The following is a 72,089-nucleotide window of genomic DNA, read 5'->3' as shown; positions in this document are numbered from 1 at the left end:
ACGTTAGCTAGCTACGGAGTTCTAAGAGAACAGATCGTATCAGGCTCACATTAGTTGTAAGGGAACAGATTGTATCAGGCTAATGTTAGCTAGCTACAGAGTTTCGAGAGAACAGATTGTATCACGCTATCTTTAGTTGTGAAAGAACAGATTGTATCAGGCTAACGTTAGCTAGCTACAGAGTTGCGAGGGAACAGATTGTATCAGGCTAATGGTAGCTAGCTACAGAGTTCTGAGAGAACAGATTGTATTAGGCTAATGTTAAGTAGCTAAAAAGTTGTGAGGGAACAGATTGTATCAGGCTAATGTTAGCTGGCTACAGAGCTCTGAGAGAACAGATTGTATTAGGCTAATGTTAAGTAGCTACAAAGTAAGTTGTGAGAGAACAGATCGTATCAGGCTAACGTTAGTTAGCTACAGAGTTGTGAGATAACAGATTGTATCAGGCTAATTTTAGCTAGCTACAGAGTTGTGAGACAACAGATTGTATCAGGCTAAATTTAGCTAGTACAAAGTTGTGAGGGAACAGATTATGTCAGGCTAATGTTAGCTAGTTATAGAGTTGTGAGGGAACAGATTTATCAGGCTAACATTAGCTAGCTACAGAATTATGAGGGAACAGGTTTTATCAGACTCACTTAAGTTGTGAGGGAACAGATTGTATCAGGCTAATGTTAGCTAGCTACAGAGTTGTGAGGGAACAGGTTGTATCAGGCTAATGTTAGCTAGCTACAGAGTTGTGAGAGAACAGATCGTATCAGGCTAACTTAAGTTGTGAGGGAACAGATTGTATCAGGCTTATGTTAGCTAGCTACAGAGTTGTGATGGAACAGATTGTATCAGGCTAATGTTAGCTAGCTACAGAGTTCTGAGTGAACAGATCGTATCAGGCTAACTTTACTTGTGAGGGAACAGATTGTATCAGGCTAATGTTAGCTTGCTACAGAGTTGTGAGAGAACAGATTGTATCAGGCTAATGTTAGCTAGCTACAGAGTTGTGAGAGGAAAGATCGTATCAGGCTAACTTAAGTTGTGAGGGAACAGATTGTATCAGGCTTATGTTAGCTAGCTACAGAGTTGTGAGGGAACAGATTGTATCAGGCTAATGTTAGCTAGCTACAGAGTTCTGAGTGAACAGATCGTATCAGGCTAACTTTACTTGTGAGGGAACAGATTGTATCAGGCTAATGTTAGCTAGCTACAGAGTTGTGAGAGGAAAGATCGTATCAGGCTAACTTAAGTTGTGAGGGAACAGATTGTATCAGGCAAACATTAGCTAGCTACAGAGTTGTGAGAGAACAGATTGTATCAGGCTAACGTTAGTTAGCTACAGAGTTGTGAGAGAACAGATCGTATCAGGCTAATATTAGCTAGCTACAATGTCATGAGAGAACATATTGTATCAGGTTAATGTTAGCTAGCTACAGAGTTGTGAGAGAACAGATTGTATCAGGCCAATGTTAGCTAGCTAAAAAGTTTTGAGGGAACACATTGTATGAGAATAATGTTAGCTAGCTACAGAGTTGTATGGGAACAGATTGTATCCGGCTAATGTAAGCTGGCTACAGAATTCTTAGAAAACAGATCGTATCAGGCTAACGTTAGCTAGCTACAGAGTTCTTAGAGAACAGATCATATCAGGCTAACATTAGTTGTGAGGGAACAGAATGTATCAGGCTAATGTTAGCTAGCTACAGAGTTCGGAGAGAACAGATCTTATCAGGCTATCTTTAGTTGTGAGGGAACAGATTTTATCAGGCTAACCTTAGCTAGCTACAGAGCTGTGAGAGAACAGATTGTATTAGGCTAACTTTAGCTATCTACAAAGTTTTGAGGGAACAGATTGTATCAGGCTAATGTTAGCTAGTTACAGAGTTGTGAGAGAACAGATTGTATCAGGCTAACGTTGGTTAGCTACAGAGTTGTGAGAGAACAGATTGTATCAGGCTAATTTTAGGTAGCTGCAGAGTTGTGAGAGAACAGATTGTATCAGGCTAACATTAGCTAGCTACAGAGTTGTAAGAGGACAGATGGTATCAGGCTAACTTAAGTTGTGAGGGAACAGATTGTATCAGGCAAACATTTGCTAGCTACAGAGTTGTGAGAGAACAGATCGTATCAGGCTAACTTTTGTTGTGATGGAACAGATTGTATCAGGCTAATGTTAGCTGGCTACAGAGTTCTGAGAGAACAGATTGTATCAGGCTAACGTGAGCTAGCTAAAGAGTTCTAAGGGAACAGATTGTCTCAGGCTAATGTTAGCTAGCTACAGAGTTGTGAGAGAACAGATCGTATCAGGCTAACTTTTGTTGTGATGGAACAGATTGTATCAGGCTTATGTTAGCTAGCTACAGAGTTGTGAGGGAACAGATTGTATCAGGCTAATGTTAGCTAGCTACAGAGTTCTGAGTGAACAGATCGTATCAGGCTAACTTTACTTGTGAGGGAACAGATTGTATCAGGCTAATGTTAGCTTGCTACAGAGTTGTGAGAGGAAAGATTGTATCAGGCTAACTTAAGTTGTGAGGGAACAGATTGTATCAGGCAAACATTACCTAGCTACAGAATTGTGAGGGAACAGGTTTTATCAGGCTAACTTAAGTTGTGAGGGAACAGATTGTATCGGGCTAATGTTAGCTAGTTATAGAGTTGTGAGGGAACAGATCTATCAAGCTAACATTAGCTAGCTACAGAATTGTGAGGGAACAGGTTTTATCAGGCTAACTTAAGTTGTGAGGGAACAGATTGTATCGGGCTAATGTTAGCTAGCTACAGAGTTGTGAGAGAACAGATTGTTTCAGACTACTGTTAGCTAGCTACAGAGTTGTGAGAGGACAGATCGCATTAGGCTAACTTAAGTTGTGAGGGAACAGATTGTATCAGGCAAACATTAGCTAGCTACAGAGTTGTGAGGGAACAGGTTGTATCAGGCTAATTTTAGCTAGCTACAGAGTTGTGAGGGAACAGATTGTATCAGGCTAACGTTGGTTAGCTACAGAGTTGTGAGAGAACAGATTGTATCAGGCTAATTTTAGGTAGCTGCAGAGTTGTGAGAGAACAGATTGTATCAGGCTAACATTAGCTAGCTACAGAGTTGTAAGACGACAGATGGTATCAGGGTAACTTAAGTTGTGAGGGAACAGATTGTATCAGGCAAACATTTGCTAGCTACAGAGTTGTGAGAGAACAGATCGTATCAGGCAAACATTACCTAGCTACAGAGTTGTGAGAGAACAGATTGTATCAGGCTAACGTTAGTTAGCTGAAGAGTTGTGAGAGAACAGATTGTATCAGGCTAATTTTAGCTAGCTACAGAGTTGTGAGACAACAGATTGTATCAGGCTAACTTTAGCAAGTACAAAGTTGTGAGGGAACAGATTGTGTCAGGCTTATGTTAGCTAGCTACAGAATTGTGAGGGAACAGGTTTTATCAGGCTAACTTAAGTTGTGAGGGAACAGATTGTATCAGGCTAATGTTAGCTAGCTACAGAGTTGTGAGGGAACAGGTTGTGTCAGGCTAATGTTAGCTAGCTACAGAGTTGTGAGAGAACAGATCGTATTAGGCTAACATTTGTTGTGATGGAAAAGATTGTATCAGGCTAATTTTTAGCTAGCTACAGAGTTGAGAGGGAACATATTGTATCAGGTTAACTTGAGCTAGCTAAAGAGTTCTAAGGGAACAGATTGTATCAGGCCAATGTTAGCTAGCTACAGAGTTGTGAGAGGACAGATCGTATCAGGCTAACTTAAGTTCTGAGGGAACACATTGTATGAGAATAATGTTAGCTGGCTACAGAGTTCTTAGAGAACAGATTGTATCAGGCTAACATTAGCTAGCTACGGAGTTCTAAGAGAACAGATCGTATCAGGCTATAATTAGTTGTGAGGGAACAGATTGTATCAGGCTAACGTTAGCTAGCTACAGAGTTGCGAGGGAACAGGTTGTATCAGGCTAATGGTAGCTAGCTACAGAGTCTTGAGAGAACAGATTGTATTAGGCTAATGTTAAGTAGCTACAAAGTTGTGAGTGAACAGATTGTATTGAGCTAAAGTTAGGCCTACAGAGTTGTGAAAGAACAGATTGTATCAGGCCAATGTTAGCTAGCTAAAACGTTGTGAGGGAACACATTGTATGAGATTAATGTTAGCTAGCTACAGAGTTTGTATGGGAACAGATTGTATCCGGCTAATGTAAGCTGGCTACAGAGTTCTTAGAGAACAGATCGCATCAGGCTAGCGTTAGCTAGCTACAGAGTTCTGAGTGAACAGATCGTATCAGGCTAACTTTAGTTATGAGAGAACAGATTGTATTAGGCTAACGTAAGCTAGCTACAGAGTTGCGAGGCAACAGATTGTATCAGGCTAATGGTAGCTAGCTACAGAGATGTGAGAGAACAGATTCTATTAGGCTAATGTTAAGTAGCTACGAAGTTGTGAGGTAACAGATTGTATCAGGCTCACGTTAGTTAGCTACAGAGTTGTGAGATAACAGATTGTATCAGGCTAATTTTAGCTAGCTACAGAGTTGTGAGACAACAGATTGTATCAGGCTAACTTTAGCTAGTACAAAGTTGTGAGGGTACAGATTGTGTCAGGCTAATGTTAGCTAGTTATAGAGTTGTGAGGGAACAGATTTATCAGGCTAATGTTAGCTAGCTACAGAATTGTGAGGGAACAGGTTTTATCAGGCTAACATAAGTTGTGAGGGAACATATTGTATCAGGCTAATGTAAGCTAGCTACAGAGTTGTGAGAGGACAGATCGTATCAGGCTAACTTAAGTTGTGAGGGAACAGATTGTATCAGGCAAACATTACCTACCTACAGAGTTGTGAGAGAACAGATTGTATCAGGCTAATTTTAGCTAAATACAGAGTTGTGAGAGAACAGATTGTATCAGGCTAACTTTAGCTAGTACAAAGTTGTGAGGGGACAGATTGTGTCAGGCTAATGTTAGCTAGTTATAGAGTTGTGAGGGAACAGGTTTTATCAGGCTAACTTAAGTTGTGAGTGAACAGATTGTATGAGGCTAATGTTAGCTAGCTACAGAGTTGTGAGGGAACAGGTTGTATCAGGCTAATGTTAGCTAGCTACAGAGTTGTGAGAGAACAGATCGTATCAGGCCAACTTTTGTTGTGATGGAAAAGATTGTATCAGTCTAATGTTAGCTAGCTACAGAGTTGAGAGGGAACATATTGTATCAGGTTAACCTGAGCTAGCTAAAGAGTTCTAAGGGAACAGATTGTATCAGGCTAATTTTAGCTAGCTACAGAGTTGTGAGAGGACAGATCGTATCAGGCTAACTTAAGTTGTGAGGGAAAAGATTGTATCAGGCCAATGTTAGCTAGCTAAAAAGTTTTGAGGGAACACATTGTATGAGAATAATGTTAGCTAGCTACAGAGTTGTAAGGGAACAGATTGTATCAGGCTAATGTTAGCTGGCTACAGAGTTCTTAGAGGACAGATCGTATCAGGCTAACATTAGCTAGCTACGGAGTTCTTAGAGAACAGATTGTATCAGGCCAATGTTAGCTAGCTAAAAAGTTTTGAGGGAACACATTGTATGAGAATAATGTTAGCTAGCTACAGAGTTTATGGGAACAGATTGTATCCGGCTAATGTAAGCTGGCTACAGAATTCTTAGAAAACAGATCGTATCAGGCTAACGTTAGCTAGCTACAGAGTTCTTAGAGAACAGATCATATCAGGCTAACATTAGTTGTGAGGGAACAGAATGTATCAGGCTAATGTTAGCTAGCTACAGAGTTCGGAGAGAACAGATCTTATCAGGCTATCTTTAGTTGTGAGGGAACAGATTTTATCAGGCTAACCTTAGCTAGCTACAGAGCTGTGAGAGAACAGATTGTATTAGGCTAACTTTAGCTATCTACAAAGTTTTGAGGGAACAGATTGTATCAGGCTAATGTTAGCTAGTTACAGAGTTGTGAGAGAACAGATTGTATCAGGCTAACGTTGGTTAGCTACAGAGTTGTGAGAGAACAGATTGTATCAGGCTAATTTTAGGTAGCTGCAGAGTTGTGAGAGAACAGATTGTATCAGGCTAACATTAGCTAGCTACAGAGTTGTAAGAGGACAGATGGTATCAGGCTAACTTAAGTTGTGAGGGAACAGATTGTATCAGGCAAACATTTGCTAGCTACAGAGTTGTGAGAGAACAGATCGTATCAGGCTAACTTTTGTTGTGATGGAACAGATTGTATCAGGCTAATGTTAGCTGGCTACAGAGTTCTGAGAGAACAGATTGTATCAGGCTAACGTGAGCTAGCTAAAGAGTTCTAAGGGAACAGATTGTCTCAGGCTAATGTTAGCTAGCTACAGAGTTGTGAGAGAACAGATCGTATCAGGCTAACTTTTGTTGTGATGGAACAGATTGTATCAGGCTTATGTTAGCTAGCTACAGAGTTGTGAGGGAACAGATTGTATCAGGCTAATGTTAGCTAGCTACAGAGTTCTGAGTGAACAGATCGTATCAGGTTAACTTTACTTGTGAGGGAACAGATTGTATCAGGCTAATGTTAGCTTGCTACAGAGTTGTGAGAGGAAAGATTGTATCAGGCTAACTTAAGTTGTGAGGGAACAGATTGTATCAGGCAAACATTACCTAGCTACAGAATTGTGAGGGAACAGGTTTTATCAGGCTAACTTAAGTTGTGAGGGAACAGATTGTATCGGGCTAATGTTAGCTAGTTATAGAGTTGTGAGGGAACAGATCTATCAAGCTAACATTAGCTAGCTACAGAATTGTGAGGGAACAGGTTTTATCAGGCTAACTTAAGTTGTGAGGGAACAGATTGTATCGGGCTAATGTTAGCTAGCTACAGAGTTGTGAGAGAACAGATTGTTTCAGACTACTGTTAGCTAGCTACAGAGTTGTGAGAGGACAGATCGCATTAGGCTAACTTAAGTTGTGAGGGAACAGATTGTATCAGGCAAACATTAGCTAGCTACAGAGTTGTGAGGGAACAGGTTGTATCAGGCTAATTTTAGCTAGCTACAGAGTTGTGAGGGAACAGATTGTATCAGGCTAACGTTGGTTAGCTACAGAGTTGTGAGAGAACAGATTGTATCAGGCTAATTTTAGGTAGCTGCAGAGTTGTGAGAGAACAGATTGTATCAGGCTAACATTAGCTAGCTACAGAGTTGTAAGACGACAGATGGTATCAGGGTAACTTAAGTTGTGAGGGAACAGATTGTATCAGGCAAACATTTGCTAGCTACAGAGTTGTGAGAGAACAGATCGTATCAGGCAAACATTACCTAGCTACAGAGTTGTGAGAGAACAGATTGTATCAGGCTAACGTTAGTTAGCTGAAGAGTTGTGAGAGAACAGATTGTATCAGGCTAATTTTAGCTAGCTACAGAGTTGTGAGACAACAGATTGTATCAGGCTAACTTTAGCAAGTACAAAGTTGTGAGGGAACAGATTGTGTCAGGCTTATGTTAGCTAGCTACAGAATTGTGAGGGAACAGGTTTTATCAGGCTAACTTAAGTTGTGAGGGAACAGATTGTATCAGGCTAATGTTAGCTAGCTACAGAGTTGTGAGGGAACAGGTTGTGTCAGGCTAATGTTAGCTAGCTACAGAGTTGTGAGAGAACAGATCGTATTAGGCTAACATTTGTTGTGATGGAAAAGATTGTATCAGGCTAATTTTTAGCTAGCTACAGAGTTGAGAGGGAACATATTGTATCAGGTTAACTTGAGCTAGCTAAAGAGTTCTAAGGGAACAGATTGTATCAGGCCAATGTTAGCTAGCTACAGAGTTGTGAGAGGACAGATCGTATCAGGCTAACTTAAGTTCTGAGGGAACACATTGTATGAGAATAATGTTAGCTGGCTACAGAGTTCTTAGAGAACAGATTGTATCAGGCTAACATTAGCTAGCTACGGAGTTCTAAGAGAACAGATCGTATCAGGCTATAATTAGTTGTGAGGGAACAGATTGTATCAGGCTAACGTTAGCTAGCTACAGAGTTGCGAGGGAACAGGTTGTATCAGGCTAATGGTAGCTAGCTACAGAGTCTTGAGAGAACAGATTGTATTAGGCTAATGTTAAGTAGCTACAAAGTTGTGAGTGAACAGATTGTATTGAGCTAAAGTTAGGCCTACAGAGTTGTGAAAGAACAGATTGTATCAGGCCAATGTTAGCTAGCTAAAACGTTGTGAGGGAACACATTGTATGAGATTAATGTTAGCTAGCTACAGAGTTTGTATGGGAACAGATTGTATCCGGCTAATGTAAGCTGGCTACAGAGTTCTTAGAGAACAGATCGCATCAGGCTAGCGTTAGCTAGCTACAGAGTTCTGAGTGAACAGATCGTATCAGGCTAACTTTAGTTATGAGAGAACAGATTGTATTAGGCTAACGTAAGCTAGCTACAGAGTTGCGAGGCAACAGATTGTATCAGGCTAATGGTAGCTAGCTACAGAGATGTGAGAGAACAGATTCTATTAGGCTAATGTTAAGTAGCTACGAAGTTGTGAGGTAACAGATTGTATCAGGCTCACGTTAGTTAGCTACAGAGTTGTGAGATAACAGATTGTATCAGGCTAATTTTAGCTAGCTACAGAGTTGTGAGACAACAGATTGTATCAGGCTAACTTTAGCTAGTACAAAGTTGTGAGGGTACAGATTGTGTCAGGCTAATGTTAGCTAGTTATAGAGTTGTGAGGGAACAGATTTATCAGGCTAATGTTAGCTAGCTACAGAATTGTGAGGGAACAGGTTTTATCAGGCTAACATAAGTTGTGAGGGAACATATTGTATCAGGCTAATGTAAGCTAGCTACAGAGTTGTGAGAGGACAGATCGTATCAGGCTAACTTAAGTTGTGAGGGAACAGATTGTATCAGGCAAACATTACCTAGCTACAGAGTTGTGAGAGAACAGATTGTATCAGGCTAATTTTAGCTAAATACAGAGTTGTGAGAGAACAGATTGTATCAGGCTAACTTTAGCTAGTACAAAGTTGTGAGGGGACAGATTGTGTCAGGCTAATGTTAGCTAGTTATAGAGTTGTGAGGGAACAGGTTTTATCAGGCTAACTTAAGTTGTGAGTGAACAGATTGTATCAGGCTAATGTTAGCTAGCTACAGAGTTGTGAGGGAACAGGTTGTATCAGGCTAATGTTAGCTAGCTACAGAGTTGTGAGAGAACAGATCGTATCAGGCCAACTTTTGTTGTGATGGAAAAGATTGTATCAGTCTAATGTTAGCTAGCTACAGAGTTGAGAGGGAACATATTGTATCAGGTTAACCTGAGCTAGCTAAAGAGTTCTAAGGGAACAGATTGTATCAGGCTAATTTTAGCTAGCTACAGAGTTGTGAGAGGACAGATCGTATCAGGCTAACTTAAGTTGTGAGGGAAAAGATTGTATCAGGCCAATGTTAGCTAGCTAAAAAGTTTTGAGGGAACACATTGTATGAGAATAATGTTAGCTAGCTACAGAGTTGTAAGGGAACAGATTGTATCAGGCTAATGTTAGCTGGCTACAGAGTTCTTAGAGGACAGATCGTATCAGGCTAACATTAGCTAGCTACGGAGTTCTTAGAGAACAGATCGTATCAGGCTAACATTAGTTGTGAGGGAACAGATTGTATCAGGCTAATGTTAGCTAGCTACAGAGTTTGGATGGAACAGATCGTATCAGGCTATCTTTAGTTGTGAGAGAACAGATTGTATCAGGCTAACGTTAGCTAGCTACAGAGTTGCGAGGCAACAGATTGTATCAGGCTAATGGTAGCTAGCTACAGAGTTGTGAGAGAACAGATTGTATCAGGCTAACGTGAGCTAGCTAAAGAGTTCTAAGGGAACAGATTGTCTCAGGCTTATGTTAGCTAGCTATAGAGTTGCGAGAGAACAGATCGTATCAGGCTAACTTTTGTTGTGATGGAACAGATTGTATCAGGCTAATGTTAGCTAGCTACAGAGTTGTGAGGGAACAGATTGTATCAGGCTAATGTTAGCTAGCTACAGAGTTCTGAGTGAACAGATTGTATCAGGCTAACTTTAGTTGTGAGGGAACAGATTGTATCAGGCTAATGTTAGCTAGCTACAGAGTTGTGAGAGGAAAGATCCTATTAGGCTAACTTAAGTTGTGAGGGAACAGATTGTATCAGGCTAACGTTAGCTAGCTACAGAGTTGCGAGGCAACAGATTGTATCAGGCTAATGGTAGCTAGCTACAGAGTTGTGAGAGAACAGATTGTATCAGGCTAACGTGAGCTAGCTAAAGAGTTCTAAGGGAACAGATTGTCTCAGGCTTATGTTAGCTAGCTATAGAGTTGCGAGAGAACAGATTGTATCAGGCTAATGTTAGCTAGCTACAGAGTTGTGAGATAACAGATTGTATCAGGCTAATTTTAGCTAGCTACAGAGTTGTGAGACAACAGATTGTATCAGGCTAACTTTAGCTAGTACAAAGTTGTGAGGGAACAGATTGTGTCAGGCTAATGTTAGCTAGTTATAGAGTTGTGAGGGAACAGGTTGTATCGGGCTAATGTTAGCTAGCTACAGAGTTGTGAGAGAACAGATCGTATCAGGCTAACTTTTGTTGTGATGGAAAAGATTGTATCAGGCTAATTTTTAGCTAGCTACAGAGTTGAGAGGGAACCTATTGTATCAGGTTAACTTGAGCTAGCTAAAGAGTTCTAAGGGAACAGATTGTATCAGGCCAATGTTAGCTAGCTACAGAGTTGTGAGAGGACAGATTGTATCAGGCTAACTTAGGTTGTGAGGGAACAGATTGTATCAGGCAAATGTTAGCTAGCTAAAAAGTTGTGAGGGAACACATTGTATGAGAATAATGTTAGCTAGCTACAGAGTTGTAAGGGAACAGATTGTATCTGGCTAATATTAGCTGGCTACAGAGTTCTTAGAGGACAGATCGCATCAGGCTAACGTTAGCTAGCTACGGAGTTCTAAGAGAACAGATCGTATCAGGCTAACATTAGTTGTAAGGGAACAGATTGTATCAGGCTAATGTTAGCTAGCTACAGAGTTTCGAGAGAACAGATTGTATCACGCTATCTTTAGTTGTGAAAGAACAGATTGTATCAGGCTAACGTTAGCTAGCTACAGAGTTGCGAGGGAACAGATTGTATCAGGCTAATGGTAGCTAGCTACAGAGTTCTGAGAGAACAGATTGTATTAGGCTAATGTTAAGTAGCTACAAAGTTGTGAGGGAACAGATTGTATCAGGCTAATGTTAGCTGGCTACAGAGTTCTGAGAGAACAGATTGTATTAGGCTAATGTTAAGTAGCTACAAAGTAAGTTGTGAGAGAACAGATTGTATCAGGCTAACGTTAGTTAGCTACAGAGTTGTGAGATAACAGATTGTATCAGGCTAATTTTAGCTAGCTACAGAGTTGTGAGACAACAGATTGTATCAGGCTAAATTTAGCTAGTACAAAGTTGTGAGGGAACAGATTGTATCAGGCTAATGTTAGCTAGCTACAGAGTTGTGAGGGAACAGGTTGTATCAGGCTAATGTTAGCTAGCTACAGAGTTGTGAGAGAACAGATCGTATCAGGCTAACTTAAGTTGTGAGGGAACAGATTGTATCAGGCTTATGTTAGCTAGCTACAGAGTTGTGATGGAACAGATTGTATCAGGCTAATGTTAGCTAGCTACAGAGTTCTGAGTGAACAGATCGTATCAGGCTAACTTTACTTGTGAGGGAACAGATTGTATCAGGCTAATGTTAGCTTGCTACAGAGTTGTGAGAGAACAGATTGTATCAGGCTAATGTTAGCTAGCTACAGAGTTGTGAGAGGAAAGATCGTATCAGGCTAACTTAAGTTGTGAGGGAACAGATTGTATCAGGCTTATGTTAGCTAGCTACAGAGTTGTGAGGGAACAGATTGTATCAGGCTAATGTTAGCTAGCTACAGAGTTCTGAGTGAACAGATCGTATCAGGCTAACTTTACTTGTGAGGGAACAGATTGTATCAGGCTAATGTTAGCTAGCTACAGAGTTGTGAGAGGAAAGATCGTATCAGGCTAACTTAAGTTGTGAGGGAACAGATTGTATCAGGCAAACATTAGCTAGCTACAGAGTTGTGAGAGAACAGATTGTATCAGGCTAACGTTAGTTAGCTACAGAGTTGTGAGAGAACAGATCGTATCAGGCTAATATTAGCTAGCTACAATGTCATGAGAGAACATATTGTATCAGGTTAATGTTAGCTAGCTACAGAGTTGTGAGAGAACAGATTGTATCAGGCCAATGTTAGCTAGCTAAAAAGTTTTGAGGGAACACATTGTATGAGAATAATGTTAGCTAGCTACAGAGTTGTATGGGAACAGAATGTATCCGGCTAATGTAAGCTGGCTACAGAATTCTTAGAAAACAGATCGTATCAGGCTAACGTTAGCTAGCTACAGAGTTCTTAGAGAACAGATCGTATCAGGCTAACATTAGTTGTGAGGGAACAGAATGTATCAGGCTAATGTTAGCTAGCTACAGAGTTCGGAGAGAACAGATCTTATCAGGCTATCTTTAGTTGTGAGGGAACAGATTTTATCAGGCTAACCTTAGCTAGCTACAGAGCTGTGAGAGAACAGATTGTATTAGGCTAACTTTAGCTATCTACAAAGTTTTGAGGGAACAGATTGTATCAGGCTAATGTTAGCTAGTTACAGAGTTGTGAGAGAACAGATTGTATCAGGCTAACGTTGGTTAGCTACAGAGTTGTGAGAGAACAGATTGTATCAGGCTAATTTTAGGTAGCTGCAGAGTTGTGAGAGAACAGATTGTATCAGGCTAACATTAGCTAGCTACAGAGTTGTAAGAGGACAGATGGTATCAGGCTAACTTAAGTTGTGAGGGAACAGATTGTATCAGGCAAACATTTGCTAGCTACAGAGTTGTGAGAGAACAGATCGTATCAGGCTAACTTTTGTTGTGATGGAACAGATTGTATCAGGCTAATGTTAGCTGGCTACAGAGTTCTGAGAGAACAGATTGTATCAGGCTAACGTGAGCTAGCTAAAGAGTTCTAAGGGAACAGATTGTCTCAGGCTAATGTTAGCTAGCTACAGAGTTGTGAGAGAACAGATCGTATCAGGCTAACTTTTGTTGTGATGGAACAGATTGTATCAGGCTTATGTTAGCTAGCTACAGAGTTGTGAGGGAACAGATTGTATCAGGCTAATGTTAGCTAGCTACAGAGTTCTGAGTGAACAGATCGTATCAGGCTAACTTTACTTGTGAGGGAACAGATTGTATCAGGCTAATGTTAGCTTGCTACAGAGTTGTGAGAGGAAAGATTGTATCAGGCTAACTTAAGTTGTGAGGGAACAGATTGTATCAGGCAAACATTACCTAGCTACAGAATTGTGAGGGAACAGGTTTTATCAGGCTAACTTAAGTTGTGAGGGAACAGATTGTATCGGGCTAATGTTAGCTAGTTATAGAGTTGTGAGGGAACAGATCTATCAAGCTAACATTAGCTAGCTACAGAATTGTGAGGGAACAGGTTTTATCAGGCTAACTTAAGTTGTGAGGGAACAGATTGTATCGGGCTAATGTTAGCTAGCTACAGAGTTGTGAGAGAACAGATTGTTTCAGACTACTGTTAGCTAGCTACAGAGTTGTGAGAGGACAGATCGCATTAGGCTAACTTAAGTTGTGAGGGAACAGATTGTATCAGGCAAACATTAGCTAGCTACAGAGTTGTGAGGGAACAGGTTGTATCAGGCTAATTTTAGCTAGCTACAGAGTTGTGAGGGAACAGATTGTATCAGGCTAACGTTGGTTAGCTACAGAGTTGTGAGAGAACAGATTGTATCAGGCTAATTTTAGGTAGCTGCAGAGTTGTGAGAGAACAGATTGTATCAGGCTAACATTAGCTAGCTACAGAGTTGTAAGACGACAGATGGTATCAGGGTAACTTAAGTTGTGAGGGAACAGATTGTATCAGGCAAACATTTGCTAGCTACAGAGTTGTGAGAGAACAGATCGTATCAGGCAAACATTACCTAGCTACAGAGTTGTGAGAGAACAGATTGTATCAGGCTAACGTTAGTTAGCTGAAGAGTTGTGAGAGAACAGATTGTATCAGGCTAATTTTAGCTAGCTACAGAGTTGTGAGACAACAGATTGTATCAGGCTAACTTTAGCAAGTACAAAGTTGTGAGGGAACAGATTGTGTCAGGCTAATGTTAGCTAGCTACAGAATTGTGAGGGAACAGGTTTTATCAGGCTAACTTAAGTTGTGAGGGAACAGATTGTATCAGGCTAATGTTAGCTAGCTACAGAGTTGTGAGGGAACAGGTTGTGTCAGGCTAATGTTAGCTAGCTACAGAGTTGTGAGAGAACAGATCGTATTAGGCTAACATTTGTTGTGATGGAAAAGATTGTATCAGGCTAATTTTTAGCTAGCTACAGAGTTGAGAGGGAACATATTGTATCAGGTTAACTTGAGCTAGCTAAAGAGTTCTAAGGGAACAGATTGTATCAGGCCAATGTTAGCTAGCTACAGAGTTGTGAGAGGACAGATCGTATCAGGCTAACTTAAGTTCTGAGGGAACACATTGTATGAGAATAATGTTAGCTGGCTACAGAGTTCTTAGAGAACAGATCGTATCAGGCTAACATTAGCTAGCTACGGAGTTCTAAGAGAACAGATCGTATCAGGCTATAATTAGTTGTGAGGGAACAGATTGTATCAGGCTAACGTTAGCTAGCTACAGAGTTGCGAGGGAACAGGTTGTATCAGGCTAATGGTAGCTAGCTACAGAGTCTTGAGAGAACAGATTGTATTAGGCTAATGTTAAGTAGCTACAAAGTTGTGAGTGAACAGATTGTATTGAGCTAAAGTTAGGCCTACAGAGTTGTGAAAGAACAGATTGTATCAGGCCAATGTTAGCTAGCTAAAACGTTGTGAGGGAACACATTGTATGAGATTAATGTTAGCTAGCTACAGAGTTTGTATGGGAACAGATTGTATCCGGCTAATGTAAGCTGGCTACAGAGTTCTTAGAGAACAGATCGCATCAGGCTAGCGTTAGCTAGCTACAGAGTTCTGAGTGAACAGATCGTATCAGGCTAACTTTAGTTGTGAGGGAACAGATTGTATCAGGCTAATGTTAGCTTGCTACAGAGTTGTGAGAGAACAGATTGTATCAGGCTAATGTTAGCTAGCTACAGAGTTGTGAGAGGAAATATTGTATCAGGCTGACTTAAGTTGTGAGGGAACAGATTGTATCAGGCAAACATTAGCTAGCTACAGAGTTGTGAGATAACAGATTGTATCAGGCTAACGTTAGTTAGCTACAGAGTTGTGAGAGAACAGATTGTATCAGGCTAATTTTAGCTAGCTACAGAGTTGTGAGAGAACAGATTGCATCAGGCTAACTTTAGCTAGTACAAAGTTGTGAGGGAACAGATTGTGTCAGGCTAATGTTAACTAGTTATAGAGTTGTGAGGGAACAGATTTATCAGGCAAACGTTAGCTAGCTACAGAATTGTGAGGGAACAGGTTTTATCAGGCTAACTTAAGTTGTGAGGGAACAGATTGTATCAGGCTAATGTTGGCTAGCTACAGAGTTGTGAGGGAACAGGTTGTATCAGGCTAATGTTAGCTAGCTACAGAGTTGTGAGAGAACAGATCGTATCAGGCTAACTTTTGTTGTGATGGAAAATATTGTATCAGGCTAATGTTAGCTAGCTACAGAGTTGAGAGGGAACATATTGTATCAGGTTAACCTGAGCTATCTAAAGAGTTCTAAGGGAACAGATTGTATCAGGCCAATGTTAGCTAGCTACAGAGTTGTGAGAGGACAGATTGTATCAGGCTAACTTAAGTTGTGAGGGAACAGATTGTATCAGGCTAATGTTAGCTAGTTACAGATTTGTGAGGGAATATATTATATCAGGCTAATTTTAGCTAGCTACAGAGTTGTGAGAGAACAGATTGTTTCAGGCTTATGTCAGCTAGCTACAGAGTTGTGAGAGGACAGATCGTATTAGGCTAACTTAAGTTGTGAGGGAACAGATTGTATCAGGCAAACATTTGCTAGCTACAGAGTTGTGAGGGAACAGGTTGTATCAGGCTAATGTTAGCTAGTTACAAAGTTGTGAGAGAACAGATTGTATCAGGCTAACGTTAGCTAGCTACAAAGTTGTAAGAGGACAGATGGTATCAGGCTAACTTAAGTTTTGAGGGAACAGATTCTATCAGGCAAACATTTGCTAGCTACAGAGTTTTGAGGGAACAGATTGTATCAGGCTAATGTAAGATAGCTACAGAGTTCTGAGTGAACAGATCGTATCAGGCTAACTTTAGTTGTGAGGGAACAGATTGTATCAGGCAAACATTTGCTAGCTACAGAATTGTGAGAGAACAGATCGTATCAGGCTAACTTTTGTTGTGATGGAACAGATTGTATCAGGCTAATGTAAGCTAGCTACAGAGTTCTGAGTGAACAGATCGTATCAGGCTAACTTTAGTTGTGAGGGAACAGATTGTATCAGGCTAATGTTAGCTTGCTACAGAGTTGTGAGAGAACAGATTGTATCAGGCTAATTTTAGCTAGCTACAGAGTTGTGAGAGGAAAGATTGTATCAGGCTAACTTAAGTTGTGAGGGAACAGATTGTATCAGGCAAACATTACCTAGCTACAGAGTTGTGAGAGAACAGATTGTATCAGGCTAACGTTAGTTAGCTACAGAGTTGTGAGAGAACAGATTGTATCAGGCTAATTTTACCTAGCTACAGAGTTGTGAGACAACAGATTGTATCAGGCTAACTTTAGCTAGTACAAAGTTTTGAGGTAACAGATTGTGTCAGGCTAATGTTAGCTAGCTACAGAGTTGTGAGAGGAAAGATTGTATCAGGCTAACTTAAGTTTTGAGGGAACAGATTGTATCACGCAAACATTACCTAGCTAGAGAGTTGTGAGAGAACAGATTGTATCAGGCTAACGTTAGTTAGCTACAGAGTTGTGAGAGAACAGATTGTATCAGGCTAATTTTAGCTAGCTACAGAGTTGTGAGTCAACAGATTGTATCAGGCTAACTTTAGCTAGTACAAAGTTGTGAGGGAACAGATTGTGTCAGGCTAATGTTAGCTAGCTACAGAATTGTGAGGGAACAGGTTTTATCAGGCTAACTTAAGTTGTGAGGGAACAGATTGTATCACACTAATGTTAGCTAGCTACAGAGTTGTGAGGGAACAGGTTGTATCAGGCTAATGTTAGCTAGCTACAGAGTTGTGAGAAAACAGATCGTATCAGGCTAACTTTTGTTGTGATGGAAAAGATTGTATCAGGCTAATGTTAGCTAGCTACAGAGTTGAGAGGGAACATATTGTATCAGGTTAACCTGAGCTAGCTAAAGAGTTCTAAGGGAACAGATTGTATCAGGCTAATGTTAGCTAGCTACAGAGTTGTGAGAGGACAGATCGTATCAGGCTAACTTAAGTTGTGAGGGAAAAGATTGTATCAGGCCAATGTTAGCTGGCTAAAAAGTTTTGAGGGAACACATTGTATGAGAATAATGTTAGCTAGCTACAGAGTTGTAAGGGAACAGATTGTATCAGGCTAATGTTAGCTGGCTACAGAGTTCTTAGAGGAAAGATCGTATCAGGCTAACATTAGCTAGCTACGGAGTTCTTAGAGAACAGATCGTATCAGGCTAACATTAGTTGTGAGGGAACAGATTGTATCAGGCTAATGTTAGCTAGCTACAGAGTTTGGATAGAACAGATCGTATCAGGCTATCTTTAGTTGTGAGAGAACAGATTGTATCAGGCTAACATTAGCTAGCTAAAGAGTTGCGAGGCAACAGATTGTATCAGGCTAATGGTAGCTAGCTACAGAGTTGTGAGAGAACAGATTGTATCAGGCTAACGTGAGCTAGCTAAAGAGTTGTAAGGGAACAAATTGTCTCAGGCTTATGTTAGCTAGCTATAGAGTTGCGAGAGAACAGATCGTATCAGGCTAACTTTTGTTGTGATGGAACAGATTGTATCAGGCTAATGTTAGCTAGCTACAGAGTTGTGAGGGAACAGATTGTATCAGGCTAATGTTAGCTAGCTACAGAGTTCTGAGTGAACAGATAGTATCAGGCTAACTTTAGTTGTGAGGGAACAGATTGTATCAGGCTAATGTTAGCTTGCTACAGAGTTGTGAGAGAACAGATTGTATCAGGCTAATGTTAGCTAGCTACAGAGTTGTGAGAGGAAAGATCGTATCAGGCTAACTTAAGTTGTGAGGGAACAGAATGTATCAGGCAAACATTACCTAGCTATAGAGTTGTGAGAGAACAGATTGTATCAGGCTAACGTTAGTTAGCTACAGAGTTGTGAGATAACAGATTGTATCAGGCTAATTTTAGCTAGCTACAGAGTTGTGAGACAACAGATTGTATCAGGCTAACTTTAGCTAGTACAAAGTTGTGAGGGAACAGATTGTGTCAGGCTAATGTTAGCTAGTTATAGAGTTGTGAGGGAACAGATTTATCAGGCTAACATTAGCTAGCTACAGAATTATGAGGGAACAGGTTTTATCAGGCTAACTTAAGTTGTGAGGGAACAGATTGTATCAGGCTAATGTTAGCTAGCTACAGAGTTGTGAGAGAACAGATCGTATCAGGCTAACTTTTGTTGTGATGGAAAAGATTGTATCAGGCTAATTTTTAGCTAGCTACAGAGTTGAGAGGGAACCTATTGTATCAGGTTAACTTGAGCTAGCTAAAGAGTTCTAAGGGAACAGAATGTATTAGGCCAATGTTAGCTAGCTACAGAGTTGTGAGAGAACAGATTGTTTCAGGCTAATGTTAGCTGGCTACAGAGTTCTGAGAGAACAGATTGTAATAGGCTAATGTTAAGTAGCTACAAAGTAAGTTGTGAGAGAACAGATCGTATCAGGCTAACTTTTGTTGTGATGGAACAGATTGTATCAGGCTAATGTTAGCTAGCTACAGAGTTCTGAGTGAACAGATCGTATCAGGCTAACTTTACTTGTGAGAGAACAGATTGTATCAGGCTAATGTTAGCTAGCTACAGAGTTTTGAGAGGAAAGATCGTATCAGGCTAACTTAAGTTGTGAGGGAACAGATTGTATCAGGGTTATGTTAGCTAGCTACAGAGTTGTGAGGGAACAGATTGTATCAGGCTAATGTTAGCTAGCTACAGAGTTCTGAGTGAACAGATCGTATCAGGCTAACTTTACTTGTGAGGGAACAGATTGTATCAGGCTAATGTTAGCTAGCTACAGAGTTGTGAGAGGAAAGATCGTATCAGCCTAACTTAAGTTGTGAGGGAACAGATTGTATCAGGCAAACATTAGCTAGCTACAGAGTTGTGAGAGAACAGATTGTATCAGGCTAACGTTAGTTAGCTACAGAGTTGTGAGAGAACAGATCGTATCAGGCTAATATTAGCTAGCTACAATGTTATGAGAGAACATATTGTATCAGGTTTATGTTAGCTAGCTACAGAGTTGTGAGAGAACAGATTGTATCAGGCCAATGTTAGCTAGCTAAAAAGTTGTGAGGGAACACATTGTATGAGAATAATGTTAGCTAGCTACAGAGTTGTATGGGAACAGATTGTATCCGGCTAATGTAAGCTGGCTACAGAGTTCTTAGAAAACAGATCGTATCAGGCTAACGTTAGCTAGCTACAGAGTTCTTAGAGAACAGATAGTATCAGGCTAACATTAGTTGTGAGGGAACAGAATGTATCAGGCTAATGTTAGCTAGCTACAGAGTTCGGAGAGAACAGATCTTATCAGGCTATCTTTAGTTGTGAGGGAACAGATTTTATCAGGCTAACCTTAGCTAGCTACAGAGCTGTGAGAGAACAGATTGTATTAGGCTAACTTTAGCTATCTACAAAGTTTTGAGGAAACAGATTGTATCAGGCTAATGTTAGCTAGTTACAGAGTTGTGAGAGAACAGATTGTATCAGGCTAACGTTGGTTAGCTACAGAGTTGTGAGAGAACAGATTGTATCAGGCTAATTTTAGGTAGCTGCAGAGTTGTGAGAGAACAGATTGTATCAGGCTAACATTAGCTAGCTACAGAGTTGTAAGAGGACAGATGGTATCAGGCTAACTTAAGTTGTGAGGGAACAGATTGTATCAGGCTAACATTAGCTAGCTACAGAGTTGTGAGGGAACAGATCGTATCAGGCTAATGTTAGCTAGCTACAGAGTTCTGAGTGAACAGATCGTATCAGGCTAACTTTACTTGTGAGGGAACAGATTGTATCAGGCTAATGTTAGCTTGCTACAGAGTTGTGAGAGGAAAGATTGTATCAGGCTAACTTAAGTTGTGAGGGAACAGATTGTATCAGGCAAACATTACCTAGCTACAGAATTGTGAGGGAACAGGTTTTATCAGGCTAACTTAAGTTGTGAGGGAACAGATTGTATCGGGCTAATGTTAGCTAGTTATAGAGTTGTGAGGGAACAGATCGTATCAGGCTAACTTTAGTTGTGAGGGAACAGATTGTATCAGGCTAATGTTAGCTTGCTACAGAGTTGTGAGAGAACAGATTGTATCAGGCTAATGTTAGCTAGCTACAGAGTTGTGAGAGGAAATATTGTATCAGGCTAACTTAAGTTGTGAGGGAACAGATTGTATCAGGCAAACATTAGCTAGCTACAGAGTTGTGAGATAACAGATTGTATCAGGCTAACGTTAGTTAGCTACAGAGTTGTGAGAGAACAGATTGTATCAGGTTAATTTTAGCTAGCTACAGAGTTGTGAGAGAACAGATTGTATCAGGCTAACTTTAGCTAGTACAAAGTTGTGAGGGAACAGATTGTATCAGGCTAATGTTAGCTAGTTATAGAGTTGTGAGGGAACAGATTCATCAGGCTAACATTAGCTAGCTACAGAATTTTGAGGGAAAAGGTTTCATCAGGCTAACTTAAGTTGTGAGGGAACAGATTGTATCAGGCTAATGTTAGCTAGCTACAGAGTTGTGAGGACACAGATTGTATCAGGCTAATGTAAGCTAGCTACAGAGTTGTGAGAGGACAGATCGTATCAGGCTAACTTAAGTTGTGAGGGAATAGATTGTATCAGGCAAACATTACCTAGCTACAGAGTTGTGAGAGAACAGATTGTATCAGGCTAACGTTAGTTAGCTACAGAGTTGTGAGAGAACAGATTGTATCAGGCTAATTTTAGCTAGCTACAGAGTTGTGAGAGAACAGATTGCATCAGGCTAACTTTAGCTAGTACAAAGTTGTGAGGGAACAGATTGTGTCAGGCTAATGTTAACTAGTTATAGAGTTGTGAGGGAACAGATTTATCAGGCAAACGTTAGCTAGCTACAGAATTGTGAGGGAACAGGTTTTATCAGGCTAACTTAAGTTGTGAGGGAACAGATTGTTTCAGGCTAATGTTGGCTAGCTACAGAGTTGTGAGGGAACAGGTTGTATCAGGCTAATGTTAGCTAGCTACAGAGTTGTGAGAGAACAGATCGTATCAGGCTAACTTTTGTTGTGATGGAAAATATTGTATCATTCTAATGTTAGCTAGCTACAGAGTTGAGAGGGAACATATTGTATCAGGTTAACCTGAGCTATCTAAAGAGTTCTAAGGGAACAGATTGTATCAGGCCAATGTTAGCTAGCTACAGAGTTGTGAGGGAATATATTGTATCAGGCTAATTTTTGCTAGCTACAGAGTTGTGAGAGAACAGATTGTTTCAGGCTAACGTTAGCTACCTACAAAGTTGTAAGAGGACAGATGGTATCAGGCTAACTTAAGTTTTGAGGGAACAGATTCTATCAGGCAAATATTTGCTAGCTACAGAGTTTTGAGGGAACAGATTGTATCAGGCTAATGTAAGATAGCTACAGAGTTCTGAGTGAACAGATCGTATCAGGCTAACTTTAGTTGTGAGGGAACAGATTGTATCAGGCAAACATTTGCTAGCTACAGAGTTGTGAGAGAACAGATCGTATCAGGCTAACTTTTGTTGTGATGGAACAGATTGTATCAGGCTAATGTAAGCTAGCTACAGAGTTCTGAGTGAACAGATCGTATCAGGCTAATTTTAGTTGTGAGGGAACAGATTATATCAGGCTAATGTTAGCTTGCTACAGAGTTGTGAGAGAACAGATTGTATCAGGCTAATTTTAGCTATCTACAGAGTTGTGAGAGGAAAGATTGTATCAGGCTAACTTAAGTTGTGAGGGAACAGATTGTATCAGGCAAACATTACCTAGCTACAGAGTTGTGAGAGAACAGATTGTATCAGGCTAATTTTAGCTAGCTACAGAGTTGTGAGAGAACAGATTGTATCAGGCTAACTTTAGCTAGTACAACGTTGTGAGGGAACAGATTGTGTCAGGCTAATGTTAGCTAGTTATAGATTTGTGAGGGCACAGATTTATCAGGCTAACGTCAGCTAGCTACAGAATTGTGAGGGAACAGGTTTTATCAGGCTAATGTTAGCTAGCTACAGAGTTGTGAGAGAACAGATCGTATCAGGCTAACTTTTGTTGTGATGGAAAAGATTGTATCAGGCTAATGTTAGCTAGCTACAGAGTTGAGAGGGAACATATTGTATCAGGTTAACCTGAGGTATCTAAAGAGTTCTAAGGGAACAGATTGTATCAGGCCAATGTTAGCTAGCTACAGAGTTGTGAGAGGACAGATCGTATCAGGCTAACTTAAGTTGTGAGGGAACAGATTGTATCAGGCCAATGTTAGCTAGCTAAAAAGTTGTGAGGGAACACATTGTATGAGAATAATGTTAGCTAGCTACAGAGTTGTAAGGGAACAGATTGTATCTGGCTAATGTTAGCTGGCTACAGAGGTCTTAGAGGACAGATCGTATCAGGCTAACATTAGCTAGCTACGGAGTTCTTAGAGAACAGATCGTATCAGGCTAACATTAGTTGTGAGGGAACAGATTGTATCAGGCTAATGTTAGCTAGGTACAGAGTTTGGATAGAACAGATCGTATCAGGCTATCTTTAGTTGTGAGAGAACAGATTGTATCAGGCTAACGTTAGCTGGCTACAGAGTTGCGAGGCAACAGATTGTATCATGCTAATGGTAGCTAGCTACAGAGTTGTGAGGGAACAGATTGTATCAGGCTAATGTTAGCTAGCTACAGAGTTGTGAGGGAACAGATTGTATCAGGCTAATGTTAGCTAGCTACAGAGTTCTGAGTGAACAGATCGTATCAGGCTAACTTTAGTTGTGAGGGAACAGATTGTATCAGGCTATTGTTAGCTTGCTACAGAGTTGTGAGAGAACAGATTGTATCAGGCTAATGTTAGCTAGCTACAGAGTTGTGAAAGGAAAGATCGTATCAGGCTAACTTAAGTTGTGAGGGAACAGATTGTATCAGGCAAACATTACCTAGCTACAGAGTTGTGAGAGAACAGATTGTATCAGGCTAATGTTAGTTAGCTACAGAGTTGTGAGAGAACAGATTGTATCAGGCTAATTTTAGCTAGCTACAGAGTTGTGAGACAACAGATTGTATCTGGCTAACTTTAGCTAGTACAAAGTTGTGAGGGAACAGATTGTGTCAGGCTAATGTTAGCTAGTTTTAGAGTTGTGAGGGAACAGATTTATCAGGCTAATGTTAGCTAGCTACAGAATTGTGAGGGAACAGATTTTATCAGGCTAACTTAAGTTGTGAGGGAACAGATTGTATCAGGCTAATGTTAGCTAGCTACAGAGTTGTGAGGGAAGAGGTTGTATCAGGCTAATGTTAGCTAGCTACAGAGTTGTGAGAGAACAGATCGTATCAGGCTAACTTTTGTTGTGATGGAAAAGATTGTATCAGGCTAATTTTTAGCTAGCTACAGAGTTGAGATGGAACATATTGTATCAGGTTAACTTGAGCTAGCTAAAGAGTTCTAAGGGAACAGATTGTATCAGGCCAATGTTAGCTAGCTACAGAGTTGTGAGAGGACAGATCGTATCAGGCTAATGTTAGCTAGCTACAGAGTTGTGAGAGAACAGAACGTATCAGGCTAACTTTTGTTGTGATGGAAAAGATTGTATCAGGCTAATGTTAGCTAGCTACAGAGTTGTGAGGGAACAGATTGTATTGGGCTAAAGTTAGGCCTATAGAGTTGTGAAAGAACAGATCGTATCTGGCTAATATTAGCTAGCTACTATGTTATGAGAGAACATATTGTATCAGGTTAATGTGAGCTAGCTACAGAGTTGTGAGAGAACATATTGTATCAGGCCAATGTTAGCTAGCTAAAAAGTTGTGAGGAAACACATTGTATGAGAATAATGTTAGCTAGCTACAGAGTTTGTATGGGAACAGATTGTATCCGGCTAATGTAAGCTGGCTACAGAGTTCTTAGAGAACAGATCGTATCAGGCTAACATTAGTTGTGAGGGAACAGAATGTATCAGGCTTATGTTAGCTAGCTGCAGAGTTCGGAGAGAACAGATCTTATCAGGCTATCTTTAGTTGTGAGGGAACAGATTTTATCAGGCTAACCTTAGCTAGCTACAGAGTTGTGAGAGAACAGATTGTATTAGGCTAACTTTAGGTAGCTACAAAGTTGTGAGGGAACAGATTGTATCAGGCTAATGTTAGCTAGTTACAGAGTTGTGAGGAAACAAATTGTATCAGGCTAATTTTAGCTAGCTACAGAGTTGTGAGAGGAAAGATTGTATCAGGCTAACTTAAGTTGTGAGGGAACAGATTGTATCAGGCAAACATTACCTAGCTACAGAGTTGTTAGAGAACAGATTGTATCAGGCTAACATTAGTTAGCTACAGAGTTGTGAGAGAACAGATTGTATCAGGCTAATTTTAGCTAGCTACAGAGTTGTGAGAGAACAGATTGTATCAGGCTAACTTTAGCTAGTACAACGTTGTGAGGGAACAGATTGTGTCAGGCTAATGTTAGCTAGTTATAGAGTTGTGAGGGCACAGATTTATCAGGCTAACGTCAGCTAGCTACAGAATTGTGAGGGAACAGGTTTTATCAGGCTAATGTTAGCTAGCTACAGAGTTGTGAGAGAACAGATCGTATCAGGCTAACTTTTGTTGTGATGGAAAAGATTGTATCAGGCTAATGTTAGCTAGCTACAGAGTTGAGAGGGAACATATTGTATCAGGTTAACCTGAGGTATCTAAAGAGTTCTAAGGGAACAGATTGTATCAGGCCAATGTTAGCTAGCTACAGAGTTGTGAGAGGACAGATCGTATCAGGCTAACTTAAGTTGTGAGGGAACAGATTGTATCAGGCCATTGTTAGCTAGCTAAAAAGTTGTGAGGGAACACATTGTATGAGAATAATGTTAGCTAGCTACAGAGTTGTAAGGGAACAGATTGTATCTGGCTAATGTTAGCTGGCTACAGATGTCTTAGAGGACAGATCGTATCAGGCTAACATTAGCTAGCTACGGAGTTCTTAGAGAACAGATCGTATCAGGCTAACATTAGTTGTGAGGGAACAGATTGTATCAGGCTAATGTTAGCTAGGTACAGAGTTTGGATAGAACAGATCGTATCAGGCTATCTTTAGTTGTGAGAGAACAGATTGTATCAGGCTAACGTTAGCTGGCTACAGAGTTGTGAGAGAACAGATTGTATCAGGCTAACTTTAGTTGTGAGGGAACAGATTGTATCAGGCTATTGTTAGCTTGCTACAGAGTTGTGAGAGAACAGATTGTATCAGGCTAATGTTAGCTAGCTACAGAGTTGTGAAAGGAAAGATCGTATCAGGCTAACTTAAGTTGTGAGGGAACAGATTGTATCAGGCAAACATTACCTAGCTACAGAGTTTCGAGAGAACAGATTGTATCAGGCTAATGTTAGTTAGCTACAGAGTTTTGAGAGAACAGATTGTATCAGGCTAATTTTAGCTAGCTACAGAGTTGTGAGACAACAGATTGTATCTGGCTAACTTTAGCTAGTACAAAGTTGTGAGGGAACAGATTGTGTCAGGCTAATGTTAGCTAGTTTTAGAGTTGTGAGGGAACAGATTTATCAGGCTAATGTTAGCTAGCTACATAATTGTGAGGGAACAGATTTTATCAGGCTAACTTAAGTTGTGAGGGAACAGATTGTATCAGGCTAATGTTAGCTAGCTACAGAGTTGTGAGAGAACAGATCGTATCAGGCTAACTTTTGTTGTGATGGAAAAGATTGTATCAGGCTAATTTTTAGCTAGCTACAGAGTTGAGAGGGAACATATTGTATCAGGTTAACTTGAGCTAGCTAAAGAGTTCTAAGGGAACAGATTGTATCAGGCCAATGTTAGCTAGCTACAGAGTTGTGAGAGGACAGATCGTATCAGGCTAATGTTAGCTAGCTACAGAGTTGTGAGAGAACAGAACGTATCAGGCTAACTTTTGTTGTGATGGAAAAGATTGTATCAGGCTAATGTTAGCTAGCTACAGAGTTGTGAGGGAACAGATTGTATTGGGCTAAAGTTAGGCCTATAGAGTTGTGAAAGAACAGATCGTATCTGGCTAATATTAGCTAGCTACTATGTTATGAGAGAACATATTGTATCAGGTTAATGTTAGCTAGCTACAGAGTTGTGAGAGAACATATTGTATCAGGCCAATGTTAGCTAGCTAAAAAGTTGTGAGGAAACACATTGTATGAGAATAATGTTAGCTAGCTACAGAGTTTGTATGGGAACAGATTGTATCCGGCTAATGTAAGTTGGCTACAGAGTTCTTAGAGAACAGATCGTATCAGGCTAACATTAGTTGTGAGGTAACAGAATGTATCAGGCTAATGTTAGCTAGCTGCAGAGTTCGGAGAGAACAGATCTTATCAGGCTATCTTTAGTTGTGAGGGAACAGATTTTATCAGGCTAACCTTAGCTAGCTACAGAGTTGTGAGAGAACAGATTGTATTAGGCTAACTTTAGGTAGCTACAAAGTTGTGAGGGAACAGATTGTATCAGGCTAATGTTAGCTAGTTACAGAGTTGTGAGGAAACAAATTGTATCAGGCTAATTTTATCTAGCTACAGAGTTGTTAGGGAACATATTGTATCAGGCTAACGTTAGCTAGCTACAGAGTTGTGAGAGAACAGATTGTTTCAGGCTAATGTTAGCTAGCTACAGAGTTGTGAGAGGACAGATCGTATTAGGCTAACTTAAGTTGTGAGGGAACAGATTGTATCAGGCAAACATTAGCTAGCTACAGAGTTGTGAGGGAACAGGTTGTATCAGGCTAATGTTAGCTAGCTACAGAATTGTGAGAGAACAGATTGTATCAGGCTAACATTGGTTAGCTACAGAGTTGTGAGAGAACAGATATTATCAGGCTAATTTTAGGTAGCTACAGAGTTGTGAGAGAACAGATTGTATCAGGGTAACGTTAGCTAGCTACTGAGTTGTGAGAGAACAGATTGTTTAAGGCTAATGTTAGCTAGCTACAGAGTTGTGAGAGGAAAGATCGTATCAGGCTAACTTAAGTTGTGAGGGAACAGATTGTATCAGGCAAACATTTGCTAGCTACAGAGTTGTGAGAGAACAGATCGTATCAGGCTAACTTTGGTTGTGATGGAACAGATTGTATCAGGCTAATGTTAGCTAGCTACAGAGTTGTGAGGGAACAGATTGTATCAGGCTAATGTTAGCTAGCTACAGAGTTCTGAGTGAACAGATCGTATCAGGCTAACTTTAGTTGTGAGGGAACAGATTGTATCAGGCTAATGTTAGCTTGCTACAGAGTTGTGAGAGAACAGATTGTATCAGGCTAATGTTAGCTAGCTACAGAGTTGTGAGAGAACAGATCGTATCAGGCTAACTTTGGTTGTGATGGAACAGATTGTATCAGGCTAATGTTAGCTAGCTACAGAGTTGTGAGAGGAAAGATCGTATCAGGCTAACTTAAGTTGTGAGGGAACAGATTGTATCAGGCAAACATTAGCTAGCTACAGAGTTGTGAGAGAACAGATTGTATCAGGCTAACGTTAGTTAGCTACAGAGTTGTGAGAGAACAGATCGTATCAGGGTAATATTAGCTAGCTACAATGTTATAAGAGAACATATTGTATCATGTTTATGTTAGCTAGCTACAGAGTTGTGAGAGAACAGATTGTATCAGGCCAATGTTAGCTAGCTAAAAAGTTGTGAGGCAACACATTGTATGAGAATAATGTTAGCTAGCTACAGAGTTGTGAGAGAACAGATTGTATTAGGCTAACTTTAGCTAGCTACAAAGTTTTGAGGGAACACATTGTATCAGGCTAATGTTAGCTAGTTACAGAGTGGTTAGGGAACACATTGTATCAGGCTAATGTTATCTAGCTACAGATTTGTGAGGGAACATATTGTATCAGGCTAACGTTAGCTAGCTACAGAGTTGTGAGAGAACAGATTGTTTCAGGCTAATGTTAGCTAGCTACAGAGTTGTGAGAGGACAGATCGTATTAGGCTAACTTAAGTTGTGAGGGAACAGATTGTATCAGGCAAACATTAGCTAGCTACAGAGTTGTGAGGGAACAGGTTGTATCAGGCTAACGTTAGCTAGCTACAGAGTTGTGAGAGGACAGATCGTATCAGGCTAATGTTAGCTAGCTACAGAGTTGTGAGAGAACAGAACGTATCAGGCTAACTTTTGTTGTGATGGAAAAGATTGTATCAGGCTAATGTTAGCTAGCTACAGAGTTGTGAGGGAACAGATTGTATTGGGCTAAAGTTAGGCCTATAGAGTTGTGAAAGAACAGATCGTATCTGGCTAATATTAGCTAGCTACTATGTTATGAGAGAACATATTGTATCAGGTTAATGTTAGCTAGCTACAGAGTTGTGAGAGAACATATTGTATCAGGCCAATGTTAGCTAGCTAAAAAGTTGTGAGGAAACACATTGTATGAGAATAATGTTAGCTAGCTACAGAGTTTGTATGGGAACAGATTGTATCCGGCTAATGTAAGCTGGCTACAGAGTTCTTAGAGAACAGATCGTATCAGGCTAACATTAGTTGTGAGGGAACAGAATGTATCAGGCTTATGTTAGCTAGCTGCAGAGTTCGGAGAGAACAGATCTTATCAGGCTATCTTTAGTTGTGAGGGAACAGATTTTATCAGGCTAACCTTAGCTAGCTACAGAGTTGTGAGAGAACAGATTGTATTAGGCTAACTTTAGGTAGCTACAAAGTTGTGAGGGAACAGATTGTATCAGGCTAATGTTAGCTAGTTACAGAGTTGTGAGGAAACAAATTGTATCAGGCTAATTTTAGCTAGCTACAGAGTTGTGAGAGGAAAGATTGTATCAGGCTAACTTAAGTTGTGAGGGAACAGATTGTATCAGGCAAACATTACCTAGCTACAGAGTTGTTAGAGAACAGATTGTATCAGGCTAACATTAGTTAGCTACAGAGTTGTGAGAGAACAGATTGTATCAGGCTAATTTTAGCTAGCTACAGAGTTGTGAGAGAACAGATTGTATCAGGCTAACTTTAGCTAGTACAACTTTGTGAGGGAACAGATTGTGTCAGGCTAATGTTAGCTAGTTATAGAGTTGTGAGGGCACAGATTTATCAGGCTAACGTCAGCTAGCTACAGAATTGTGAGGGAACAGGTTTTATCAGGCTAATGTTAGCTAGCTACAGAGTTGTGAGAGAACAGATCGTATCAGGCTAACTTTTGTTGTGATGGAAAAGATTGTATCAGGCTAATGTTAGCTAGCTACAGAGTTGAGAGGGAACATATTGTATCAGGTTAACCTGAGGTATCTAAAGAGTTCTAAGGGAACAGATTGTATCAGGCCAATGTTAGCTAGCTACAGAGTTGTGAGAGGACAGATCGTATCAGGCTAACTTAAGTTGTGAGGGAACAGATTGTATCAGGCCAATGTTAGCTAGCTAAAAAGTTGTGAGGGAACACATTGTATGAGAATAATGTTAGCTAGCTACAGAGTTGTAAGGGAACAGATTGTATCTGGCTAATGTTAGCTGGCTACAGAGGTCTTAGAGGACAGATCGTATCAGGCTAACATTAGCTAGCTACGGAGTTCTTAGAGAACAGATCGTATCAGGCTAACATTAGTTGTGAGGGAACAGATTGTATCAGGCTAATGTTAGCTAGGTACAGAGTTTGGATAGAACAGATCGTATCAGGCTATCTTTAGTTGTGAGAGAACAGATTGTATCAGGCTAACGTTAGCTGGCTACAGAGTTGTGAGAGAACAGATTGTATCAGGCTAACTTTAGTTGTGAGGGAACAGATTGTATCAGGCTATTGTTAGCTTGCTACAGAGTTGTGAGAGAACATATTGTATCAGGCTAATGTTAGCTAGCTACAGAGTTGTGAAAGGAAAGATCGTATCAGGCTAACTTAAGTTGTGAGGGAACAGATTGTATCAGGCAAACATTACCTAGCTACAGAGTTTCGAGAGAACAGATTGTATCAGGCTAATGTTAGTTAGCTACAGAGTTTTGAGAGAACAGATTGTATCAGGCTAATTTTAGCTAGCTACAGAGTTGTGAGACAACAGATTGTATCTGGCTAACTTTAGCTAGTACAAAGTTGTGAGGGAACAGATTGTGTCAGGCTAATGTTAGCTAGTTTTAGAGTTGTGAGGGAACAGATTTATCAGGCTAATGTTAGCTAGCTACATAATTGTGAGGGAACAGATTTTATCAGGCTAACTTAAGTTGTGAGGGAACAGATTGTATCAGGCTAATGTTAGCTAGCTACAGAGTTGTGAGAGAACAGATCGTATCAGGCTAACTTTTGTTGTGATGGAAAAGATTGTATCAGGCTAATTTTTAGCTAGCTACAGAGTTGAGAGGGAACATATTGTATCAGGTTAACTTGAGCTAGCTAAAGAGTTCTAAGGGAACAGATTGTATCAGGCCAATGTTAGCTAGCTACAGAGTTGTGAGAGGACAGATCGTATCAGGCTAATGTTAGCTAGCTACAGAGTTGTGAGAGAACAGAACGTATCAGGCTAACTTTTGTTGTGATGGAAAAGATTGTATCAGGCTAATGTTAGCTAGCTACAGAGTTGTGAGGGAACAGATTGTATTGGGCTAAAGTTAGGCCTATAGAGTTGTGAAAGAACAGATCGTATCTGGCTAATATTAGCTAGCTACTATGTTATGAGAGAACATATTGTATCAGGTTAATGTTAGCTAGCTACAGAGTTGTGAGAGAACATATTGTATCAGGCCAATGTTAGCTAGCTACAAAGTTTTGAGGGAACACATTGTATCAGGCTAATGTTAGCTAGTTACAGAGTGGTTAGGGAACAGATTGTATCCGGCTAATGTAAGTTGGCTACAGAGTTCTTAGAGAACAGATCGTATCAGGCTAACATTAGTTGTGAGGTAACAGAATGTATCAGGCTAATGTTAGCTAGCTGCAGAGTTCGGAGAGAACAGATCTTATCAGGCTATCTTTAGTTGTGAGGGAACAGATTTTATCAGGCTAACCTTAGCTAGCTACAGAGTTGTGAGAGAACAGATTGTATTAGGCTAACTTTAGGTAGCTACAAAGTTGTGAGGGAACAGATTGTATCAGGCTAATGTTAGCTAGTTACAGAGTTGTGAGGAAACAAATTGTATCAGGCTAATTTTATCTAGCTACAGAGTTGTTAGGGAACATATTGTATCAGGCTAACGTTAGCTAGCTACAGAGTTGTGAGAGAACAGATTGTTTCAGGCTAATGTTAGCTAGCTACAGAGTTGTGAGAGGACAGATCGTATTAGGCTAACTTAAGTTGTGAGGGAACAGATTGTATCAGGCAAACATTAGCTAGCTACAGAGTTGTGAGGGAACAGGTTGTATCAGGCTAATGTTAGCTAGCTACAGAATTGTGAGAGAACAGATTGTATCAGGCTAACATTGGTTAGCTACAGAGTTGTGAGAGAACAGATATTATCAGGCTAATTTTAGGTAGCTACAGAGTTGTGAGAGAACAGATTGTATCAGGGTAACGTTAGCTAGCTACTGAGTTGTGAGAGAACAGATTGTTTAAGGCTAATGTTAGCTAGCTACAGAGTTGTGAGAGGAAAGATCGTATCAGGCTAACTTAAGTTGTGAGGGAACAGATTGTATCAGGCAAACATTTGCTAGCTACAGAGTTGTGAGAGAACAGATCGTATCAGGCTAACTTTGGTTGTGATGGAACAGATTGTATCAGGCTAATGTTAGCTAGCTACAGAGTTGTGAGGGAACAGATTGTATCAGGCTAATGTTAGCTAGCTACAGAGTTCTGAGTGAACAGATCGTATCAGGCTAACTTTAGTTGTGAGGGAACAGATTGTATCAGGCTAATGTTAGCTTGCTACAGAGTTGTGAGAGAACAGATTGTATCAGGCTAATGTTAGCTAGCTACAGAGTTGTGAGAGAACAGATCGTATCAGGCTAACTTTGGTTGTGATGGAACAGATTGTATCAGGCTAATGTTAGCTAGCTACAGAGTTGTGAGAGGAAAGATCGTATCAGGCTAACTTAAGTTGTGAGGGAACAGATTGTATCAGGCAAACATTAGCTAGCTACAGAGTTGTGAGAGAACAGATTGTATCAGGCTAACGTTAGTTAGCTACAGAGTTGTGAGAGAACAGATCGTATCAGGGTAATATTAGCTAGCTACAATGTTATAAGAGAACATATTGTATCATGTTTATGTTAGCTAGCTACAGAGTTGTGAGAGAACAGATTGTATCAGGCCAATGTTAGCTAGCTAAAAAGTTGTGAGGCAACACATTGTATGAGAATAATGTTAGCTAGCTACAGAGTTGTGAGAGAACAGATTGTATTAGGCTAACTTTAGCTAGCTACAAAGTTTTGAGGGAACACATTGTATCAGGCTAATGTTAGCTAGTTACAGAGTGGTTAGGGAACACATTGTATCAGGCTAATGTTATCTAGCTACAGATTTGTGAGGGAACATATTGTATCAGGCTAACGTTAGCTAGCTACAGAGTTGTGAGAGAACAGATTGTTTCAGGCTAATGTTAGCTAGCTACAGAGTTGTGAGAGGACAGATCGTATTAGGCTAACTTAAGTTGTGAGGGAACAGATTGTATCAGGCAAACATTAGCTAGCTACAGAGTTGTGAGGGAACAGGTTGTATCAGGCTAACGTTAGCTAGCTACAGAGTTGTGAGAGAACAGATTGTATCAGGCTAACGTTGGTTAGCTACAGAGTTGTGAGAGAACAGATTGTATCAGGCTAATTTTAGGTAGCTACAGAGTTGTGAGAGAACAGATTGTATCAGGCTAATGTTAGCTAGCTACGGAGTTGTAAGAGGACAGATGGTATCAGGCTAACTTAAGTTGTGAGGGGTTCAGATTGTATCAGGCAAACATTTGCTAGCTACAGAGTTGTGAGAGAACAGATCGTATCAGGCTAACTTTAGCTAGTACAAAGTTGTGAGGGAACAGATTGGGTCAGGCTAATGTTAGCTAGTTATAGAGTTTTGAGGGAACAGATTCATCAGGTTAACCTTTGTTGTGATGGAAAAGATTGTATCAGGCTAATGTTAGCTAGCTACAGAGTTGAGAGGAAACATATTGTATCAGGTTAACCTGAGCTAGCTAGAGAGTTCTAAGGGAACAGATTGTATCAGGCCAATGTTAGCTGGCTACAGAGTTCTTAGAGAACAGATCGTATCAGGCTAACATTAGTTGTGAGGGAACGGATTGTATCAGGCTAATGTTAGCTAGCTACAGAGTTTGGTTAGAACAGATCGTATCATGCTATCTTTAGTTGTGAGAGAACAGATTGTATAAGGCTAATGTTAGCTAGCTACAGAGTTGTGAGGGAACAGGTTGTATCAGGCTAATGTTAGCAAGCTACAGAGTTGTGAGAGAACAGATTGTATCAGGCTAACTTTTGTTGTGATGGAAAATATTGTATCAGGCTAATGTTAGCTAGCTACAGAGTTGAGAGGGAACATATTGTAACAGGTTAACCTGAGCTAGATAAAGAGTTCTAAGGGAACAGATTGTATCAGGCCAATGTTAGCTGGCTACAGAGTTCTTAGAGAACAGATTGTATCAGGCTAACATTAGTTGTGAGGGAACAGATTGTATCAGGCTAATGTTAGCTAGCTACAGAGTTTGGATAGCACAGATCGTATCAGGCTATCTTTAGTTGTGAGAGAACAGATTGTATCAGGCTAACGTTAGCTAGCTACAGAGTTGCGAGGCAACAGATTGTATCAGGCTACTGGTAGCTAGCTACAGAGTTGTGAGAGAACAGATTGTATTAGCCTAATGTTAAGTAGCTACAAAATTGTGAGGGAACAGATTGTATCAGGCTAACTTTAGTTGTGAGAGAACAGATTGTATCAGGCTAACGTTAGTTAGCTACAGAGTTGTGAGACAACAGATTGTATCAGGCTAACTTTAGCTAGTACAAAGTTGTGAGGGAACAGATTGTGTCAGGCTAATGTTAGCTAGTTATAGAGTTGTGAGGGAACAGATTTATCAGGCTAACGTTAGCTAGCTACAGAATTGTGAGGGAACAGGTTTTATTAGGCTAACTTAAGTTGTGAGGGAACAGATTGTATCAGGCTAATGTTAGCTAGCTACAGAGTTGTGAGGGAACAGGTTGTATTAGGCTAATGTTAGCTAGCTACAGAGTTGTGAGAGAACAGATCGTATTAGGCTAACTTTTGTTGTGATGGAAAAGATTGTATCAGGCTAATTTTAAGCTAGCTACAGAGTTAAGAGGGAACATATTGTATCAGGTTAACTTGAGCTAGCTAAAGAGTTCAAAGGGAACAGATAGTATCAGGCCAATGTTAGCTAGCTACAGAGTTGTGAGAGGACAGATCGTATCAGGCTAACTTAAGTTGTGAGGGAACAGATTGTATCAGGCCAATGTTAGCTAGCTAAAAAGTTGTGAGGGAACACATTGTATGAGAATAATGTTAGCTAGCTACAGAGTTGTAAGGGAACAGATTGTATCTGGCTAATGTTAGCTGGCTACAGAGTTCTTAGAGGACAGATCGTATCAGGCTAACGTTAGCTAGCTACGGAGTTCTAAGAGAACAGATCGTATCAGGCTAACATTAGTTGTGAGGGAAATGATTGTATCAGGCTAATGTTAGCTAGCTACAGAGTTTGGAGAGAACAGATCGTATCAGGCTATCTTTAGTTGTGAGAGAACAGATTGTATCAGGCTAACGTTAGCTAGCTACAGAGTTGCAAGGGAAAAGATTGTATCAGGCTAATGGTAGCTAGCTACAGAGTTGTGAGAGAACAGATTGTATAAGGCTAATGTTAAGTAGCTACAAAGTTGTGAGGGAACAGATTGTATTGGGCTAAAGTTAGGCCTACAGAGTTGTGAAAGAACAGATTGTATCAGGCCAATGTTAGCTACCTAAAAAGTTGTGAGGGAACACATTGTATGAGAATAATGTTAGCTAGCTACAGAGTTGTATGGGAACAGATTATATCCGGCTAATGTAAGCTGGCTACAGAGTTCTTAGAGAACAGATCGTATCAGGCTAACATTAGTTGTGAGGGAACAGAATGTATCAGGCTAATGTTAGCTAGCTACAGAGTTCGGAGAGAACAGATCTTATCAGGCTATCTTTAGTTGTGAGGGAACAGATTTTATCAGGCTAACCTTAGCTAGCTACAGAGTTGTAAAAGAACAGATTGTATTAGGCTAACTTTAGCTAGCTACAAAGTTGTGAGGGAACAGATTGTATCAGGCTAATGTTAGCTAGTTAAAGAGTTGTGAGGGAACACATTGTATAAGGCTAATGTTATCTAGCTACAGAGTTGTGAGGGAATATATTGTATCAGGCTAATGTTAGCTAGCTACAGAGTTTGGAGAGAACAGATAGTATCAGGCTATCTTTAGTTGTGAGAGAACAGATTGTATCAGGCTAACGTTAGCTAGCTACAGAGTTGCGAGGGAACAGATTGTATCAGGCTAATGGTAGCTAGCTACAGAGTTGTGAGAGAACAGATTGTATTAGGCTAATGTTAAGTAGCTACAAAGTTGTGAGGGAACAGATTGTATTGGGCTAAAGTTAGGCCTACAGAGTTGTGAAAGAACAGATTGTATCAGGCCAATGTTAGCTAGCTAAAAAGTTGTGAGGGAACACATTGTATGAGAATAATGTTAGCTAGCTACAGAGTTTGTATGGGAACAGATTGTATCCTGCTAATGTAGGCTGGCTACAGAGTTCTTTGAACAGATCGTATCAGGCTAACGTTAGCTAGCTACAGAGTTCTAAGAGAACAGATCGTATCAGGCTAACATTAGTTGTGAGGGAACAGAATGTATCAGGCTAATGTTAGCTAGCTACAGAGTTCGGAGAGAAAAGATCTTATCAGGCTATCTTTAGTTGTGAGAGAACAGATTTTATCATGCTAACCTTAGCTCGCTACAGAGTTGTGAGAGAACAGATTGTATTAGGCTAATTTTAGCTAGCTACAAAGTTGTGAGGGAACAGATTGTATCAGGCTAATGTTAGCTAGTTACAGAGTTGTGAGGGAACACATTGTATCAGGCTAATGTTATCTAGCTACAGAGTTGTGAGGGAACATATTGTATCAGGCTAACGTTAGCTAGCTACAGAGTTGTGAGAGAACAGATTGTTTCAGGCTAATGTTAGCTAGCTACAGAGTTGTGAGAGAACAGATCGTATCAGGCTAATATTAGCTAGCTACAATGTTATGAGAGAACATATTGTATCAGGTTAATGTTAGCTAGCTACAGAGTTGTGAGAGAACAGATTGTATCAGGCCAATGTTAGTTAGCTAAAAAGTTGTGAGGGAACACATTGTATGAGAATAATGTTAGCTAGCTACAGAGTTGTATGGGAACAGATTGTATCCGGCTAATGTAAGCTGGCTACAGAGTTCTTAGAGAACAGATCGTATCAGGCTAACGTTAGCTAGCTACAGAGTTCTAAGAGAACAGATCGTATCAGGCTAACATTAGTTGTGAGGGAACAGAATGTATCAGGCTAATGTTAGCTAGCTACAGAGTTCGGAGAGAACAGATCTTATCAGGCTATCTTTAGTTGTGAGGGAACAGATTTTATCAGGCTAACCTTAGCTAGCTACAGAGTTGTAAAAGAACAGATTGTATTAGGCTAACTTTAGCTAGCTACAAAGTTGTGAGGGAACAGATTGTATCAGGCTAATGTTAGCTAGTTAAAGAGTTGTGAGGAAACATATTGTATCAGGTTAATGTTATCTAGCTACAGAGTTGTGAGGGAATATATTGTATCAGGCTAATGTTAGCTAGCTACAGAGTTGTGAGAGAACAGATCGTATCAGGCTAATATTAGCTAGCTACAATGTTAAGAGAGAACATATTGTATCAGGTTAATAATAGCTAGCTAAAGAGTTGTGAGAGAGCAGATTGTATCAGGCCAATGTTAGCTAGCTAAAAAGTTGTGAGGGAACACATAGTAAGAGAATAATGTTAGCTAGCTACAGAGTTGTATGGGAACAGATTGTATCCGGCTAATGTAAGCTGGCTACAGAGTTCTTAGAGAACAGATCGTATCAGGCTAACGTTAGCTAGCTACAGAGTTCTAAGAGAACAGATCGTATCAGGCTAACATTAGTTGTGAGGGAACAGAATGTATCAGGCTAATATTAGCTAGCTACAGAGTTCGGAGAGAACAGATCTTATCAGGCTATCTTTAGTTGTGAGGGAACAGATTTTATCAGGCTAACCTTAGCTAGTTACAGAGTTGTGAGAGAACAGATTGTATTAGTCTAACTTTAGCTAGCTACAAAGTTGTGAGGGAACAGATTGTATCAGGCTAATGTTAGCTAGTTACAGAGTTGTGAGGGAACAGATTTTATCAGGCTAACCTTAGCTAGTTACAGAGTTGTGAGAGAACAGATTGTATTAGGCTAACTTTAGCTAGCTACAAAGTTGTGAGGGAACAGATTGTATCAGGCTAATGTTAGCTAGTTACAGAGTTGTGAGGGAACAAATTTTATCAGGCTAATGTTTTCTAGCTACAGAGTTGTGAGGGGACAAATTGTATCAGGCTAACGTTAGCTAGCTACAGAGTTTTGAGAGAACATATTGTTTCAGGCTAATGTTAGCTAGCTACAGAGTTGTGAGAGGACAGATCGTATTAGGCTAACTTAAGTTGTGAGGGAACAGATTGTATCAGGCAAACATTAGCTAGCTACAGAGTTGTGAGGGAACAGGTTGTATTAGGCTAATGTTCGCTAGCTACAGAGTTGTGAGGGAACAGATTGTATCAGGCTAAAGTTGGTTAGCTACAGAGTTGTGAGACAACAGATTGTATCAGGCTAATTTTAGGTAGCTACAGAGTTGTGAGAGAACAGATTGTATCAGGCTAACGTTAGCTAGCTACAGAGTTGTGAGAGAACAGATTGTTTAAGGCTAATGTTAGCTAGCTACAGAGTTGTAAGAGGACAGATGGTATCAGGCTAACTTTTGTTGTGATGGAACAGATTGTATCAGGCTAATGTTAGCTAGCTACAGAGTTGTGAGGGGACAGATTGCATCAGGCTAATGTTAGCTAGCTACAGAGTTGTGAGAGACGAAGATCGTATCAGGCTAAGTTAAGTTGTGAGGGAACAGATTGTATCAGGCAAACATTAGCTAGCTACAGAGTTGTGAGGGAACAGATTGTATCAGGCTAACGTTAGTTAGCTACAGAGTTGTGAGAGAACAGATCGTATCAGGCTAATATTAGCTAGCTACAATGTTATGAGAGAACATATTTTATCGGGTTAATGTTAGCTAGTTACAGAGTTGTGAGAGAACAGATTGTATCAGGCCAATGTTAGCTAGCTAAAAAGTTGTGAGGGAACACATTGTATGAGAATAATGTTAGCTAGCTACAGAGTTGTATGGGAACAGATTGTATCCGGCTAATGTAAGCTGGCCACAGAGTTCTTAGAGAACAGATCGTATCAGGCTAACGTTAGCTAGCTACAGAGTTCTAAGAGAACAGATCGTATCAGGCTAACATTAGTTGTGAGGGAACAGAATGTATCAGGCTAATGTTAGCTAGCTACAGAGTTGTGAGAGAACAGATTGTATCAGGCTAACGTTGGTTAGCTACAGAGTTGTGAGAGAATAGATTGTATCAGGCTAATTTTAGGTAGCTACAGAGTTGTGAGAGAACAGATTGTATCAGGCTAACCATAGCTAGCTACAGAGTTGTAAGAGGACAGATGGTATCAGGCTAACTTAAGTTGTGAGGGAACAGATTGTATCAGGCAAACATTTGCTAGCTACAGAGTTGTGAGAGAACAGATTGTATCAGGCTAACTTTTGTTGTGATGGAACAGATTGTATCAGGCTAATGTTAGCTAGCTACAGAGTTGTGAGGGAACAGATTGTATCAGGCTAATGTAAGCTAGCTACAGAGTTCTGAGTGAACAGATCGTATCAGGCTAACTTTTGTTGTGATGGAACAGATTGTACCAGGCAAACATTTGCTAGCTACAGAGTTGTGAGAGAACAGATTGTATCAGGCTAACTTTTGTTGTGATGGAACAGATTGTATCAGGCTAATGTTAGCTAGCTACAGAGTTGTGAGGGAACATATTGTATCAGCCTAATGTTAGCTGGCTACAGAGTTCTGAGAGAACAGATTGTATCAGGCTAACGTGAGCTAGCTAAAGAGTTCTAAGGGAACAGATTGTATCAGGCTAATGTTAGCTAGCTACAGAAATGTGAGAGAACAGATCGTATCGGGCTTACTTTTGTTGTGATGGAAAAGATTGTATCAGGCTAATATTAGCTAGCTACAGAGTTGTGAGTGAACAGATTGTATTGGGCTAAAGTTAGGCCTACAGAGTTGTGAAAGAACAGATCATATCAGGCTAATTTTAGCTAGCTACAATGTTATGAGAGAACATATTGTATCAGGTTAATGTTAGCTAGCTACAGAGTTGTGAGAGAACAGATTGTATCAGGCCAATGTTAGCTAGCTAAAAAGTTGTGAGGGAACACATTGTATGAGAATAATGTTAGGTAGCTACAGAGTTCAGAGAGAACAGATCTTATCAGGCTATCTTTAGTTGTGAGGGAACAGATTTTATCAGGCTAACCTTAGCTAGCTACAGAGTTGTGAGAGAACAGATTGTATTAGGCTAACTTTAGCTAGCTACAAAGTTGTGAGGGAACAGATTGTATCAGGCTAATGTTAGCTAGTTACAGAGTTGTGAGGGAACACATTGTATCAGGCTAATGTTAGCTAGCTACAGAGTTGTGAGAGAACAGATTGTATCAGGCTAACGTTGGTTAGCTACAGAGTTGTGAGAGAACAGATTGTATCAGGCTAATTTTAGGTAGCTAGAGAGTTGTGAGAGAACAGAATGTATCAGGCTAATGTTAGCTAGCTACAGAGTTGTAAGCGGACAGATGGTATCAGGCTAACTTAAGTTGTGAGGGAACAGATTGTATCAGGCAAACATTTGCTAGCTACAGAGTTGTGAGAGAACAGATCGTATCAGGCTAACCTTTCTTGTGATGGAACAGATTGTATCAGGCTAATGTTAGCTAGCTACAGAGTTCTGAATGAACAGATTGTATCAGGCTAACTTTTGTTGTGAGGGAACAGATTGTATCAGGCTAATGTTAGCTTGCTACAGAGTTGTGAGAGAACAGATTGTATCAGGCTAATGTTAGCTAGCTACAGAGTTGTGAGAGGAAAGATCGTATCAGGCTAACTTAAGTTGTGAGGGAACAGATTGTATCAGGCAAACATTAGCTAGCTACAGAGTTGTGAGAAAACAGATTGTATCAGGCTAACGTTAGTTAGCTACAGAGTTGTGAGAGAACATATTGTATCAGGTTAACTTGAGCTAGCTAAAGAGTTCTAAGGGAACAGATTGTATCAGGCCAATGTTAGCTAGCTACAGAGTTGTGAGAGGACAGATCATATCAGGCTAACTTAAGTTGTGAGGGAACAGATTGTATCAGGCCAATGTTAGCTAGCTAAAAAGTTGTGAGGGAACACATTGTATGAGAATAATGTTAGCTAGCTACAGAGTTGTAAGGGAACAGATTGTATCTGGCTAATGTTAGCTGGCTACAGAGTTTGGAGAGAACAGATCGTATCAGGCTATCTTTAGTTGTGAGAGAACAGATTGTATCAGGCTAACGTTAGCTAGCTACAGAGTTGTGAGAGAACAGATTGTATTAGGCCAATGTTAGCTAGCTAAAAAGTTGTGAGGGAACACATTGTATGAGAACAATGTTAGGTAGCTACAGAGTTCAGAGAGAACAGATCTTATCAGGCTATCTTTAGTTGTGAGGGAACAGATTTTATCAGGCTAACCTTAGCTAGCTACAGAGTTGTGAGGGAACAGATTGTATTAGGCTAACTTTAGCTAGCTACAAAGTTGTGAGGGAACAGATTGTATCAGGCTAATGTTAGCTAGTTACAGAGTTGTGACGGAACACATTGTATCAGGCTAATGTTATCTAGCTACAGAGTTGTGAGTGAACATATTGTATCAGGCTAACGTTAGCTAGCTACAGAGTTGTGAAAGAACAGATTGTATCACGCTAGTGTTAGCTAGCTACAGAGTTGTGAGCGGAAAGATCGTATTAGGCTAACTTAAGTTGTGAGGGAACAGATTGTATCAGGCAAACATTAGCTAGCTACAGAGTTGTGAGGGAACAGATTGTATCAGGATAATGTTAGCTAGCTACAGAGTTGTGAGAGAACTAATTGTATCAGGCTAACGTTGGTTAGCTACAGAGTTGTGAGAGAACAGATTGTATCAGGCTAATTTTAGGTAGCTACAGAGTTGTGAGAGAACAGAATGTATCAGGCTAACGTTAGCTAGCTACAGAGTTGTGAGAGAACAGATTGTTTCAGGCTAATGTTAGCTAGCTACAGAGTTGTAAGAGGACAGATGGTATCAGGCTAACTTAAGTTGTGAGGGAACAGATTGTATCAGGCAAACATTTGCTAGCTACAGAGTTGTGAGAGAACAGATCGTATCAGGCTAACCTTTGTTGTGAGAGAACAGATTGTATCAGGTTAATTTTAGCTAGCTACAGAGTTGTGAGAGAACAGATTGTATCAGGCTAACTTTAGCTAGTACAAAGTTGTGAGGGAACAGATTGTATCAGGCTAATGTTAGCTAGTTATAGAGTTGTGAGGGAACAGATTTATCAGGCTAACGTTAGCTAATTACAGAATTGTGAGGGAACAGGTTTTATCAGGCTAACTTAAGTTGTGAAGGAACAGATTGTATCAAGCTAATGTTAGCTAGCTACAGAGTTGTGAGGGAACAGGTGTATCAGGCTAATGTTAGCTAGCTACAGAGTTGTGAGAGAACAGATCGTATCAGGCTAACTTTTGTTGTGATGGAAAAGATTGTATCAGGCTAATTTTTAGCTAGCTACAGAGTTGAGAGAGGAAAGATCATATCAGGCTAACTTAAGTTGTGAGGGAACAGATTGTATCAGGCCAATGTTAGCTGGCTAAAAAGTTGTGAGGGAACACATTGTATGAGAATAATGTTAGCTAGCTACAGAGTTGTAAGGGAACAGATTGTATCTGGCTAATGTTAGCTGGCTACAGAGTTTGGAGAGAACAGATCATATCAGGCTAACGTTAGCTAGCTAAAGAGTTGTGAGAGAGCAGATTGTATCAGGCCAATGTTAGCTAGCTAAAAAGTTGTGAGGGAACACATAGTAAGAGAAAAATGTTAGCTAGCTACAGAGTTGTATGGGAACAGATTGTATCCGGCTAATGTAAGCTGGCTACAGAGTTCTTAGAGAACAGATCGTATCAGGCTAACGTTAGCTAGCTACAGAGTTCTAAGAGAACAGATCGTATCAGGCTAACATTAGTTGTGAGGGAACAGAATGTATCAGGCTAATATTAGCTAGCTACAGAGTTCGGAGAGAACAGATCTTATCAGGCTATCTTTAGTTGTGAGGGAACAGATTTTATCAGGCTAACCTTAGCTAGTTACAGAGTTGTGAGAGAACAGATTGTATTAGGCTAACTTTAGCTAGCTACAAAGTTGTGAGGGAACAGATTGTATCAGGCTAATGTTAGCTAGTTACAGAGTTTTGAGGGAACAGATTTTATCAGGCTAACCTTAGCTAGTTACGGAGTTGTGAGAGATTGTATTAGGCTAACTTTAGCTAGCTACAAAGTTGTGAGGGAACAGATTGTATCAGGCTAATGTTAGCTAGTTACAGAGTTGTGAGGGAACAAATTGTATCAGGCTAATGTTTTCTAGCTACAGAGTTGTGAGGGAACAAATTGTATCAGTCTAACGTTAGCTAGCTACAGAGTTGTGAGAGAACATATTGTTTCAGGCTAATGTTAGCTAGCTACAGAGTTGTGAGAGGACAGATCGTATTAGGCTAACTTAAGTTGTGAGGGAACAGATTGTATCAGGCAAACATTAGCTAGCTACAGAGTTGTGAGGGAACAGGTTGTATTAGGCTAATGTTTGCTAGCTACAGAGTTGTGAGGGAACAGATTGTATCAGGCTAAAGTTGGTTAGCTACAGAGTTGTGAGACAACAGATTTTATCAGGCTAATTTTAGGTAGCTACAGAGTTGTGAGAGAACAGATTGTATCAGGCTAACGTTAGCTAGCTACAGAGTTGTGAGAGAACAGATTGTTTAAGGCTAATGTTAGCTAGCTACAGAGTTGTAAGAGGACAGATGGTATCAGGCTAACTTTTGTTGTGATGGAACAGATTGTATCAGGCCAATGTTAGCTAGCTACAGAGTTGTGAGGGGACAGATTGTATCAGGCTAATGTTAGCTAGCTACAGAGTTGTGAGAGACGAAGATCGTATCAGGCTAACTTAAGTTGTGAGGGAACAGATTGTATCAGGCAAACATTAGCTAGCTACAGAGTTGTGAGAGAACAGATTGTATCAGGCTAACGTTAGTTAGCTACAGAGTTGTGAGAGAACAGATCGTATCAGGCTAATATTAGCTAGCTACAATGTTATGAGAGAACATATTGTATCAGGTTAATGTTAGCTAGTTACAGAGTTGTGAGAGAACAGATTGTATCAGGCCAGTGTTAGCAAGCTAAAAAGTTGTGAGGGAACACATTGTATGAGAATAATGTTAGCTAGCTACAGAGTTGTATGGGAACAGATTGTATCCGGCTAATGTAAGCTGGCTACAGAGTTCTTAGAGAACAGATCGTATCAGGCTAACGTTAGCTAGCTACAGAGTTCTAAGAGAACAGATCGTATCAGGCTAACATTAGTTGTGAGGGAACAGAATGTATCAGGCTAATGTTAGCTAGCTACAGAGTTGTGAGAGAACAGATTGTATCAGGCTAACGTTGGTTAGCTACAGAGTTGTGAGAGAATAGATTGTATCAGGCTAATTTTAGGTAGCTACAGAGTTGTGAGAGAACAGATTGTATCAGGCTAACCATAGCTAGCTACAGAGTTGTAAGAGGACAGATGGTATCAGGCTAACTTAAGTTGTGAGGGAACAGATTGTATCAGGCAAACATTTGCTAGCTACAGAGTTGTGAGAGAACAGATTGTATCAGGCTAACTTTTGTTGTGATGGAACAGATTGTATCAGGCTAATGTTAGCTAGCTATAGAGTTGTGAGGGAACAGATTGTATCAGGCTAATGTAAGCTAGCTACAGAGTTCTGAGTGAACAGATCGTATCAGGCTAACTTTTGTTGTGATGGAACAGATTGTACCAGGCAAACATTTGCTAGCTACAGAGTTGTGAGAGAACAGATTGTATCAGGCTAACTTTTGTTGTGATGGAACAGATTGTATCAGGCTAATGTTAGCTAGCTACAGAGTTGTGAGGGAACATATTGTATCAGCCTAATGTTAGCTGGCTACAGAGTTCTGAGAGAACAGATTGTATCAGGCTAACGTGAGCTAGCTAAAGAGTTCTAAGGGAACAGATTGTATCAGGCTAATGTTAGCTAGCTACAGAAATGTGAGAGAACAGATCGTATCGGGCTTACTTTTGTTGTGATGGAAAAGATTGTATCAGGCTAATATTAGCTAGCTACAGAGTTGTGAGTGAACAGATTGTATTGGGCTAAAGTTAGGCCTACAGAGTTGTGAAAGAACAGATCATATCAGGCTAATATTAGCTAGCTACAATGTTATGAGAGAACATATTGTATCAGGTTAATGTTAGCTAGCTACAGAGTTGTGAGAGAACAGATTGTATCAGGCCAATGTTAGCTAGCTAAAAAGTTGTGAGGGAACACATTGTATGAGAATAATGTTAGGTAGCTACAGAGTTCAGAGAGAACAGATCTTATCAGGCTATCTTTAGTTGTGAGGGAACAGATTTTATCATGCTAACCTTAGCTAGCTACAGAGTTGTGAGAGAACAGATTGTATTAGGCTAACTTTAGCTAGCTACAAAGTTGTGAGGGAACAGATTGTATCAGGCTAATGTTAGCTAGTTACAGAGTTGTGAGGGAACACATTGTATCAGGCTAATGTTAGCTAGCTACAGAGTTGTGAGAGAACAGATTGTATCAGGCTAACGTTGGTTAGCTACAGAGTTGTGAGAGAACAGATTGTATCAGGCTAATTTTAGGTAGCTAGAGAGTTGTGAGAGAACAGAATGTATCAGGCTAATGTTAGCTAGCTACAGAGTTGTAAGCGGACAGATGGTATCAGGCTAACTTAAGTTGTGAGGGAACAGATTGTATCAGGCAAACATTTGCTAGCTACAGAGTTGAGAGAGAACAGATCGTATCAGGCTAACCTTTCTTGTGATGGAACAGATTGTATCAGGCTAATGTTAGCTAGCTACAGAGTTCTGAATGAACAGATTGTATCAGGCTAACTTTTGTTGTGAGGGAACAGATTGTATCAGGCTAATGTTAGCTTGCTACAGAGTTGTGAGAGAACAGATTGTATCAGGCTAATGTTAGCTAGCTACAGAGTTGTGAGAGGAAAGATCGTATCAGGCTAACTTAAGTTGTGAGGGAACAGATTGTATCAGGCAAACATTTGCTAGCTACAGAGTTGTGAGAAAACAGATTGTATCAGGCTAACGTTAGTTAGCTACAGAGTTGTGAGAGAACATATTGTATCAGGTTAACTTGAGCTAGCTAAAGAGTTCTAAGGGAACAGATTGTATCAGGCCAATGTTAGCTAGCTACAGAGTTGTGAGAGGACAGATCCTATCAGGCTAACTTAAGTTGTGAGGGAACAGATTGTATCAGGCCAATGTTAGCTAGCTAAAAAGTTGTGAGGGAACACATTGTATGAGAATAATGTTAGCTAGCTACAGAGTTGTAAGGGAACAGATTGTATCTGGCTAATGTTAGCTGGCTACAGAGTTTGGAGAGAACAGATCGTATCAGGCTATCTTTAGTTGTGAGAGAACAGATTGTATCAGGCTAACGTTAGCTAGCTACAGAGTTGTGAGAGAACAGATTGTATTAGGCCAATGTTAGCTAGCTAAAAAGTTGTGAGGGAACACATTGTATGAGAACAATGTTAGGTAGCTACAGAGTTCAGAGAGAACAGATCTTATCAGGCTATCTTTAGTTGTGAGGGAACAGATTTTATCAGGCTAACCTTAGCTAGCTACAGAGTTGTGAGAGAACAGAGTGTATTAGGCTAACTTTAGCTAGCTACAAAGTTGTGAGGGAACAGATTGTATCAGGCTAATGTTAGCTAGTTACAGAGTTGTGACGGAACACATTGTATCAGGCTAATGTTATCTAGCTACAGAGTTGTGAGTGAACATATTGTATCAGGCTAACGTTAGCTAGCTACAGAGTTGTAAAAGAACAGATTGTATCAGGCTAGTGTTAGCTAGCTACAGAGTTGTGAGCGGAAAGATCGTATTAGGCTAACTTAAGTTGTGAGGGAACAGATTGTATCAGGCAAACATTAGCTAGCTACAGAGTTGTGAGGGAACAGATTGTATCAGGATAATGTTAGCTAGCTACAGAGTTGTGAGAGAACTAATTGTATCAGGCTAACGTTGGTTAGCTACAGAGTTGTGAGAGAACAGATTGTATCAGGCTAATTTTAGGTAGCTACAGAGTTGTGAGAGAACAGAATGTATCAGGCTAACGTTAGCTAGCTACAGAGTTGTGAGAGAACAGATTGTTTCAGGCTAATGTTAGCTAACTACAGAGTTGTAAGAGGACAGATGGTATCAGGCTAACTTAAGTTGTGAGGGAACAGATTGTATCAGGCAAACATTTGCTAGCTACAGAGTTGTGAGAGAACAGATCGTATCAGGCTAACCTTTGTTGTGAGAGAACAGATTGTATCAGGTTAATTTTAGCTAGCTACAGAGTTGTGAGAGAACAGATTGTATCAGGCTAACTTTAGCTAGTACAAAGTTGTGAGGGAACAGATTGTATCAGGCTAATGTTAGCTAGTTATAGAGTTGTGAGGGAACAGATTTATCAGGCTAACGTTAGCTAATTACAGAATTGTGAGGGAACAGGTTTTATCAGGCTAACTTAAGTTGTGAAGGAACAGATTGTATCAAGCTAATGTTAGCTAGCTACAGAGTTGTGAGGGAACAGGTGTATCAGGCTAATGTTAGCTAGCTACAGAGTTGTGAGAGAACAGATCGTATCAGGCTAACTTTTGTTGTGATGGAAAAGATTGTATCAGGCTAATTTTTAGCTAGCTACAGAGTTGAGAGAGGAAAGATCATATCAGGCTAACTTAAGTTGTGAGGGAACAGATTGTATCAGGCCAATGTTAGCTGGCTAAAAAGTTGTGAGGGAACACATTGTATGAGAATAATGTTAGCTAGCTACAGAGTTGTAAGGGAACAGATTGTATCTGGCTAATGTTAGCTGGCTACAGAGTTTGGAGAGAACAGATCATATCAGGCTAACGTTAGCTAGCTAAAGAGTTGTGAGAGAGCAGATTGTATCAGGCCAATGTTAGCTAGCTAAAAAGTTGTGAGGGAACACATAGTAAGAGAATAATGTTAGCTAGCTACAGAGTTGTATGGGAACAGATTGTATCCGGCTAATGTAAGCTGGCTACAGAGTTCTTAGAGAACAGATCGTATCAGGCTAACGTTAGCTAGCTACAGAGTTCTAAGAGAACAGATCGTATCAGGCTAACATTAGTTGTGAGGGAACAGAATGTATCAGGCTAATATTAGCTAGCTACAGAATTCGGAGAGAACAGATCTTATCAGGCTATCTTTAGTTGTGAGGGAACAGATTTTATCAGGCTAACCTTAGCTAGTTACAGAGTTGTGAGAGAACAGATTGTATTCGGCTAACTTTAGCTAGCTACAAAGTTGTGAGGGAACAGATTGTATCAGGCTAATTTTAGCTAGTTACAGAGTTGTGAGGGAACAGATTTTATCAGGCTAACCTTAGCTAGTTACAGAGTTGTGAGAGAACAGATTGTATTAGGCTAACTTTAGCTAGCTACAAAGTTGTGAGGGAACAGATTGTATCAGGCTAATGTTAGCTAGTTACAGAGTTGTGAGGGAACAAATTTTATCAGGCTAATGTTTTCTAGCTACAGAGTTGTGAGGGAACAAATTGTATCAGGCTAACGTTAGCTAGCTACAGAGTTGTGAGAGAACATATTGTTTCAGGCTAATGTTAGCTAGCTACAGAGTTGTGAGAGGACAGATCGTATTAGGCTAACTTAAGTTGTGAGGGAACAGATTGTATCAGGCAAACATTAGCTAGCTACAGAGTTGTGAGGGAACAGGTTGTATTAGGCTAATGTTCGCTAGCTACAGAGTTGTGAGGGAACAGATTGTATCAGGCTAAAGTTGGTTAGCTACAGAGTTGTGAGACAACAGATTGTATTAGGCTAATTTTAGGTAGCTACAGAGTTGTGAGAGAACAGATTGTATCAGGCTAACGTTAGCTAGCTACAGAGTTGTGAGAGAACAGATTGTTTAAGGCTAATGTTAGCTAGCTACAGAGTTGTAAGAGGACAGATGGTATCAGGCTAACTTTTGTTGTGATGGAACAGATTGTATCAGGCTAATGTTAGCTAGCTACAGAGTTGTGAGGGGACAGATTGTATCAGGCTAATGTTAGCTAGCTACAGAGTTGTGAGAGACGAAGATCGTATCAGGCTAACTTAAGTTGTGAGGGAACAGATTGTATCAGGCAAACATTAGCTAGCTACAGAGTTGTGAGAGAACAGATTGTATCAGGCTAACGTTAGTTAGCTACAGAGTTGTGAGAGAACAGATCGTATCAGGCTAATATTAGCTAGCTACAATGTTATGAGAGAACATATTGTATCAGGTTAATGTTAGCTAGTTACAGAGTTGTGAGAGAACAGATTGTATCAGGCCAATGTTAGCTAGCTAAAAAGTTGTGAGGGAACACATTGTATGAGAATAATGTTAGCTAGCTACAGAGTTGTATGGGAACAGATTGTATCCAGCTAATGTAAGCTGGCTACAGAGTTCTTAGGGAACAGATCGTATCAGGCTAACGTTAGCTAGCTACAGAGTTCTAAGAGAACAGATCGTATCAGGCTAACATTAGTTGTGAGGGAACAGAATGTATCAGGCTAATGTTAGCTAGCTACAGAGTTGTGAGAGAACAGATTGTATCAGGCTAACGTTGGTTAGCTACAGAGTTGTGAGAGAATAGATTGTATCAGGCTAATTTTAGGTAGCTACAGAGTTGTGAGAGAACAGATTGTATCAGGCTAACCATAGCTAGCTACAGAGTTGTAAGAGGACAGATGGTATCAGGCTAACTTAAGTTGTGAGGGAACAGATTGTATCAGGCAAACATTTGCTAGCTACAGAGTTGTGAGAGAACAGATTGTATCAGGCTAACTTTTGTTGTGATGGAACAGATTGTATCAGGCTAATGTTAGCTAGCTACAGAGTTGTGAGGGAACAGATTGTATCAGGCTAATGTAAGCTAGCTACAGAGTTCTGAGTGAACAGATCGTATCAGGCTAACTTTTGTTTTGATGGAACAGATTGTACCAGGCAAACATTTGCTAGCTACAGAGTTGTGAGAGAACAGATTGTATCAGGCTAACTTTTGTTGTGATGGAACAGATTGTATCAGGCAAATGTTAGCTAGCTACAGAGTTGTGAGGGAACATATTGTATCAGCCTAATGTTAGCTGGCTACAGAGTTCTGAGAGAACAGATTGTATCAGGCTAACGTGAGCTAGCTAAAGAGTTCTAAGGGAACAGATTGTATCAGGCTAATGTTAGCTAGCTACAGAAATGTGAGAGAACAGATCGTATCGGGCTTACTTTTGTTGTGATGGAAAAGATTGTATCAGGCTAATATTAGCTAGCTACAGAGTTGTGAGTGAACAGATTGTATTGGGCTAAAGTTAGGCCTACAGAGTTGTGAAAGAACAGATCATATCAGGCTAATATTAGCTAGCTACAATGTTATGAGAGAACATATTGTATCAGGTTAATGTTAGCTAGCTACAGAGTTGTGAGAGAACAGATTGTATCAGGCCAATGTTAGCTAGCTAAAAAGTTGTGAGGGAACGCATTGTATGAGAATAATGTTAGGTAGCTACAGAGTTCAGAGAGAACAGATCTTATCAGGCTATCTTTAGTTGTGAGGGAACAGATTTTATCAGGCTAACCTTAGCTAGCTACAGAGTTGTGAGAGAACAGATTGTATTAGGCTAACTTTAGCTAGCTACAAAGTTGTGAGGGAACAGATTGTATCAGGCTAATGTTAGCAAGTTACAGAGTTGTGAGGGAACACATTGTATCAGGCTAATGTTAGCTAGCTACAGAGTTGTGAGAGAACAGATTGTATCAGGCTAACGTTGGTTAGCTACAGAGTTGTGAGAGAACAGATTGTATCAGGCTAATTTTAGGTAGCTAGAGAGTTGTGAGAGAACAGAATGTATCAGGCTAATGTTAGCTAGCTACAGAGTTGTAAGCGGACAGATGGTATCAGGCTAACTTAAGTTGTGAGGGAACAGATTGTATCAGGCAAACATTTGCTAGCTACAGAGTTGTGAGAGAACAGATCGTATCAGGCTAACCTTTCTTGTGATGGAACAGATTGTATCAGGCTAATGTTCGCTAGCTTCAGAGTTCTGAATGAACAGATTGTATCAGGCTAACTTTTGTTGTGAGGGAACAGATTGTATCAGGCTAATGTTAGCTTGCTACAGAGTTGTGAGAGAACAGATTGTATCAGGCTAATGTTAGCTAGCTACAGAGTTGTGAGAGGAAAGATCGTATCAGGCTAACTTAAGTTTTGAGGGAACAGATTGTATCAGGCTAATGTTAGCTAGCTACAGAGTTGTGAGAGAACAGATTGTATCAGGCTAACGTTGGTTAGCTACAGAGTTGTGAGAGAATAGATTGTATCAGGCTAATTTTAGGTAGCTACAGAGTTGTGAGAGAACAGATTGTATCAGGCTAACCATAGCTAGCTACAGAGTTGTAAGAGGACAGATGGTATCAGGCTAACTTAAGTTGTGAGGGAACAGATTGTATCAGGCAAACATTTGCTAGCTACAGAGTTGTGAGAGAACAGATTGTATCAGGCTAACTTTTGTTGTGATGGAACAGATTGTATCAGGCTAATGTTAGCTAGCTACAGAGTTGTGAGGGAACAGATTGTATCAGGCTAATGTAAGCTAGCTACAGAGTTCTGAGTGAACAGATCGTATCAGGCTAACTTTTGTTTTGATGGAACAGATTGTACCAGGCAAACATTTGCTAGCTACAGAGTTGTGAGAGAACAGATTGTATCAGGCTAACTTTTGTTGTGATGGAACAGATTGTATCAGGCAAATGTTAGCTAGCTACAGAGTTGTGAGGGAACATATTGTATCAGCCTAATGTTAGCTGGCTACAGAGTTCTGAGAGAACAGATTGTATCAGGCTAACGTGAGCTAGCTAAAGAGTTCTAAGGGAACAGATTGTATCAGGCTAATGTTAGCTAGCTACAGAAATGTGAGAGAACAGATCGTATCGGGCTTACTTTTGTTGTGATGGAAAAGATTGTATCAGGCTAATATTAGCTAGCTACAGAGTTGTGAGTGAACAGATTGTATTGGGCTAAAGTTAGGCCTACAGAGTTGTGAAAGAACAGATCATATCAGGCTAATATTAGCTAGCTACAATGTTATGAGAGAACATATTGTATCAGGTTAATGTTAGCTAGCTACAGAGTTGTGAGAGAACAGATTGTATCAGGCCAATGTTAGCTAGCTAAAAAGTTGTGAGGGAACGCATTGTATGAGAATAATGTTAGGTAGCTACAGAGTTCAGAGAGAACAGATCTTATCAGGCTATCTTTAGTTGTGAGGGAACAGATTTTATCAGGCTAACCTTAGCTAGCTACAGAGTTGTGAGAGAACAGATTGTATTAGGCTAACTTTAGCTAGCTACAAAGTTGTGAGGGAACAGATTGTATCAGGCTAATGTTAGCAAGTTACAGAGTTGTGAGGGAACACATTGTATCAGGCTAATGTTAGCTAGCTACAGAGTTGTGAGAGAACAGATTGTATCAGGCTAACGTTGGTTAGCTACAGAGTTGTGAGAGAACAGATTGTATCAGGCTAATTTTAGGTAGCTAGAGAGTTGTGAGAGAACAGAATGTATCAGGCTAATGTTAGCTAGCTACAGAGTTGTAAGCGGACAGATGGTATCAGGCTAACTTAAGTTGTGAGGGAACAGATTGTATCAGGCAAACATTTGCTAGCTACAGAGTTGTGAGAGAACAGATCGTATCAGGCTAACCTTTCTTGTGATGGAACAGATTGTATCAGGCTAATGTTCGCTAGCTTCAGAGTTCTGAATGAACAGATTGTATCAGGCTAACTTTTGTTGTGAGGGAACAGATTGTATCAGGCTAATGTTAGCTTGCTACAGAGTTGTGAGAGAACAGATTGTATCAGGCTAATGTTAGCTAGCTACAGAGTTGTGAGAGGAAAGATCGTATCAGGCTAACTTAAGTTTTGAGGGAACAGATTGTATCAGGCAAACATTAGCTAGCTACAGAGTTGTGAGAAAACAGATTGTATCAGGCTAACGTTAGTTAGCTACAGAGTTGTGAGAGAACATATTGTATCAGGTTAACTTGAGCTAGCTAAAGAGTTCTAAGGGAACAGATTGTATCAGGCCAATGTTAGCTAGCTACAGAGTTGTGAGAGGACAGATCCTATCAGGCTAACTTAAGTTGTGAGGGAACAGATTGTATCAGGCCAATGTTAGCTAGCTAAAAAGTTGTGAGGGAACACATTGTATGAGAATAATGTTAGCTAGCTACAGAGTTGTAAGGGAACAGATTGTATCTGGCTAATGTTAGCTGGCTACAGAGTTTGGAGAGAACAGATCGTATCAGGCTATCTTTAGTTGTGAGAGAACAGATTGTATCAGGCTAACGTTAGCTAGCTACAGAGTTGTGAGAGAACAGATTGTATTAGGCCAATGTTAGCTAGCTAAAAAGTTGTGAGGGAACACATTGTATGAGAACAATGTTAGGTAGCTACAGAGTTCAGAGAGAACAGATCTTATCAGGCTATCTTTAGTTGTGAGGGAACAGATTTTATCAGGCTAACCTTAGCTAGCTACAGAGTTGTGAGAGAACAGATTGTATTAGGCTAACTTTAGCTAGCTACAAAGTTGTGAGGGAACAGATTGTATCAGGCTAATGTTAGCTAGTTACAGAGTTGTGACGGAACACATTGTATCAGGCTAATGTTATCTAGCTACAGAGTTGTGAGTGAACATATTGTATCAGGCTAACGTTAGCTAGCTACAGAGTTGTGAAAGAACAGATTGTATCAGGCTAGTGTTAGCTAGCTACAGAGTTGTGAGCGGAAAGATCGTATTAGGCTAACTTAAGTTGTGAGGGAACAGATTGTATCAGGCAAACATTAGCTAGCTACAGAGTTGTGAGGGAACAGATTGTATCAGGATAATGTTAGCTAGCTACAGAGTTGTGAGAGAACTAATTGTATCAGGCTAACGTTGGTTAGCTACAGAGTTGTGAGAGAACAGATTGTATCAGGCTAATTTTAGGTAGCTACAGAGTTGTGAGAGAACAGAATGTATCAGGCTAACATTAGCTAGCTACAGAGTTGTGAGAGAACAGATTGTTTCAGGCTAATGTTAGCTAGCTACAGAGTTGTAAGAGGACAGATGGTATCAGGCTAACTTAAGTTGTGAGGGAACAGATTGTATCAGGCAAACATTTGCTAGCTACAGAGTTGTGAGAGAACAGATCGTATCAGGCTAACCTTTGTTGTGAGAGAACAGATTGTATCAGGTTAATTTTAGCTAGCTACAGAGTTGTGAGAGAACAGATTGTATCAGGCTAACTTTAGCTAGTACAAAGTTGTGAGGGAACAGATTGTATCAGGCTAATGTTAGCTAGTTATAGAGTTGTGAGGGAACAGATTTATCAGGCTAACGTTAGCTAATTACAGAATTGTGAGGGAACAGGTTTTATCAGGCTAACTTAAGTTGTGAAGGAACAGATTGTATCAAGCTAATGTTAGCTAGCTACAGAGTTGTGAGGGAACAGGTGTATCAGGCTAATGTTAGCTAGCTACAGAGTTGTGAGAGAACAGATCGTATCAGGCTAACTTTTGTTGTGATGGAAAAGATTGTATCAGGCTAATTTTTAGCTAGCTACAGAGTTGAGAGAGGAAAGATCCTATCAGGCTAACTTAAGTTGTGAGGGAACAGATTGTATCAGGCCAATGTTAGCTGGCTAAAAAGTTGTGAGGGAACACATTGTATGAGAATAATGTTAGCTAGCTACAGAGTTGTAAGGGAACAGATTGTATCTGGCTAATGTTAGCTGGCTACAGAGTTTGGAGAGAACAGATCATATCAGGCTAACGTTAGCTAGCTAAAGAGTTGTGAGAGAGCAGATTGTATCAGGCCAATGTTAGCTAGCTAAAAAGTTGTGAGGGAACACATAGTAAGAGAAAAATGTTAGCTAGCTACAGAGTTGTATGGGAACAGATTGTATCCGGCTAATGTAAGCTGGCTACAGAGTTCTTAGAGAACAGATCGTATCAGGCTAACGTTAGCTAGCTACAGAGTTCTAAGAGAACAGATCGTATCAGGCTAACATTAGTTGTGAGGGAACAGAATGTATCAGGCTAATATTAGCTAGCTACAGAGTTCGGAGAGAACAGATCTTATCAGGCTATCTTTAGTTGTGAGGGAACAGATTTTATCAGGCTAACCTTAGCTAGTTACAGAGTTGTGAGAGAACAGATTGTATTAGGCTAACTTTAGCTAGCTACAAAGTTGTGAGGGAACAGATTATATCAGGCTAATGTTAGCTAGTTACAGAGTTTTGAGGGAACAAATTGTATCAGGCTAATGTTTTCTAGCTACAGAGTTGTGAGGGAACAAATTGTATCAGTCTAACGTTAGCTAGCTACAGAGTTGTGAGAGAACATATTGTTTCAGGCTAATGTTAGCTAGCTACAGAGTTGTGAGAGGACAGATCGTATTAGGCTAACTTAAGTTGTGAGGGAACAGATTGTATCAGGCAAACATTAGCTAGCTACAGAGTTGTGAGGGAACAGGTTGTATTAGGCTAATGTTTGCTAGCTACAGAGTTGTGAGGGAACAGATTGTATCAGGCTAAAGTTGGTTAGCTACAGAGTTGTGAGACAACAGATTTTATCAGGCTAATTTTAGGTAGCTACAGAGTTGTGAGAGAACAGATTGTATCAGGCTAACGTTAGCTAGCTACAGAGTTGTGAGAGAACAGATTGTTTAAGGCTAATGTTAGCTAGCTACAGAGTTGTAAGAGGACAGATGGTATCAGGCTAACTTTTGTTGTGATGGAACAGATTGTATCAGGCCAATGTTAGCTAGCTACAGAGTTGTGAGGGGACAGATTGTATCAGGCTAATGTTAGCTAGCTACAGAGTTGTGAGAGACGAAGATCGTATCAGGCTAACTTAAGTTGTGAGGGAACAGATTGTATCAGGCAAACATTAGCTAGCTACAGAGTTGTGAGAGAACAGATTGTATCAGGCTAACGTTAGTTAGCTACAGAGTTGTGAGAGAACAGATCGTATCAGGCTAATATTAGCTAGCTACAATGTTATGAGAGAACATATTGTATCAGGTTAATGTTAGCTAGTTACAGAGTTGTGAGAGAACAGATTGTATCAGGCCAATGTTAGCTAGCTAAAAAGTTGTGAGGGAACACATTGTATGAGAATAATGTTAGCTAGCTACAGAGTTGTATGGGAACAGATTGTATCCGGCTAATGTAAGCTGGCTACAGAGTTCTTAGAGAACAGATCGTATCAGGCTAACGTTAGCTAGCTACAGAGTTCTAAGAGAACAGATCGTATCAGGCTAACATTAGTTGTGAGGGAACAGAATGTATCAGGCTAATGTTAGCTAGCTACAGAGTTGTGAGAGAACAGATTGTATCAGGCTAACGTTGGTTAGCTACAGAGTTGTGAGAGAATAGATTGTATCAGGCTAATTTTAGGTAGCTACAGAGTTGTGAGAGAACAGATTGTATCAGGCTAACCATAGCTAGCTACAGAGTTGTAAGAGGACAGATGGTATCAGGCTAACTTAAGTTGTGAGGGAACAGATTGTATCAGGCAAACATTTGCTAGCTACAGAGTTGTGAGAGAACAGATTGTATCAGGCTAACTTTTGTTGTGATGGAACAGATTGTATCAGGCTAATGTTAGCTAGCTATAGAGTTGTGAGGGAACAGATTGTATCAGGCTAATGTAAGCTAGCTACAGAGTTCTGAGTGAACAGATCGTATCAGGCTAACTTTTGTTGTGATGGAACAGATTGTACCAGGCAAACATTTGCTAGCTACAGAGTTGTGAGAGAACAGATTGTATCAGGCTAACTTTTGTTGTGATGGAACAGATTGTATCAGGCTAATGTTAGCTAGCTACAGAGTTGTGAGGGAACATATTGTATCAGCCTAATGTTAGCTGGCTACAGAGTTCTGAGAGAACAGATTGTATCAGGCTAACGTGAGCTAGCTAAAGAGTTCTAAGGGAACAGATTGTATCAGGCTAATGTTAGCTAGCTACAGAAATGTGAGAGAACAGATCGTATCGGGCTTACTTTTGTTGTGATGGAAAAGATTGTATCAGGCTAATATTAGCTAGCTACAGAGTTGTGAGTGAACAGATTGTATTGGGCTAAAGTTAGGCCTACAGAGTTGTGAAAGAACAGATCATATCAGGCTAATATTAGCTAGCTACAATGTTATGAGAGAACATATTGTATCAGGTTAATGTTAGCTAGCTACAGAGTTGTGAGAGAACAGATTGTATCAGGCCAATGTTAGCTAGCTAAAAAGTTGTGAGGGAACACATTGTATGAGAATAATGTTAGGTAGCTACAGAGTTCAGAGAGAACAGATCTTATCAGGCTATCTTTAGTTGTGAGGGAACAGATTTTATCAGGCTAACCTTAGCTAGCTACAGAGTTGTGAGAGAACAGATTGTATTAGGCTAACTTTAGCTAGCTACAAAGTTGTGAGGGAACAGATTGTATCAGGCTAATGTTAGCTAGTTACAGAGTTGTGAGGGAACACATTGTATCAGGCTAATGTTAGCTAGCTACAGAGTTGTGAGAGAACAGATTGTATCAGGCTAACGTTGGTTAGCTACAGAGTTGTGAGAGAACAGATTGTATCAGGCTAATTTTAGGTAGCTAGAGAGTTGTGAGAGAACAGAATGTATCAGGCTAATGTTAGCTAGCTACAGAGTTGTAAGCGGACAGATGGTATCAGGCTAACTTAAGTTGTGAGGGAACAGATTGTATCAGGCAAACATTTGCTAGCTACAGAGTTGAGAGAGAACAGATCGTATCAGGCTAACCTTTCTTGTGATGGAACAGATTGTATCAGGCTAATGTTAGCTAGCTACAGAGTTCTGAATGAACAGATTGTATCAGGCTAACTTTTGTTGTGAGGGAACAGATTGTATCAGGCTAATGTTAGCTTGCTACAGAGTTGTGAGAGAACAGATTGTATCAGGCTAATGTTAGCTAGCTACAGAGTTGTGAGAGGAAAGATCGTATCAGGCTAACTTAAGTTGTGAGGGAACAGATTGTATCAGGCAAACATTTGCTAGCTACAGAGTTGTGAGAAAACAGATTGTATCAGGCTAACGTTAGTTAGCTACAGAGTTGTGAGAGAACATATTGTATCAGGTTAACTTGAGCTAGCTAAAGAGTTCTAAGGGAACAGATTGTATCAGGCCAATGTTAGCTAGCTACAGAGTTGTGAGAGGACAGATCCTATCAGGCTAACTTAAGTTGTGAGGGAACAGATTGTATCAGGCCAATGTTAGCTAGCTAAAAAGTTGTGAGGGAACACATTGTATGAGAATAATGTTAGCTAGCTACAGAGTTGTAAGGGAACAGATTGTATCTGGCTAATGTTAGCTGGCTACAGAGTTTGGAGAGAACAGATCGTATCAGGCTATCTTTAGTTGTGAGAGAACAGATTGTATCAGGCTAACGTTAGCTAGCTACAGAGTTGTGAGAGAACAGATTGTATTAGGCCAATGTTAGCTAGCTAAAAAGTTGTGAGGGAACACATTGTATGAGAACAATGTTAGGTAGCTACAGAGTTCAGAGAGAACAGATCTTATCAGGCTATCTTTAGTTGTGAGGGAACAGATTTTATCAGGCTAACCTTAGCTAGCTACAGAGTTGTGAGAGAACAGATTGTATTAGGCTAACTTTAGCTAGCTACAAAGTTGTGAGGGAACAGATTGTATCAGGCTAATGTTAGCTAGTTACAGAGTTGTGACGGAACACATTGTATCAGGCTAATGTTATCTAGCTACAGAGTTGTGAGTGAACATATTGTATCAGGCTAACGTTAGCTAGCTACAGAGTTGTAAAAGAACAGATTGTATCAGGCTAGTGTTAGCTAGCTACAGAGTTGTGAGCGGAAAGATCGTATTAGGCTAACTTAAGTTGTGAGGGAACAGATTGTATCAGGCAAACATTAGCTAGCTACAGAGTTGTGAGGGAACAGATTGTATCAGGATAATGTTAGCTAGCTACAGAGTTGTGAGAGAACTAATTGTATCAGGCTAACGTTGGTTAGCTACAGAGTTGTGAGAGAACAGATTGTATCAGGCTAATTTTAGGTAGCTACAGAGTTGTGAGAGAACAGAATGTATCAGGCTAACGTTAGCTAGCTACAGAGTTGTGAGAGAACAGATTGTTTCAGGCTAATGTTAGCTAGCTACAGAGTTGTAAGAGGACAGATGGTATCAGGCTAACTTAAGTTGTGAGGGAACAGATTGTATCAGGCAAACATTTGCTAGCTACAGAGTTGTGAGAGAACAGATCGTATCAGGCTAACCTTTGTTGTGAGAGAACAGATTGTATCAGGTTAATTTTAGCTAGCTACAGAGTTGTGAGAGAACAGATTGTATCAGGCTAACTTTAGCTAGTACAAAGTTGTGAGGGAACAGATTGTATCAGGCTAATGTTAGCTAGTTATAGAGTTGTGAGGGAACAGATTTATCAGGCTAACGTTAGCTAATTACAGAATTGTGAGGGAACAGGTTTTATCAGGCTAACTTAAGTTGTGAAGGAACAGATTGTATCAAGCTAATGTTAGCTAGCTACAGAGTTGTGAGGGAACAGGTGTATCAGGCTAATGTTAGCTAGCTACAGAGTTGTGAGAGAACAGATCGTATCAGGCTAACTTTTGTTGTGATGGAAAAGATTGTATCAGGCTAATTTTTAGCTAGCTACAGAGTTGAGAGAGGAAAGATCATATCAGGCTAACTTAAGTTGTGAGGGAACAGATTGTATCAGGCCAATGTTAGCTGGCTAAAAAGTTGTGAGGGAACACATTGTATGAGAATAATGTTAGCTAGCTACAGAGTTGTAAGGGAACAGATTGTATCCGGCTAATGTTAGCTGGCTACAGAGTTTGGAGAGAACAGATCATATCAGGCTAACGTTAGCTAGCTAAAGAGTTGTGAGAGAGCAGATTGTATCAGGCCAATGTTAGCTAGCTAAAAAGTTGTGAGGGAACACATAGTAAGAGAATAATGTTAGCTAGCTACAGAGTTGTATGGGAACAGATTGTATCCGGCTAATGTAAGCTGGCTACAGAGTTCTTAGAGAACAGATCGTATCAGGCTAACGTTAGCTAGCTACAGAGTTCTAAGAGAACAGATCGTATCAGGCTAACATTAGTTGTGAGGGAACAGAATGTATCAGGCTAATATTAGCTAGCTACAGAGTTCGGAGAGAACAGATCTTATCAGGCTATCATTAGTTGTGAGGGAACAGATTTTATCAGGCTAACCTTAGCTAGTTACAGAGTTGTGAGAGAACAGATTGTATTCGGCTAACTTTAGCTAGCTACAAAGTTGTGAGGGAACAGATTGTATCAGGCTAATGTTAGCTAGTTACAGAGTTGTGAGGGAACAGATTTTATCAGGCTAACCTTAGCTAGTTACAGAGTTGTGAGAGAACAGATTGTATTAGGCTAACTTTAGCTAGCTACAAAGTTGTGAGGGAACAGATTGTATCAGGCTAATGTTAGCTAGTTACAGAGTTGTGAGGGAACAAATTTTATCAGGCTAATGTTTTCTAGCTACAGAGTTGTGAGGGAACAAATTGTATCAGGCTAACGTTAGCTAGCTACAGAGTTGTGAGAGAACATATTGTTTCAGGCTAATGTTAGCTAGCTACAGAGTTGTGAGAGGACAGATCGTATTAGGCTAACTTAAGTTGTGAGGGAACAGATTGTATCAGGCAAACATTAGCTAGCTACAGAGTTGTGAGGGAACAGGTTGTATTAGGCTAATGTTCGCTAGCTACAGAGTTGTGAGGGAACAGATTGTATCAGGCTAAAGTTGGTTAGCTACAGAGTTGTGAGACAACAGGTTGTATTAGGCTAATTTTAGGTAGCTACAGAGTTGTGAGAGAACAGATTGTATCAGGCTAACGTTAGCTAGCTACAGAGTTGTGAGAGAACAGATTGTTTAAGGCTAATGTTAGCTAGCTACAGAGTTGTAAGAGGACAGATGGTATCAGGCTAACTTTTGTTGTGATGGAACAGATTGTATCAGGCTAATGTTAGCTAGCTACAGAGTTGTGAGGGGACAGATTGTATCAGGCTAATGTTAGCTAGCTACAGAGTTGTGAGAGACGAAGATCGTATCAGGCTAACTTAAGTTGTGAGGGAACAGATTGTATCAGGCAAACATTAGCTAGCTACAGAGTTGTGAGAGAACAGATTGTATCAGGCTAACGTTAGTTAGCTACAGAGTTGTGAGAGAACAGATCGTATCAGGCTAATATTAGCTAGCTACAATGTTATGAGAGAACATATTGTATCAGGTTAATGTTAGCTAGTTACAGAGTTGTGAGAGAACAGATTGTATCAGGCCAATGTTAGCTAGCTAAAAAGTTGTGAGGGAACACATTGTATGAGAATAATGTTAGCTAGCTACAGAGTTGTATGGGAACAGATTGTATCCAGCTAATGTAAGCTGGCTACAGAGTTCTTAGAGAACAGATCGTATCAGGCTAACGTTAGCTAGCTACAGAGTTCTAAGAGAACAGATCGTATCAGGCTAACATTAGTTGTGAGGGAACAGAATGTATCAGGCTAATGTTAGCTAGCTACAGAGTTGTGAGAGAACAGATTGTATCAGGCTAACGTTGGTTAGCTACAGAGTTGTGAGAGAATAGATTGTATCAGGCTAATTTTAGGTAGCTACAGAGTTGTGAGAGAACAGATTGTATCAGGCTAACCATAGCTAGCTACAGAGTTGTAAGAGGACAGATGGTATCAGGCTAACTTAAGTTGTGAGGGAACAGATTGTATCAGGCAAACATTTGCTAGCTACAGAGTTGTGAGAGAACAGATTGTATCAGGCTAACTTTTGTTGTGATGGAACAGATTGTATCAGGCTAATGTTAGCTAGCTACAGAGTTGTGAGGGAACAGATTGTATCAGGCTAATGTAAGCTAGCTACAGAGTTCTGAGTGAACAGATCGTATCAGGCTAACTTTTGTTGTGATGGAACAGATTGTACCAGGCAAACATTTGCTAGCTACAGAGTTGTGAGAGAACAGATTGTATCAGGCTAACTTTTGTTGTGATGGAACAGATTGTATCAGGCTAATGTTAGCTAGCTACAGAGTTGTGAGGGGACAGATTGTATCAGGCTAATGTTAGCTAGCTACAGAGTTGTGAGAGACGAAGATCGTATCAGGCTAACTTAAGTTGTGAGGGAACAGATTGTATCAGGCAAACATTAGCTAGCTACAGAGTTGTGAGAGAACAGATTGTATCAGGCTAACGTTAGTTAGCTACAGAGTTGTGAGAGAACAGATCGTATCAGGCTAATATTAGCTAGCTACAATGTTATGAGAGAACATATTGTATCAGGTTAATGTTAGCTAGTTACAGAGTTGTGAGAGAACAGATTGTATCAGGCCAATGTTAGCTAGCTAAAAAGTTGTGAGGGAACACATTGTATGAGAATAATGTTAGCTAGCTACAGAGTTGTATGGGAACAGATTGTATCCAGCTAATGTAAGCTGGCTACAGAGTTCTTAGAGAACAGATCGTATCAGGCTAACGTTAGCTAGCTACAGAGTTCTAAGAGAACAGATCGTATCAGGCTAACATTAGTTGTGAGGGAACAGAATGTATCAGGCTAATGTTAGCTAGCTACAGAGTTGTGAGAGAACAGATTGTATCAGGCTAACCATAGCTAGCTACAGAGTTGTAAGAGGACAGATGGTATCAGGCTAACTTAAGTTGTGAGGGAACAGATTGTATCAGGCAAACATTTGCTAGCTACAGAGTTGTGAGAGAACAGATTGTATCAGGCTAACTTTTGTTGTGATGGAACAGATTGTATCAGGCTAATGTTAGCTAGCTACAGAGTTGTGAGGGAACAGATTGTATCAGGCTAATGTAAGCTAGCTACAGAGTTCTGAGTGAACAGATCGTATCAGGCTAACTTTTGTTGTGATGGAACAGATTGTACCAGGCAAACATTTGCTAGCTACAGAGTTGTGAGAGAACAGATTGTATCAGGCTAACTTTTGTTGTGATGGAACAGATTGTATCAGGCTAATGTTAGCTAGCTACAGAGTTGTGAGGGAACATATTGTATCAGCCTAATGTTAGCTGGCTACAGAGTTCTGAGAGAACAGATTGTATCAGGCTAACGTGAGCTAGCTAAAGAGTTCTAAGGGAACAGATTGTATCAGGCTAATGTTAGCTAGCTACAGAAATGTGAGAGAACAGATCGTATCGGGCTTACTTTTGTTGTGATGGAAAAGATTGTATCAGGCTAATATTAGCTAGCTACAGAGTTGTGAGTGAACAGATTGTATTGGGCTAAAGTTAGGCCTACAGAGTTGTGAAAGAACAGATCATATCAGGCTAATATTAGCTAGCTACAATGTTATGAGAGAACATATTGTATCAGGTTAATGTTAGCTAGCTACAGAGTTGTGAGAGAACAGATTGTATCAGGCCAATGTTAGCTAGCTAAAAAGTTGTGAGGGAACACATTGTATGAGAATAATGTTAGGTAGCTACAGAGTTCAGAGAGAACAGATTTTATCAGGCTATCTTTAGTTGTGAGGGAACAGATTTTATCAGGCTAACCTTAGCTAGCTACAGAGTTGTGAGAGAACAGATTGTATTAGGCTAACTTTAGCTAGCTACAAAGTTGTGAGGGAACAGATTGTATCAGGCTAATGTTAGCTAGTTACAGAGTTGTGAGGGAACACATTGTATCAGGCTAATGTTAGCTAGCTACAGAGTTGTGAGAGAACAGATTGTATCAGGCTAACGTTGGTTAGCTACAGAGTTGTGAGAGAACAGATTGTATCAGGCTAATTTTAGGTAGCTAGAGAGTTGTGAGAGAACAGAATGTATCAGGCTAATGTTAGCTAGCTACAGAGTTGTAAGCGGACAGATGGTATCAGGCTAACTTAAGTTGTGAGGGAACAGATTGTATCAGGCAAACATTTGCTAGCTACAGAGTTGTGAGAGAACAGATCGTATCAGGCTAACCTTTCTTGTGATGGAACAGATTGTATCAGGCTAATGTTAGCTAGCTTCAGAGTTCTGAATGAACAGATTGTATCAGGCTAACTTTTGTTGTGAGGGAACAGATTGTATCAGGCTAATGTTAGCTTGCTACAGAGTTGTGAGAGAACAGATTGTATCAGGCTAATGTTAGCTAGCTACAGAGTTGTGAGAGGAAAGATCGTATCAGGCTAACTTAAGTTTTGAGGGAACAGATTGTATCAGGCAAACATTAGCTAGCTACAGAGTTGTGAGAAAACAGATTGTATCAGGCTAACGTTAGTTAGCTACAGAGTTGTGAGAGAACATATTGTATCAGGTTAACTTGAGCTAGCTAAAGAGTTCTAAGGGAACAGATTGTATCAGGCCAATGTTAGCTAGCTACAGAGTTGTGAGAGGACAGATCCTATCAGGCTAACTTAAGTTGTGAGGGAACAGATTGTATCAGGCCAATGTTAGCTAGCTAAAAAGTTGTGAGGGAACACATTGTATGAGAATAATGTTAGCTAGCTACAGAGTTGTAAGGGAACAGATTGTATCTGGCTAATGTTAGCTGGCTACAGAGTTTGGAGAGAACAGATCGTATCAGGCTATCTTTAGTTGTGAGAGAACAGATTGTATCAGGCTAACGTTAGCTAGCTACAGAGTTGTGAGAGAACAGATTGTATTAGGCCAATGTTAGCTAGCTAAAAAGTTGTGAGGGAACACATTGTATGAGAACAATGTTAGGTAGCTACAGAGTTCAGAGAGAACAGATCTTATCAGGCTATCTTTAGTTGTGAGGGAACAGATTTTATCAGGCTAACCTTAGCTAGCTACAGAGTTGTGAGAGAACAGATTGTATTAGGCTAACTTTAGCTAGCTACAAAGTTGTGAGGGAACAGATTGTATCAGGCTAATGTTAGCTAGTTACAGAGTTGTGACGGAACACATTGTATCAGGCTAATGTTATCTAGCTACAGAGTTGTGAGTGAACATATTGTATCAGGCTAACGTTAGCTAGCTACAGAGTTGTGAAAGAACAGATTGTATCAGGCTAGTGTTAGCTAGCTACAGAGTTGTGAGCGGAAAGATCGTATTAGGCTAACTTAAGTTGTGAGGGAACAGATTGTATCAGGCAAACATTAGCTAGCTACAGAGTTGTGAGGGAACAGATTGTATCAGGATAATGTTAGCTAGCTACAGAGTTGTGAGAGAACTAATTGTATCAGGCTAACGTTGGTTAGCTACAGAGTTGTGAGAGAACAGATTGTATCAGGCTAACCATAGCTAGCTACAGAGTTGTAAGAGGACAGATGGTATCAGGCTAACTTAAGTTGTGAGGGAACAGATTGTATCAGGCAAACATTTGCTAGCTACAGAGTTGTGAGAGAACAGATTGTATCAGGCTAACTTTTGTTGTGATGGAACAGATTGTATGAGGCTAATGTTAGCTAGCTACAGAGTTGTGAGGGAACAGATTGTATCAGGCTAATGTAAGCTAGCTACAGAGTTCTGAGTGAACAGATCGTATCAGGCTAACTTTTGTTGTGATGGAACAGATTGTACCAGGCAAACATTTGCTAGCTACAGAGTTGTGAGAGAACAGATTGTATCAGGCTAACTTTTGTTGTGATGGAACAGATTGTATCAGGCTAATGTTAGCTAGCTACAGAGTTGTGAGGGAACATATTGTATCAGCCTAATGTTAGCTGGCTACAGAGTTCTGAGAGAACAGATTGTATCAGGCTAACGTGAGCTAGCTAAAGAGTTCTAAGGGAACAGATTGTATCAGGCTAATGTTAGCTAGCTACAGAAATGTGAGAGAACAGATCGTATCGGGCTTACTTTTGTTGTGATGGAAAAGATTGTATCAGGCTAATATTAGCTAGCTACAGAGTTGTGAGTGAACAGATTGTATTGGGCTAAAGTTAGGCCTACAGAGTTGTGAAAGAACAGATCATATCAGGCTAATATTAGCTAGCTACAATGTTATGAGAGAACATATTGTATCAGGTTAATGTTAGCTAGCTACAGAGTTGTGAGAGAACAGATTGTATCAGGCCAATGTTAGCTAGCTAAAAAGTTGTGAGGGAACACATTGTATGAGAATAATGTTAGGTAGCTACAGAGTTCAGAGAGAACAGATCTTATCAGGCTATCTTTAGTTGTGAGGGAACAGATTTTATCAGGCTAACCTTAGCTAGCTACAGAGTTGTGAGAGAACAGATTGTATTAGGCTAACTTTAGCTAGCTACAAAGTTGTGAGGGAACAGATTGTATCAGGCTAATGTTAGCTAGTTACAGAGTTGTGAGGGAACACATTGTATCAGGCTAATGTTAGCTAGCTACAGAGTTGTGAGAGAACAGATTGTATCAGGCTAACGTTGGTTAGCTACAGAGTTGTGAGAGAACAGATTGTATCAGGCTAATTTTAGGTAGCTAGAGAGTTGTGAGAGAACAGAATGTATCAGGCTAATGTTAGCTAGCTACAGAGTTGTAAGCGGACAGATGGTATCAGGCTAACTTAAGTTGTGAGGGAACAGATTGTATCAGGCAAACATTTGCTAGCTACAGAGTTGTGAGAGAACAGATCGTATCAGGCTAACCTTTCTTGTGATGGAACAGATTGTATCAGGCTAATGTTAGCTAGCTTCAGAGTTCTGAATGAACAGATTGTATCAGGCTAACTTTTGTTGTGAGGGAACAGATTGTATCAGGCTAATGTTAGCTTGCTACAGAGTTGTGAGAGAACAGATTGTATCAGGCTAATGTTAGCTAGCTACAGAGTTGTGAGAGGAAAGATCGTATCAGGCTAACTTAAGTTTTGAGGGAACAGATTGTATCAGGCAAACATTAGCTAGCTACAGAGTTGTGAGAAAACAGATTGTATCAGGCTAACGTTAGTTAGCTACAGAGTTGTGAGAGAACATATTGTATCAGGTTAACTTGAGCTAGCTAAAGAGTTCTAAGGGAACAGATTGTATCAGGCCAATGTTAGCTAGCTACAGAGTTGTGAGAGGACAGATCCTATCAGGCTAACTTAAGTTGTGAGGGAACAGATTGTATCAGGCCAATGTTAGCTTGCTAAAAAGTTGTGAGGGAACACATTGTATGAGAATAATGTTAGCTAGCTACAGAGTTGTAAGGGAACAGATTGTATCTGGCTAATGTTAGCTGGCTACAGAGTTTGGAGAGAACAGATCGTATCAGGCTATCTTTAGTTGTGAGAGAACAGATTGTATCAGGCTAACGTTAGCTAGCTACAGAGTTGTGAGAGAACAGATTGTATTAGGCCAATGTTAGCTAGCTAAAAAGTTGTGAGGGAACACATTGTATGAGAACAATGTTAGGTAGCTACAGAGTTCAGAGAGAACAGATCTTATCAGGCTATCTTTAGTTGTGAGGGAACAGATTTTATCAGGCTAACCTTAGCTAGCTACAGAGTTGTGAGAGAACAGATTGTATTAGGCTAACTTTAGCTAGCTACAAAGTTGTGAGGGAACAGATTGTATCAGGCTAATGTTAGCTAGTTACAGAGTTGTGACGGAACACATTGTATCAGGCTAATGTTATCTAGCTACAGAGTTGTGAGTGAACATATTGTATCAGGCTAACGTTAGCTAGCTACAGAGTTGTGAAAGAACAGATTGTATCAGGCTAGTGTTAGCTAGCTACAGAGTTGTGAGCGGAAAGATCGTATTAGGCTAACTTAAGTTGTGAGGGAACAGATTGTATCAGGCAAACATTAGCTAGCTACAGAGTTGTGAGGGAACAGATTGTATCAGGATAATGTTAGCTAGCTACAGAGTTGTGAGAGAACTAATTGTATCAGGCTAACGTTGGTTAGCTACAGAGTTGTGAGAGAACAGATTGTATCAGGCTAATTTTAGGTAGCTACAGAGTTGTGAGAGAACAGAATGTATCAGGCTAACGTTAGCTAGCTACAGAGTTGTGAGAGAACAGATTGTTTCAGGCTAATGTTAGCTAGCTACAGAGTTGTAAGAGGACAGATGGTATCAGGCTAACTTAAGTTGTGAGGGAACAGATTGTATCAGGCAAACATTTGCTAGCTACAGAGTTGTGAGAGAACAGATCGTATCAGGCTAACCTATGTTGTGAGAGAACAGATTGTATCAGGTTAATTTTAGCTAGCTACAGAGTTGTGAGAGAACAGATTGTATCAGGCTAACGTTAGCTAGCTACGGAGTTCTAAGAGAACAGATCGTATCAGGCTAACATTAGTTGTGAGGGAACAGATTGTATCAGGCTTACCTTAGCTAGCTACAGAGTTCTGAGAAAACAGATTGTATTAGGCTAACTTTAGCTAGCCACAAAGTTGTGAGGGAACAGATTGTATCAGGCTAATGTTAGCTAGTTACAGAGTTGTGAGGGAACACATTGTATCAGGCTAATGTTATCTAGCTACAGAGTTGTGAGGGAATATATTGTATCAGGCTAATGTTAGCTAGCTACAGAGTTGTGAGAGAACAGATTGTTTCAGGCTAATGTTAGCTAGCTACAGAGTTTTGAGAGGACAGATCGTATTAGGCTAACTTAAGTTGTGAGGGAACAGATTGTATCAGGCAAACATTAGCTAGCTACAGAGTTGTGAGGGAACAGGTTGTATCAGGCTAATGTTAGCTAGCTACAGAGTTGTGAGAGAACAGATTGTATCAGGCTAACGTTGGTTAGCTACAGAGTTGTGATAGAACAGATTGTATCAGGCTAATTTTAGGTAGCTACAGAGTTGTGAAAGAACAGATTGTATCAGGCTAACGTTAGCTAGCTACAGAGTTGTAAGAGGACAGATGGTATCAGGCTAACTTAAGTTGTGAGGGAACAGATTGTATCAGACAAACATTTGCTAGCTACAGAGTTTTGAGAGAACAGATCGTATCAGGCTAACTTTTGTTGTGATGGAACAGATTGTATCAGGCTAATGTTAGCTAGCTACAGAGTTGTGAGGGAAAAGATTGTATCAGGCTAATGTGAGCTAGCTACAGAGTTCTGAGTGAACAGATCGTATCAGGCTAACTTTTGTTGTGAGGGAACAGATTGTACCAGGCAAACATTTGCTAGCTACAGAGTTGTGAGAGAACAGATCGTATCAGGCTAACTTTTGTTGCGATGAAACAGATTTTATCAGGCTAACGTTAGCTAGCTAAAGATTTGCGAGGGAACAGATTGTATCAGGCTAATGGTAGCTAGCTACAGAGTTGTGAGAGAACAGATTGTTATAGGCTAATGTTAAGTAGCTACAAAGTTGTGAGGGAACAGATTGTATCAGGCTAATGTTAGCTGGCTACAGAGTTCTGAGAGAACAGATTGTATCAGGCTAACGTGAGCTAGCTAAAGAGTTCTAAGGGAACAGATTGTATCAGGCTAATGTAAGCTAGCTACAGAAATGTGAGAGAACAGATCGTATCAGGCTAACTTTTGTTGTGATGGAAAAGATTGTATCAGGCTACTGTTAGCTAGCTACAGAGTTGTGAGGGAACAGATTGTATTGGGCTAAAGTTAGGCCTACAGAGTTGTGAAAGAACAGATCGTATCAGGCTAATATTAGCTAGCTACAATGTTATGAGAGAACACATTTTATCAGCTTAATGTTAGCTAGCTACAGAGTTGTGAGAGAACAGATTGTATCAGGCCAATGTTAGCTAGCTAAAAAGTTGTGAGGGAACACATTGTATGAGAATAATGTTAGCTAGCTACAGAGTTCAGAGAGAACAGATCTTATCAGGCTATCTTTAGTTGTGAGGGAACAGATTTTATCAGGCTAACCTTAACTAGCTACAGAGTTGTGAGAGAACAGATTGTATTAGGCTAACTTTAGCTAGCTACAAAGTTGTGAGGGAACAGATTGTATCAGGCTAATGTAAGCTAGCTACAGAGCTGTGAGGGAACACATTGTATCAGGCTAATGTTATCTAGCTACAGAGTTGTGAGTGAACATGTTGTATCAGGCTAACGTTAGCTAGCTACAGAGTTGTGAGAGAACAGATTGTATCAGGCTAATGTTAGCTAGCTACAGAGTTGTGAGAGGACAGATCGTATTAGGCTAACTTAAGTTGTGAGGGAACAGATTGTATCATGCAAACATTAGCTAGCTACAGAGTTGTGAGGGAACAGATCGTATCAGGCTAATGTTAGATAGCTACAGAGTTGTGAGAGAACAGATTGTATCAGGCTAACGTTGGTTAGCTACAAAGTTGTGAGAGAACAGATTGTATCAGGCTAATTTTAGGTAGCTACAGAGTTGTGAGAGAACAAATTGTATCAGGCTAACGTTAGCTAGCTACAGAGTTGTGAGAGAACAGATTGTTTCAGGCTAATGTTAGCTAGCTACAGAGTTGTAAGAGGACAGATGGTATCAGGCTAACTTAAGTTGTTAGGGAACAGATTGTATCAGGCAAACATTTGCTAGCTACAGAGTTGTGAGAGAACAGATCGTATCAGGCTAACCTTTGTTGTGATGGAACAGCTTGTATCAGGCTAATATTAGCTAGCTACAGAGTTGTGAGGGAACAGATTGTATCAGGCTAATGTTAGCTAGCTACAGAGTTCTGAATGAACAGATTGTATCAGGCTAACTTTAGCTAGTACAAAGTTGTGAGGGAACAGATTTATCAGGCTAACGTTAGCTAGCTACAGAATTTTGAGGGAAAAGGTTTTATCAGGCTAACTTAAGTTGTGAGGGAACAGATTGTATCAGGCTAATTTTAGCTAGCTACAGAGTTGTGAGGGAACAGGTTGTATCAGGCTAATGTTAGCTAGCTACAGAGTTGTGAGAGAACAGATTGTATCAGGCTAACTTTTGTTGTGATGGAAAAGATTGTATCAGGCTAATTTTTAGCTAGCTACAGAGTTGAGAGGGAACATATTGCATCAGGTTAACCTGAGCTAGCTAAAGAGTTCTAAGGGAACAGATTGTATCAGGCCAATGTTAGCTAGCTACTGAGTTGTGAGAGGACAGATTGTATCAGGCTAACTTAAGCTGTAAGGGAACAGATTGTATCAGGCCAATGTAAGCTAGCTAAAAGGTTGTGAGGGAACACATTGTATGAGAATAATGTTAGCTAGCTACAGAGTTGTAAGGGAACAGATTTTATCTGGCTAATGTTAACTGGCTACAGAGTTCTTAGAGGACAGATCGTATCAGGCTAACGTTAGCTAGCTACGGAGTTCTAAGAGAACAGATCGTATCAGGCTAACATTAGTTGTGAGGGAACAGATTGTATCAGGCTTACCTTAGCTAGCTACAGAGTTGTGAGAAAACAGATTGTATTAGGCTAACTTTAGCTAGCTACAAAGTTGTGAGGGAACAGATTGTATCAGGCTAATGTTAGCTAGTTACAGAGTTGTGAGGGAACACATTGTATCAGGCTAATGTTATCTAGCTACAGAGTTGTGAGGGAATATATTGTATCAGGCTAATGTTAGCTAGCTACAGAGTTGTGAGAGAACAGATTGTTTCAGGCTAATGTTAGCTAGCTACAGAGTTTTGAGAGGACAGATCGTATTAGGCTAACTTAAGTTGTGAGGGAACAGATTGTATCAGGCAAACATTAGCTAGCTACAGAGTTGTGAGGGAACAGGTTGTATCAGGCTAATGTTAGCTAGCTACAGAGTTGTGAGAGAACAGATTGTATCAGGCTAACGTTGGTTAGCTACAGAGTTGTGATAGAACAGATTGTATTAGGCTAATTTTAGGTAGCTACAGAGTTGTGAAAGAACAGATTGTATCAGGCTAACGTTAGCTAGCTACAGAGTTGTAAAAGGACAGATGGTATCAGGCTAACTTAAGTTGTGAGGGAAGAGATTGTATCAGACAAACATTTGCTAGCTACAGAGTTTTGAGAGAACAGATCGTATCAGGCTAACTTTTGTTGTGATGGAACAGATTGTATCAGGCTAATGTTAGCTAGCTACAGAGTTGTGAGGGAAAAGATTGTATCAGGCTAATGTGAGCTAGCTACAGAGTTCTGAGTGAACAGATAGTATCAGGCTAACTTTTGTTGTGAGGGAACAGATTGTACCAGGCAAACATTTGCTAGCTACAGAGTTGTGAGAGAACAGATCGTATCAGGCTAACTTTTGTTGTGATGAAACAGATTTTATCAGGCTAACGTTAGCTAGCTAAAGATTTGCGAGGGAACAGATTGTATCAGGCTAATGGTAGCTAGCTACAGAGTTGTGAGAGAACAGAT

The sequence above is a fragment of the Echiichthys vipera genome (genome assembly GCF_963691815.1).
Source record: "Echiichthys vipera genome assembly, chromosome: 1".
Taxonomy (NCBI): domain Eukaryota; kingdom Metazoa; phylum Chordata; class Actinopteri; order Perciformes; family Trachinidae; genus Echiichthys; species Echiichthys vipera.
The sequence above is the reverse complement of the archived record's forward strand: the minus strand, read 5'-3'. Positions refer to the sequence as shown.